The sequence below is a fragment of the Pteronotus mesoamericanus genome, unplaced genomic scaffold (assembly GCF_021234165.1).
Source record: "Pteronotus mesoamericanus isolate MK-2021 breed Mesoamerican mustached bat unplaced genomic scaffold, CSHL_Meso_final contig_179, whole genome shotgun sequence".
Lineage (NCBI taxonomy): Eukaryota > Metazoa > Chordata > Mammalia > Chiroptera > Mormoopidae > Pteronotus > Pteronotus mesoamericanus.
Genome location: NW_026555075.1, coordinates 4,274,810 through 4,346,898, shown reverse-complemented (window position 1 = coordinate 4,346,898; position 72,089 = coordinate 4,274,810). Strand labels below are relative to the sequence as shown.

Sequence of the window (72,089 nt, the reverse complement as noted above, 5' to 3'; positions counted from 1 at the left end):
TAGATATCCTTCCACATGTGTGAAATGACTCATGTCTTGTCTTAAATATCATAGCATTTCTTGTAACATCGAAATAATGGAAATAAATCACATATTCATCAATAGGGGATCTATCAAATACGTTACACTCTATCATTAATGGAATACAAGGTGAGGCAAAAGTAGGTTTACAGTTGTTCTTATGGAAAATATCACAGTAATTAATAAATAATAATACAAGAAAATATCTCTGTGTTTTGTGTACTCACAACTATAAACTTATTTTCCCCACCTTGTATTATGAAGACCTATAAAAGAATGAGCAAGTTATTTATCACTATGGAATGATCACTACTACATATTATAAAGGAGGAATGTAAGGTACAAAATACTGTAAAAAAGAGGTAGAGTGAAAAGATATATACATATTGACTTATAAAGACACAGATTATCTCTGGAATGATGCACCAGAAAATAGTAATTTTGGTGGTGGAGGGGAATGGAAAACTCGGTGACTGGGGAACAGAGACATGAAAGAAATGTCTCACTAGAAACACTTTGGAATCTTTTGAATTTTTAATCATGTGAATGTGTTATTGTCTCAAAAAATAAATTCATGTTTTTATTTAAAAGAGGAAAGTAAAGAAAAGGCAGTGTTTTGTGCATAGGGTGTGAGTTTGTGCATAGGGAATGTTTATCAAAAGAATAGGAAGAAAGCCATGAAAATATATAATTTTTTTGTTTTTGTCATTTTTCAAAATTTCTAAATTTCTAGAAATACCCTTTAGAAGTGTCAAGCAACTACTATGTGATAATCATTTCTGGCCATTTATGATCAGCTGAATGTATGAGTATAAATAGAATAATAAGCTTACTGTATATTGTATATTGTTTAACTAGGATTGTATTTTTTCATACTATGTCTTAGATGCTTCCTTTATCAGAAAATCACATTCATTTTAGTCAATATGGTGATCAGCCTGTCCATATCTATTGGACTCCAGCTTTAAGATTAACTGTCATATTGTTGGGTTGCCAGTGGTTAGCTTAAATTAGTTTAAGCCAATCACTGTAATCTTATTCTCCTTGCCAATGTTTAATTGCTTCACAGATAGGCAGCCTAAATCAGTAGAAGCCTTTCTGTTTTACTAATTTATAGTCAGGCTATGTTTTCACAGTGACTATTATTTGTTTCTTTTTTTCTTCATAATTTTCAGTTATCCAAGTACTTAGAGAACGGTGTTTGTAATGAGATTCCTTGATGCACGATAGGTCAAGACAAGGGAAATTGATTCCTTTTATAGAGTACTTTATGCTGGGGCAGAGTCCACAGATTCTCAACACTTCAGTAGCAGAATAGCTCTCCAGTGTCTGCCCAACATTGAACGTCTCTCATTCAATCACTGGATATCACTGGATATTGATTAACAAAGGTTCTGTTCCTGGGATATCACTGGATATTGATTAACAAAGGTTCTGTTCCATAGATCAGCGTAGTTTTTCCATAGAGGGTGAGATAATAAATATTTTGGGCTTTGTGTCACATCTACTCAACCCTGTCCTTGTATTTCTGAAGCAGCCATTGGCAACATAGCAAACACACATGGGTGTGGGATTGTTCAGATAAATTTTATTTACAAAAACAGGTTTGGGCCATAGTTTGCTGACCCCTATTCAAGGTTTTTTTGTTTTTTTTTTTTTTAAATTTACTCTCCAAGAACACCACTCCATTTTGGGGATGATATCCATAATAGGTTACTTTTAATATATACGGTGACCTATTTGTATGTTGTGATATGATAACCTTGTCTCCCATTTTGGGTGGTAGGGCACAAACTTTGGAGTTTGAAAAACTTGTTTGGAATTCCAGTTCTGCTGTGCAGTAACTGTGTGGCCTGGATCCTCCCTCTTCTAACTTCATTTTCCCACTCATGGAATGTGAATAAGACTCCTACTGTACATGGGTGTTGTAATGGGGAAATGAAAGTGTACATAAGTGCCTGATACAAAGAGAATGCTAAAAGAATATTAGTTTCCTTCTCCAATCCCACAAAAATCCTCTCATAACATACATGAGATTTATATAACACCTCAATCACATCCACACATATTTACAAAGCTTCTCTTAGATGGCTAATATTAGAAATTTAAAATTAATTCTAATTAACTTCAGTATCAGGTGATGCTATTTAAAAAAATCTCCACTTATTTTATGAGGCCAGAATTATCCTAATTCCAAAACTACAAAGAAAGGACAAGATCCCTGATGAACATAGATGCAAAAATCCTCAACAAAAAATTCAGCAATACATTAAAAATATCATACACCATGGTCAAATGAAATTTATTCCTGAGATGCAAGGTTGGTACAATATTCACAAATCACCTAAAGTGATACACCACATAAACAAAATGAAGGATAAAAATCACATGATTTCATCAATAGCTTCAGAAAAAGCATTTAACAAAATCCAGCACCCATTTAGAATAAAAACTCTCAGCAAAGTGGGAAAAAAGGGAACATACCTCAACATAATAAAGGCCATATGTGTCAAAGCTGCAGCTAACATTATACTCAATGGGGAAAAACTAAAAGGGTTTTCCTTAAGACCAGGAACAAGACAGGGATGTCCGCTTTCACCTCTCTTATTCAACATAGTACGAGAAGTCTTAGCCATAGCCATTAGACAAGAAGAGGAAATAAAAGGCAACCAAATTGGAAAGGAAGAAGTAAAACTGTCATTATTTTCAGATGACATGATACTTTTTTATAGAGAACCCTAAGGATTCCACCAAAAAACTACTAGAACTGATAAATGAAATCAGTAAAGTAGCAGGATACAAAATAAATGTTCAGAAATCAGTTGTATTTTTATACACCAATAATGAACTATCAGAAAGAGAAACTGAGAAAACAATCCTGTTTATATTGCATTAAAAAAATACTTAGGAATAAATTTAACCAAGGAGGTAAAAGACCTTTACTCTGAAAATTATAGCACACTGAAGAAAGAAACTGAAGAAGATACAAATAAATGCAATCATATCCTGTGCTTATGGATAAGGAAAAATGAACATCATTAAAATATCCATACTACCCAAAGCAATCTATAGATTCAGTGCAATTGCTATCAAAATACTGTCACAGGGAGTGGGGCTCGGGGTGCTCCTGGATCTGAGGGTTACTGTCCAGAGCCACCTGAGGAGGGAACGGGGCTCTGAATCCCACAGAGCCGATCCAGGGTTGTCACGGATGGGGGGAATAAACACGAGTCATTGCAAACACTTCTCTGTTTGTCAGGAGAGGGGACTGGCTCTTCTCTCTAGTGGAGAAGGCCCCGAGCCCCTGTGTCAAAAGGCTTTTATGGAGAACCCTATGCAGAGGGGTATGGATGCAAAGCTCATCAATCAATGTCAAAAGGCTATATTTACAGAAAACAGATCGAGATCATAGATAACAATGGAAGGAACACAAGAGATCTGCCTCCGGTCAGGGTCTATGAATAATGTAAATCTTCCCAGTATAGCTGGTTATAATAGCTTTTGAGGGGAGAACATAGCATGCTTCAAGGAACTTACTTCTAGGCCTGATTTCCCCTTGGGAACCTCCTGATCCAGTTTAGGGCTGTGCCTGCCTTTAGTATTGTTTCAAGCCTGAGCCAAGCTGGCAGGGCAGAGAGGCCAAGAGATAAGGAGACTTCTTTCAGATAGAATGAGGACTCTGGCCATATCAAAGCTGGGGGGTGAGAGTCTTTTGCCCTTTCTCTGTGTCCCCCAAGTCCTTGTCTGCTGCCCATACCAGCTGTGCCTGTTTTAGGTCATCTCTCCTCTTGAGGAATCTTACCCATCATTGACTATTAACCATCACAGGGCCAAGCAGGATGATGTGAGGGAGGCAGGGGCTGTGCCCCTGCCAGGGGGACAGGTTTTGTCTCCTCAGTGGCCTGTTTTCCCAAAGGCCTCCTTGATCATCTCCAGCCTCGGGGCCCTCTTGCCTGTCAGCAGGGCTGCAGTCCCTGAAACCAGATGGGGCATGTCCCAACAAAATACCAATGGAATGTTTCACAGAACTAGAACAAATATTCCAAGTATTTATATGAAACCACAAAAAACCCCTAATAGCCATATCAATCTGGAGGAAAAAAGAACCAAGTTGAAGGTATCATGCTACCTGATATCAAACTATACTACAGGGGCATATTAATCAAAACAGCATGGTACTGGCATAAAAATAGACATAAATATCAATAGAACAGAATAGAGAGCCCAGAAATAAATGCACACCTATATGACAATATTCGACAAAGAAGGCCAGAACACACAATAAGATAAAGAGAGTCTTTTCAATAAATGGTGTTGGGAAAACTGAGAAAAATACATGCAAAAATCAAATGATCACCTTTCTACAACATTTATAAAAATAAACTCAAAATGAATTAAATGCTTAAATGTGAGACTTGAAACATAAAATTTCTAGAAGAAAACATAGGCAGTAAAATCTCTGATAATATCCTTCGTAATATTTTTTTCTGATGTATCTCCTCTGGCAAGGGAAACAAAAGAAAAATAAGCAAATGGGACTATATCAAACTAAAAATTTTTTGTACAACTAAGGAAGCCATCAACAAATGAAAAGATATCCTACTAAGTGGGAGAAGATATTCATCCATGGTATATCCAGAAGGGGTTAATATCCCAAATTGATAAAGAACTCATACAATTCAACACCAAAAAAAAAAAAAAAAAAATTAAAACAACATCTAATTGAAAAATAGCAGAAGACTTGAATAGACATTTCTCCAAAGATGACATACAGATGGCCAGTAGACATATGAAAAGATGCTCAATGTCACTAATCATCATGGAAATGCAAATTAATTCAGTGAAATATCACTTCACACCTGACAGAATGGCTAACATCAATCAATCCACAAACAACAAGTATTGTTGAGAATGTGCAGAAAAGGGAGTTCTCTTGTACTGCTTGCAGAAATGCAGACTGGTACAGCCACTACAGAAACAGTATAGAGTTTCCTCACAAAATTAAAAATAAAACTGGCTAATGGTCCAGCAGTTCCACTTCTGGGTATACACCTGAAAAAAATCTAAAACACGAATTTGAAAGAATACATGTACCCCCATGATTATTCCAGTGTTATTTACAATAACCAAGACGTGGAAGAAACCCAAGTGCCTATCAATAGATATGTAGATAAAAAAGCTGTGGTATATATATATATAATGAAATATTACTCGGTCATAAAAAAGAACAAAACCTTACCATTTGTGACAGCATGGATGAACATAGAGGGTATTATGCTAAGATAAGTCAGAGGAAGACAAATACCATATGATTTCACTAATGTGTGGAATCTAACGAACAATACAAGTAAACAAACAAAACAGAAATAGACTCATAGATAAAGAGAAGAGACTAATGGTTGCCAGAGGGCAGGGAAGTTGGGGGACTGGGTGAAAAAGGTGAAGAGATTAAGGAGTGATTGTGGTGGGAGGCAGGGGGTTGGGTAGAGGTAGAAGAGGGTACAGGGGGTATAAATGGTAATGGAAAAAATACAATAAAAATGAAATAATAAAAATAATAAAAAGCACAAATTGGTAGTCATAAAATAATCATGAGGATGTAAAGTACAGCATAGGGAATATAGTCAATCATACTGTAATGACTATATGTAGTGCCAGGCGGGTATTGGAAATATCCGGGGGAACACTTGTAAAGTATATGATTGACTAACCACTATGCTGCACACCTTAAACTAATGCAAAATAATACTGAATGTAAACTATAACTGGAAGATAAAATTAAAAAAGAAGTAAAATCTCTCTTCAGTATCTGGGAATCCATTTTCTTTAGTTCTTGCAACCTCTTGCATGCTAACAAGAGCATCTCATCAAAGCATTTAATCAAAGGCCTTGACTCTAGTAACTCCTGGGCAAGTGTAGGAAAGCTATAAAATATAGTATCAGATATTAAAGGGCCACTACTCAAAAGAGATCAGTAGTAAGAATAACAAATTTAGATTTTCTGTGATGTTTGTTATAACCAAGATTAGGCTTTTTAGAATTGGTTTTATTGTAAAATTTCTTAGGGAATTTATTTTTAGTGCTATAAGTAATGAATCATAAAAACAGCACTACTTGGAATTATTCCCTTTTGAAAAGTTTAATTAAAAAAAATGCACACACATGAGGCACCAGTGATAGGAAGTACTTTCATAACAGGAAAGTGATTCAGTGTGTTACTTGTATAAACTTGTAAAAAAAATGCTCAGACACCACAAAATTGTGTATATTTGGCACATATTGTTTTTGATTGGGGAATATTTAATTTCTCCCATAATTAAAAAATAAAAATAAAAAATAATTTGCTTCCTCACTAGGGAAATAATTAGAATCAATGCTAACATAGCTATTTAACATCTATAAAGTAAGAGTACCTTCAAAGAAATAATGTAGGCAAAAGCAACATAATTTTGGAAGATAATAATTATGCCAATAGATAAGAGATATTGTTTCAAGCATGAGAATTAAGACTTGGTCAAGGAGTCTTGTCCTTGACTCCTGGGATCAGAACTCTCCAATATGTGACTAATAACACTTGTTTCTTGGCTGCTTATTACCAAATACACATTTATTAAAGAAATATTAATACACCTGTATCTCTATGGTCAATTAATATTTGACAAAGGAAGCACAAGTATACAATGGAGTAAAAACAGTCTCTTTAATAAATGGTGTTGGGAGAACTGGACTGGTACATCCAAAAAAGAAATGAAACTAGACCACCAACTTACACCATAAACCGGAATAAGCTCAAAATAGATAAAGGACTTAAATATGTCGTGATACTTAAAAGTCCTAGCAGAAAACATAGGCAGGAAAATTTCAGATATCCCATGTAGCAATATTTTTGCTTATATATCTCCTAGGGCAAGGGAAATAAAGGAAAAAATAAACAAATGGGACTGTATAAAACTAAAAAGTTTCTGCACGGCTAAAGAAACCATCATCAAAATGAAAAGGGAACTGACTATATGGGAGATCATATTTGCCAATCATACATCAGACAAGGGTTTGATCTTCAAAATATATAAAGAACTCATACTACTCAAAAGTAGGAAGACAAACAACTCAATTAAAAATTGGGCAAATGACCGAAATAGATTCTTCTCCAAGGAGGACATACAGATGGCCCATAGACGGATGCAAAAATGTTCAACATCACTAACTGTCAGAGAGATGCAAATTAAAACCACAAAGAGATATCACCTCACACCTCTCAAAACGGCTATCATTAATAAATCAACAAACAAGTGCTGGCAAGGATGTGGAAAAAAAAGGGAACCCTAGTGCATTGTTGGTGGAAATGCAGACTGGTGCAGCCACTGTGGAAAACAGTATGGAATTTCCTTAAAAAATTTTTAAGAAAGCCTTATGACCCGGCAATTCCACTGCTGGGAATATACCCTAAGAATCCTGGAACATCCCAATGACCTTATGCGCCCCTATGAACTTTTGCACAGCGGGGCAAAAGAATTTATGCATGCCTATGTTCATGGCAGTGTTACTTCCAATAGCTAAGTATTAGTAACAGTCCTTGCCCACCAGTAAATGAGTGGATCAAAAAATTCTGGTACATTTACACAGTGGAATACTACACAGTAGAAGGAAAGAAGTAAGTCCTACCTTTTGTGACAGCATGGATGGAACTGGAGAATATTATGCTAAGTGAAATAAGCCAGTTGGCAAAAGACAAATACCTCATTTATAACTGGAATCTAATGAACAAAATAAACTAACAAGAAGAATAGAACCAGAGACATGGAAACATGGAACAGACTGAGAGCTGTAGGAGGAAAGGAGGGAGGGGTATAATGGTGGAAGAAAGGGGAAGGGACTAGTCAAAGAACATGTATGAATGACTCATGGGCATGGAAAAATGGAGAGGGAGGGAATTGACTGTGGGAGGGAGGGTGGGCTGGGTGGAGGGAGACAAAATGGAAAAAAGAAATTGGGATAATTGTAATAGAATAAACAATAAGAAAGAAAGAAAGAAAGAAAGAAACAGAAAGAAAGAAAATCATTTATGAAGCACTGTGCTAAGTATGTGGAACATAATTTATATCATAAACAGATGAATAAATAGGGATCACAACATGTTTTATATTTGTTACTACAGAAATATTTTTCAGGAGCTGAGAGAGCAGTACAAAGGGAAGAATTCGTTCTAGAGGAACCAGACAAGAGTGTGGAGAGAAACGTGGTCAGAAAGCCTTCACAGCATTTGAGGTAGGTATGTTTTTGAGGATGAAGAGACCAGGAATTCTAGACAGAGTGAACTACATGATCAAGATGGAAAAGAATGAGTGCACTTCGTGTCTGAGTATAGCTGTGCCTGAAGCATGGCCGCGTGGTGGTAGGGGGAGAAGGTTTCATGCTGTTTTGCCAATCTTGGTCCTTCATCCATTTGGCCAGTGATCCCTTTGCCACAATTCCAGTTATTCTCTATTAAGTCTATGCCTTGAACAGCTTACAACCCAGGTATATTAGTGAGGTGCTTTCAGGGTTCAAAGGGCACGGACATGCCTTTGATCTTGGCTGACTGGAATTTATTATAAGCAGAAAAGAGGAAATTAGGGGGCAGGTAAGGGAAACCATTTTAATGAAGCAGTCAAACCTTATGAAGAACCAGAGCATTGTTCATTTGTTTCTAGGATCATATAGCAATTCTACTGTCCCAAAAGCAGTATTGGGATTTTCTTCAAATAGAAGGGCATTAGTTCTTCCTGAACAAAATACCCTTCCATTCACCTGATTAAACTATTCTCTGTTTCTTCTTCCTGCTGTTATTACTGTCCTTTGTCTACTTCTCAGTTTATTGGTATTGTGGATTCTATATATGCATTGCTTCTAGGTCAATGGAGCTTGCTTAGTCTCTTCTTGGTTTCCTGGTGCCTATTTCACTTTGCTTCAGGCATCACTCACTGTTCTTTTGTGCAGAAAAGAGTTAACAACAAATGCCTGCAAGGTTGGCCTTTGATTGGTATCTGAGAACTTAGTTTTCAGGACAGTCCTGACCATTTGCTAAGTAACTGTGGCTCACTATGCCTAAACTGTACAAATAATGTATAGTTTATACTGAAGACCTGCTTTTTTTTCCCTAGCAGTCAAGAATTTGGTATGTGCCAGGAAAAGGATACCTATGTGACCAGTCCTAAATAAAAGTCTTGGGTACTCTTTTTTTCTCTGTAATGAGCTTCCCCGATAGACAAAGTTTTATAACTTGTTGCTGGAGGAAATAAGTGTGTCTTGTGTGACTCTACTTGGAGCTTGTACCTTGTTTCCTCCAGACTTTGCCCTATACACCGTTCCCTTTGCTGATTTTGTTCTGTACACTGTCACAGCCATGAGCTAAGTATAAACAGAGTATAGCCATATGCTGAGTCCTGTAATTTTTCTAGGAAACCTTTGCATCTAAGGGCAATCTTGAGGACCTCTGACACAACTTTGCTTTTGGACTTTTGAAAAAAGAATAGTTTATCCGCAGGCCACTACTTCGTCCTTATTATGACCTGATCCTGGCTATCTCTTTATCTCCTGTCACTCCCCCAACCCTTGTCCTAGTTATGCCTTGCTGTTCCTCAAACATTCTAAGTATATTCCTGCCTCAAGGCCTTTGTTCTTACTGTTCCCTCTGTCTATGCCTTTTTCCCCCAACTATCAGCATGCCTGCTTCTCACTTCACCTCATTCATTCATACCCCTGCTCATATGCCTCCTGTCTAAAACAACTATCCTTTCTCACCCACAGGCCATCATGTCTATTCCTTTATCTAGATTAATTATTCATAGCACTTATAAATTTTATATTATATATTTTTTTTTGTTTATTGATTATCTTTCCAAATTAGAGTATAACTAAATGAAGGCAGGGACCTTGTTTTGTTCACTGCTCTCTTTTTAGTGGCTAAAGTGGCACTTGGCATAGAAAGGGCTTAATAAATACTGTGTCTGCAGAAAGAATAAATTGGTAAGTGACACATATTTATAAAGCATATTTCTCATAACAGGCCACATTATATGCCCATGGACGGTATACAGATATTTGCCGAGACTACTGATTATCTATCAATACTTACTCTCTCATTCTTCTATAGTAATAGAACATTATTTTACTGTAGTAACATAGCACTGTACTATAAAACTAGTATTATAGTAATAGAACACTGATTTTTGGCTGGACACATTAACACCAAAAATAAAAAGTACATTTCCTGGTCCTCTCGTACTATCGGTGCAGCTATGTGACTAAGTTCAGGCCAATGGGATTTAAGTGGAATTTGGGTGTGCAACTTCCAGGAAGTATCCTTAATTAGAGTGATTTGTGCAACTTCCCCATCCTTTTTTACTTCCTGCTCTATGAAATTGGCTGTATTACTTGGCAGACATCTTGAATCATGAGGCAATGTTGGGAATGGAAGGTACAGTCAGTGGAGCAACAAGATAGAAGTGACCAGATAATTCGAGGTCAATACCAATTCTGGAAAGCCTACCTGTGAATTTTGACAAGGGACAGAAATAAACTTCTATCTTGTTTAAGCACAGCCATGTGGGGTTTTTCTCTCACGTGAAGTTGGCTCTAATCCCTAGTAACACAAGTACTAATCTCCAGTCCAACTCCTTGAAGCCAGATAGTAGTTATGCAGTACAAAGTATGATACCACATGAACTATTCACTATTGCAAGGAAGCTGATGGCAGACAGGATGGTCCAGCAAGCAGAATGTTATCCTGTGGGAAATATCAGCTGTGGACAAGCATTGTGGTAATGCTCCCTCAATGGATCACACCTTTTGTGTGTCCACATGCTTCTTTGCAGTATATTTTTGCCACTCATCCCATTAGAAGGTAGAGGCTATCTCTCAACCCTTTGAATCTGGGTTGGCCTTGTGACTGGTTTTGACCAACAGAATGTGACAGAAGTAACACTGTGCTAGGTCTAGAGTCTAAGCCATAGGAAATCTTGCAGGTTCCACTTTCACCCCCTTGGAACCCTGAGATCACCAAGCTCTGAAGCCTGGGGTTGCTTAGCAAAGGAAGTGAAGACACGTGGAGGACAACAGAAGCACCCAAGTGCAGCGTCAGCACCAATTGCCAAACATATAAATGAGGCCACGTGAGTGATTGCAGGCAAGGCCATCAGAAGTCACTCCCAGATGGCCACACTACAGAATCATGAATGCAAAATAGCTGCTGTTTTTATACCATAAAGTTTTGACAAGGTTTTTTACACAGTAAAAGATACCTGACAATTAATCTTGAGCAACTACCTGTTTCTTGCTACAGAAAGACAAGGGCAAGTGTAAGTGAAGAGCACTTAGATTTTTTAAATTTGGAAACTTTTCAAGTGAAATAAAAAAATCTCCAGATTACCCAATTTACAATTACAAAAGAAGAACATAAGTATGAAATAATTGTAATAAATATTAAAAAGTAGTAGCATAGGAGGAACGTTGAACTACAAGTTGGTAGAATTGGGTTATGGTTCTCCTTTTATTAAGCAGTTTTATGAACTTGAAAAGTTGCCTAGCTCTTGGTCCCTCATTTTCTTCAGGTGTAGTATGTAAATTGCTCACTCATTCATTCAAGAAACATTGATTACATTTCTCAAACTGTTGAGAGATATTCTCATGAGGGATGAAATGAGAGCAGACTTTGACTTTCTACCGATATGTTTCTGTATAATTTGATTTTTAAAAACATAGATTAATTTTTATATCTGCAAAGAACTAAAGATGTTATTATGTGCTGAATTCTGCCCCCCTTCCCAAAATTGATATGGAAAGGTCCTAACCACCAGTACCTCAGAATATGACTTTTTGAAGATAGGGCTTTTATAGAGGTGATTAAGTTAAAATGAGGTGATTACGGTGGATCTTAATTCAATCCGACTGATGTTCATATAAGAAGAGGAAATTTAGATGCATAGAGACACTAGGGATCTGTATGCACAGAGTAAAAACCATGTGAGGACAGAGTGAGAAAGCGGCCATCTGCAAGCTAAGGAGAGAGGCCTCAGAAAAAAACCAATTCTGCCAACACCTTGATCTTGGATTTCTAGACTCCATAACTATGAACAAATAAATTTCTGTTGTTTAAGCTTCCCTGTCTATAGTATTTTGTTGTGGAAGTCCTAGTGAACTAATACAGGTTTTTTAATATTGAAAAAGAACTAGCACTTTAAATGAGCACATGGTTCTTTATTCTTGAGGTGCTCATATTCAAGTAGGAGGAGAGAGGTGTTAACTTTTAATACAGTACAGTGTGATAAATGCTATGGCGGAACCACGTAAAGGATACTGTGAAAGTCCAGAGAAGGGGGACCTAACTGGCTATGTAGAAAGAGAGGCAGATGAGGGTGGGTCCAGGGGGCAGAGTTTAGGAAACATCCTGGGAGTGAGATGCCACCCTCAGTGATGAAGGAGGAGTAGGGTAATAACTCTTCCTACCTACTGGTCTCAGCTGACCCTCTGTGCATGGTTGGCATAAAGAACATTGGTGCCAAATAAGGATTTAAAGAATCTATAAAATCTTAGCAAATACACATACGCAATCTGGGAAATGGGTATGTTGCCAATGTTCTATTTTACTTTTTTAAAAAAGGGTTTTAAAATGCTATCTACCATTATTACCATACAGTAAAGATATTTTAAGAAAAAAAAATAGGAAGAACATTATCTCATAATAAAGGACAACTGCTTAAACTGAAAACAGTTAGCTTTGATTTCCCTCCACTGCCCTTGGTTTTTGTACTGCACATGGATTTGTGGTCTTAGACCAACATTTGATGGCCTCTAGACTTTCAGGTTATGAGCATAATATTGATTTCTTTCTTTTTTAAAAAAAATATTTATTTTTAGACAGAGGGGAGGGGGAAAGAGAGGGAGAGAAACAACAATGTGTGGTTGCCTCTTGTGTGCCACTTACTGGGGACCTGGCCTGCAACCCAGGCATGTGCCCTGACTGGGAATTGAACCGCAACTCTTTGGTTCACAGGCCCGCACTCAGTCCACGGAGCTACACAAGCCAGGGCTGATTTCTTTATATTGCAAAACTTCTACCTTTTCACCAAAATCCCTACTTCTCTTCTTCCATGGAAATAGAGATTACACTAGGTAATTACACATGGCTACTCAGCTAAAGTAGCCATCTTCATCGTCTTTTCACAGCTAGAGATGATTATATGTAAATTAAAATATAAACCATTTGCCTCTGAGTTCCTCTGTTTTCCCTTAACCACAAGTTGGAACATTGAATATACCCACAACCTAACTTTGACCAGAAGAATGAAGGTATCACCTTAGGGAAGAGTGAAGCAATAAATAGAAGGGTTGTAGGACCTTAGGTGATTTTGTGGGGTAGAGACTCCCTGCCAAGCTGGACTGATTTACCTTATGACTTTAACATGAGAACGAAAATTCCATGTTATTTAAGCCTCTGAATAGGGAGAGATATATTCTTTTTGGTATTTCTTTTGAGGGACAGTCTAGTCTTTAGCCTAATAAGCAAGTCCCACTCTCTCTTGCTTTTATATCCACCTTCCAACTTACCCTTCAGAAGTTTCATGCTACTCCTACGAGTCTCACTCATGCAGGATATGTGAACTACTAGGTTATTAAAGAAAGACGTTTACACAATATTCTCCTACCTAAGTGTGGAATCCCCCCATTGGAGAAGACCTGTTGCCTTCTTAGTACACTTGCAGTTTCTCCCACAAGTCTCCGCCTTGCTTCCTTTGACCTACTTAGATTGCAGTTAAGGGAACCATTCACACGGTGATTTGGTTGCGCAGCCAATGAACACAGCTCACCATCAGGACTTTCCACTCTGCCTATGTCACTTCCCTTTACTACCTTTTGAACACTGCCTCTTTTACTTGCCAAAGAACTAGATAATACACATTCTGTTTCAAATCATACAGACGTTTTCAACTAATTGTTATTGAACTAGTACTTTGTGAGGTATAACATAAAATGATGAAACAGGAAAAGAACCCGAGTTTTCTTTCTACTTGAAAAAATAGACAAAGAGGCAATTAAAAATTAAAATGAAAAGTTCTATAATTGGAATAAGTATAGTGTGTCATGGGAATACTTAGAAAAGAAGCACCTAACACAGTGTTTGTATAGAAGGAGGTGTAGTTAACAGTGTTATAAAGGCATGGAAAAAGGTGAAGCAAATGTGTACTTTGGTTGTATAAAATTATATACCTGTTAATTGCTAATAAGACATTATTTTAAAACTTCAAATGATTTAGAGTATATAAAAGTGAAAGTTCTTCCTCCCCTATACATTAATCTTAATCTCTATAGTTATTTGTTAATATTTGGTACATAGTCTGCCAGATATATAGATAAAAAAATAGATATACCATAATATTATGTCCATGTAGGGTTTTATTTTTCAGAAATCTAATCATGGTACACATATTGTTATGCAGTCTCCTTTTTTCACATGGGCTTGTTTTCTTATCACTGGACGTTTATTTCCCTTATTTATTTTAAATTGAATTTACTGGGGTGACACCGGGGCGATAAAATTATACAGGTTTCAGGTGCACAATTCCACATCACACCATCTGGACATACTTCCCTCACTTAAAAAAATCACTTACAGACTTCTCTACTAATGAATCACTTATTTAATAAATCTCTTTTTTTTTGACATTTCCTACATTTTTTTTTCTTCTAATAGTACTGTTTCAAGGAACATTTTATCCATTGGCCTTAGTGACACATATTAAGAGAAAAGGATTACAATATAAAGATCATATACCTACCCAAACTATCATATATATATGAGAAAAACCTTGACATTTTTTGATATGTAAAGTATCAGAAAGTTACCTTCTGCTTTTCTTTCTGGGAATTTAATGAGGACTCACTCCAAATCAAAATCAAAGCAAAATTGTATCTCAGGAGAATTTAAAGTACATAAAAACAAATGAGTAATCAATCCAGTACGATTTAAAAGAATAAAGGACCATAGCACGGTTCATAATTGGGAAACTTGTATACTATAAAGAAATTAATATTTTCCACTTTAATTTTTAGGTTCCTTTCAATTCCAGACCTACCCTGAAAGAGGTTTGTTTTGAATTATGACAAAATTTTCTAGAGAAAATAAGTAAGCAAGAATACTTAAAGAATGTTTATTTAAAGGGAGCTGAATGTTGGTATTTGCCTTATCAGGTGCTGAAGAATTATAAATCCATAATAGTTAAAGCATGTTAAGTACTGAGAATAGATAGATAAATCAATGACCTAGAAGTGATAAACTGAAAATAGAGCCTACAAAATATAAAAAGATAATAAGATAACATATTCTAAAGCAATTATACATCTAAGGGTAAGGAATTGTTCCTTTAATAATGTGGAGCAAAGAAGAACTTTTGGATGAACATTTCATTAAAGCTTTGTATCCTAACATACATACAAATAGATTAAAGTGTTAAAAATTCAACCATAAAAAATTGGAGAAAATAGAGAAGAAAGTTTCTATCGTTGCTCTATGAGGGACGATTCCTTTAAGCAAAAAAGCAATGGAAGAACCCATAGGAAAAGATGATAGATTTGACCATATAAAAAATATGAAGTTTCTGTAGTTAAAAAAAATACAGATAAATGAAAAGGCAAATTATAAACTGAGAAAGATTTTCACAGCATACGTTGCAAAAAACCAGGGTTTCTGTCGCTTGTCCAAACTCCAGTACAGGTTAGGTCCAATTCTCAGTCCATTCTGTACCTAAATGTTCACAGATGAGTGTGTCTGAAGAAAAATACAAAACCGTGTGTGCTAGTTTAACTTTAAATTTACTATTAGTTATCTTCAGGTGAGACTTTGGCTCTGTTCTAAAATTATAATACATTTCCCAGTTCACTCACTCTCCCATGTTCCCTGATAACTATTTTGTACCCTCTTATCACACTTCAGACTTTCAATATTTCCCCTCCATCCTCACTCTGAACTGATGAACTTATTTTGCTCAGAAAACAGTAGCAATCAGAAGAGAATTTTCTCATGCTCACACCATCATATCATCCCATCCACTAGCATCTCCCCTTCTGCTACAGAGGGACCTTCTATGACCCCAGGGCACTTGCTCTTATCCCGTCCCCCTATTCAAAGTCAAGGATGTGTCTCCAGAAATTCCCATTCCTTTCTGTTTCTAATGAACCATTCACTTCAACTTACAGTCATGATATTATTTTTCACATATTAAGAAAATCCCTTACGTGCCACTTCCTCCTCATGTTATAGCCCCATTTTTATGCTCTCCTTTGCAGCAATTACCTTAGAAGGATCTATATATACTTGCTTTGACATTTCCAATTCCTCTACTTCCTTTCTCTCTTTAACTCCATCCATTCAGGCTTTCACCCCCACCAACTCCAATACAACTGCTTTTGCTTGTCAAGGTCACCAACGGCCTCCATTTTTGCTAAATTCAATAATCAACCCTCAGTTTTATCTCACTTCATCTATCAGCAGCATTTTGACACAATATAAACAAACACCTCCACTTCCCAGAAACATTTGATTCACCTGGTGCTTCTAGCACACCTCTCTTCTTACTGAGTTCTTCCTGCTTCACTGTTTTTCATGTCTAAATAGTCCTCCTGAAATCATCTCTCAAAGAATCTTTCCAAATGCCCCCAAATTGTTCCACTTCTTGTTTTCCTCCTTTCAGTGAATGACAACTCCATTTACTCAGTAAGTAACTCAGACCAAAAATCTAGAAGTCATATCTGATTTATCTCATTTCCTCATACTCTACTTCAAACCACTTCAAACTCCACAGATAGAGCATGTGTTGGCTCTATCTTCAAAATCGATCCAGATGCTGATCACATTTTACTGCTACCGCCCTGGTGTAGGCCACCATCATCTCAAGTGAATAAAATAACTGCCTAACTGATTTTCCTGCCTCCACCTTTGACCCTTTTGTTCTCTACCCAGCAGTCTGAGTGATTCTGATGGATCTGACTAGCATGCCAGGTCTTTGCTGAAGACATTCCAACCGATTCCTGTCTCAGAATAAAAGCCAAAGCCCTTGTATATAAGTCTTACTGTCCTCATCTTCTATACTCCCTGGTCACTCTGCTTTAGTCACAGCAGCCTTCTTACTGCTCCTGGAAAAAGCCAGGCAGCTTGGGCCTTTTCAATGGCTCCCTCCCTTCCTTTGTTTCTGTACTCAGATATCACCTTCCTTGCCCATTCTCTGCAGCCATTCTGGCTAAAGCCCTATCCCTTCCCTTTCTTCATTTTTCACCTTAGCACAATCACACTCTAACATACCGTATAATTTTACTTATTTGTTTAGTCTATTGTCTGTCTCCTTACATTAGAACAGAAGCTCTATGAAGTTAGCGGTTTTTAAGTATATTTTATTGATTATGCTGTTACAGTTGTCCCAATTTTTCCCCCTTTGCCCCCGTCTGCCTGGTACCCCACTTCCGTCCCGCAATGCCCCCCTTAGTTCCTGTCCATGGGCCGTGTGTGTAAGTTCTTTGGCTTTTCCCTTTCCTACACTGTTCTTAACTACCCCCTGTCTATTTTGTTCCTACTAATTATGCTTCTTAAACCCTGCACCTTTTCCTGTTCTCCTTGTTCCCCCTCCCTGCTGATAACCCTCCAAATGATCTCCATACCTATGATTCAGTTCTTGTTCTGGTTGTTTGCTTAGTTTGTTTTTGTTTCTTAAATTCAGTTGTTGATAATTGTGAGTTTGCTGTCATTTTAAAGTTCATAGTTTTGATCTTCTTTTCCTTAAATAAGCCTGTTTAACATTTCATATAATAATGGCTTGGTGATAATAAATTCTTTTAGCTTTACCTTGTCTGGGAAGCACTCTATCTGTGCTTCCATTCTTAATGATAGCCTTGCTACATACAAAAATCTAGGTTGTAGGTCCTTGCTTTTCATCACTTTGAATACTTCTTGCCAGGCCCTGCTTGCCTGCAAAGTTTCTTTTGAGAAATCAACTGATAGTCTTATGGGAACTCCTTTGCAAGTAACTCTATGCTTTTCTTTTGCTGCTTTTAAGATTCTCTCTTTATCTTTAACCGTTGACATTTTAATTATGATGTGTCTTGGTGTGGCCCTCTTTGGGTCCAACTTGTTTGGGGCTCTCTGTGCTTCCTGGGCTTGTATGTCTATTCCCTTTATCAAATTAGGGAAGTTTTCTTTTGTTATTTTTTCAAATAAGTTTTCAATTTCTTGCTCTCCCTATTCTCCTTCTGGAAACCCTATGATTTAGATGTTGGTATTTTTAAAGTTGTCCTGGAGGTTCCTAAGCCTCTCCTCATTTTTTTGAATTCTAGGGCCATGTGGGCCCTTTAAGTAGCAAAAATCTGGCAGTTTCTTCCACCACCTCAACCCCTACTCGTTTTTACAACCAGAGGTTTATTTTTTCAGTGCTGGAACAGTGGGCTCTGAGGTCTGGTCTGGGGCTGGGATCGCTGGCTCCCAGAATATGCCTCCTAATTTTTATCCAGCACATGTGAATGTGGGACCATCCGTTCTACCACCACCACTTGTCAATGCAATATTGCGTCTCCGTCCTGCCTCTGCAACTCCACCCTTCCTACCCATCAGGGTGAATGTGGCCACTTTAAATTCTTGGTTGTCAGATTTCTATACAACTTGATTTTCTGATGGTTCTGGGTGTTATTTGAATTCTCATTGTAATTTTTTCTGTGGTTACATGTGGAGGTGAAGCATGTCTACCTATGCCTCCATCTTGACTGGGAGTCCAGGGATTTTCATTTGCCTTATTTTTCACTGATGCAGTCCTAGTGCTGGCACATAGTAGTTGCTCAATAAAATTTTGTTGAATAAATTAATGAATTTAATAACTACACAAAAGATAAACGGGAGTATGAGTCTCTTCAAACTTCCTGAAGTGTAAGTTTACAATACGTATCAGAAGTATTAACTACATACTCAATAATTTCACTTCTAGAAGTTTCTCTCATTGCAGGATTTCCAAAGCTAATGTAAAGAAAATCTTATTCCAGAGTATGAATAGGTATGTGGAAAACAAAGAAAACTATGTAAAAATGGTCTTTTAACCTCCTGTGGTTCTCAGACTTGGTTGCACATTGTAATTCCCTGAAGGGTTTTAAAATATATTCATGCATGAATCCCACCTTTAGAGACTCTGATTTAATTGATTTGGACTGGTTGTCCCCTCTTGTCATATCGGCAGCCTATGATGACTATTACTGAGAGCCCTTAATACATTAGGGGCTGTAGGTGGTAATCTTGTTCGCATCTCTGGGCCTGTATTTTTTCATATCCAAAATGAAGGGGTTAGAGTACATTATCTGTAAACATCCTTCCAACTGAGACATTCTATGCTCATATGAGAAATGCTCTCATATAGGGGTTTGTAGGAAGTATTTGCTGTTTTTTTCACGATGATTTACTGGTATATGTGTAGGTGTGCATGTGTGATATCTGAGCACCAAAGGCCCCATATACCTTCCAATACTGTCATATTTGGGATTCAATTTTAATATATGAATTTTGGGGTACACAAACATTCAGTCTATAGCAACATAGTACACTTGGAAATATCATAAAATAGTAGTGAGTAACCCTTTCTGAAGAATCTAGACATAAAATATGTAAAAGACTTTTGACCCTATAGACCTCTCCTCATGCTCTACTTGTACATATGATTTGTAGCGTTTTCTCTAATATCCCTTTAAATATGAGGACTATGATATATACTCTAATTAAATACGTGTTTCACTAATAAAGAAATAATTTTGTTTTATTAGTTTTGAGTTAGTTCAGTTGCCAATAATATTGGGTTTTTTTAGCTGAATAAACAATAAATTCATGCAGCTATTTACATGTATGGTGTACTTGAAAGACACTTTTTGGAACACAGAAGGTAAAATTCTTCATTATATCATTAAAAATATAATACAGCTGAGTTGAATTAATCCATTTACAGATGCATTTCTTCCCAAAAGAGGCTAAAAGTTATTCAGTTTCATTGCCCTACACGATCAGACATTAGAGATCCGATAAAATGTTACAGCACTTATCACTGTAAGCTACAAATCCTTAAAAATTGAATTACCCACTTAACAAAAAAGTGTTTTTTAGGACAAATAACTTGTTTTGTAGAAAATATTATTGCATGTTAACAGTCAGTTTTAAATCCAGGCTGCATAATTTACTATGAAATAAGAAAATCAATTTTACATATATTATTAAGATATTAATAAGTATAACAAGCTTATGTGTAAAATGCCTGGCACATAGCAAATGCATGTGTGTTAATACTTATCATTTTAGTGATGGTTTGTGTGGCTGTTGTTGCAAATATTACTAAACATTACTTATGAGTCTTTTGGTTAAATATTTTTAAGAATATTTTTAAAAGGCCTTTTTTTAAAAAAAAATCTTGCCAGTTATGCTGCAAAGTGGACTATTTCTATAATGTGAGAACACTGTAGTTCTTGTTAATTTTCCTATTGTTAGTTTCACCACACAACATGTCTCATATCAAATGGTACTTGTTTTATTTATTTTGTAATAGTTTTAAATTGATGGATAGTGCAAAGAAAGTGAAAATGAACTTTGTGATCCCAGAAACCAGTACCTGGAGTGAGCATAGGTAGTGAGTGGTAAGCAGAAAAATTACAGGAAAACCTTTGTTCACAAGGATCCAGATAACTGGAACCTTATGTTCAAAATTCTAGTGGATGCCCTCCTATATTGTACTGGGTCTCACGAAGAAATATCTTTTTTACATGGAGTAATGGCATTGAGACTTCGAGCATAAACCTCTCGTCATCTTGGAATAAGCTTATGTTTGGGCTATGAAAACAAGGAGGCCTGAAGAACAGGTCTTAGAAGAACCATCTTGGGAATATAGTAAGGAACATGATACAATCATTATGACCTAACTGGTTGAGATGAGTGATGGATTTCTTTGTTAACATCATTAAATGGTAATATTAGGGAAGTTTATCTGAGTGACAACAGTTGTTCTTTCTATTTTTATTAACCACCACCCCAGAGAGGTGATTTAGGGGTAGTCGAAACCAACTGGCCTGGGTTCAAGAGTTTGTACACTGCCTACACCATCTTGTTTCTCAAGGATGTCTTTAGTTTTGGTAAATGAGAAAGCACTTGGTTGCGTTTCCTTTCTGAGAACTGCTACTTAGCAGGGAAGGAAGTAGATATTTGGCTCAAGTTCTGTCCTGTTGGGGGAAAGGGAGGGCTGGGCTGCTCCTCTGAGCACCAGCTTCTGCTTTTGTGAGGAATGGTTTCATAACTGTTTGGTTCTTCTTTATAAATGTCAACAATGTTGGTCTGAGCAACCCTACCTAATGCCCTTTCTGAGAACAAATGGCTGAGGGCACAACTGTGGCCAACTCTCAGCCACAATTCTGCTCAATATTCTTAATTGGTTTTCTGTCCACTGACAATCTTTTAAAGATCTTGTCAAACCAAGGTTTGATTTAAATATTGCTTCTGTGAGAGTTTTTATTTTTGCCTGTGTTGAAGAATATAGCTTTGAGGAAAATCCAACTGAAGTATCAAGTCCTGTCAGATAATCATGGTGGAGTTAGAATTTCTGATTCTAGGAGTCTTTGGGAGCCCTAAGGTTGGATGTCGTTTTGCCATTAACTGATGTGTTTTGTTATTTGTTTTATTTGATGTTGAAAGCATGCTTTTAATATTATTTTATGCCATTTTCCATCAGTATCTTTGGCCCTCAGGCCTTATTTGATCAGGAAACGGAAGCTTCTGCTTCCTTAATATTATCTAGACTCTCCTGCTGATGTTGTGATTTTGAAACTCTTTTCTCAGGCATTAATATATGTATGTCATTTGTTTGCAGATGTTTGGGAAGTGGTGGTTGATCTAAAAATATTCAGAAAGAATCAAGAAAAAATTAAGGCTTTTCTCATGAAAACTCTATGATGCTCTTCATTTCTGTTACCATCAAAAATAATTAGGTGGTTCTACAAGATATACCGTACTGTTACTGCTTTATTTCTTCAGTTTGCTTTTGGCTTTTGTAATTTCAGTTTCACCACTGAAATTTAAGTCGAACAATTACCTTTGGGATGGAGGCCCGGGGGCCAGGACTGCCTAGACTCAAAACCTAGTTTGACTTTTCTCTAGCTCTGCAGTCTCTGGTGAGTTTCATTGTCTGTAAAATGGAGATAAAAATCAGCAGTCAAAACAGGATGGATGAAAGTATTAAATAACCACAGTTTAAGCTTTTATTGTTTCTTTTTAATAACAAAAAAATAGGTGAGGGAAAAATACTTATTGAGTATCTAGTATTTGCTGGGCAATTCTTGAATACTTTATTTATAGCCTATGTAATCCTCTAAGGAAGACTTTCTTCTTTTGTCTTGATGATTAAATGAAACTGGAAATCTTAATCAAATAAATGTCTAAAGGTCACACAACTCAGGTTCGGGCCCAGGTTTGTTTCTTAGGCCATGCCCTTTTCACTACATAATATAGCGAAAACTTTATTTCTCTTTCTCCTCCCTGTCTCAGATTATAATGTTTCAGGGTTTCCCACACTGTTACATGATTTTTTTTGATATATAAAAACAAGTTGATGACTTCATAGCTCATGAAAAGGCATGAAGGAAACTTAAATACCTACTACTACATGGTGAAGGAAGCCAATCTGAAAAAGCTACATACTGTATGATTCCAATTACATGACATTCTGAAAAAGTCAAAACTATGAAGACAATAAAAAGATCAGTGGTTGCCATGGGCTAGGGGAGAGGAAAGGAAAATAAGTGGCACACAGATTTTTAGGGCAGTGAAACTACTCTGTATACTGTAAGTGGATACATTTATACCAGTCCATAAAATCTACAACACTAAAAGTGAACCCTAAGGTAAACTATGGACTTTGGGCCATAATGATGTGTTAATATATGCTCATCAACTGCAACAAATATACCAGTCTGGTGAGGTATATTGGTAATGGGGGAGGCTAGGCATACATGGGGCTTGGGAGTATGTAGGAAATCTCTGTCCCTGTATCTAAATTTTTCTGTGAACCTAAAACTGCTCTAAAAAAAATAGCCATTTTTTCAAAAGTGTAGAGAAGAAAAGGAAGTGGGTATAACTTGAGAGGACAGGTGGTAACGAAGAGTAAGAAGTTTGCAAAGGACCCTAGGGCCTTGTCTATCTGCCTTATTATTATAGAGTGAAAAGTGCAAGACCAGGTCAGAGGACTTTTTTGAAGTCCCGCTGGCCTACAGGTTGCTGGGTGACCCTATCTCATCTTTCCGGATTCCAATTTAAAGATGGTTAAAATGGGGGGGGGGGGGTTGAATTGCTCTCCAAGTTCCCTCTGGTCCTAAAATTCCAGACTGGCAGCCAAAGATCCATCCCTTCCCGGTTTTCTCCTTCAAGCCGGCCAGCACCCTTCCTAGAATCTGTTCTTAGTTGATAGCCTACTTTTTAAGTGCCCACTGGGTCCTAAACACAGCAACCATTCCCCGTGACTGCGGAACTAAAGCACTGAGATAGAGGACTGAACTCAGAGCGGGGGAAAAAACAAAACAAGAAAACTCAAGACTGACAGCGCCTGTTCAATGCATACAGAAGGAAGACTAAGCAGGGCAAAGCGGACGCAGTGCCCGGCGGAAGAGGGTAGGGGGCGGGGCGGTGACGAGACCCGATTGGAACGCTGAGGGGGCGGGGCCCGCGCTGACAGCCAGGGAGGAGGGCGGGAGGCTGCGCGGGCGTCTCCGACCCCTACTCGCCCCTTCGCGCCCCTTCGCTTCCCTTCCCCGGAGCCCAGTCAGCCGGCGGTGGGCGTGCCGACGCCACGTGACGTCACAAGGGGCGGGGCACTTGGAGGGTTCAGCCAGCGCGCGGGCGCGTTCGGCAGTCGCTGTTTGGGACGCTGGGTGCACTGAGGCTTTCTCTGTGCTCCCTGTTCGCTGTGACAGGCGGTCCCTTCCCAGATCCCAGGACAGATTGGGCGCGCGCCCGTGTGTCTGTGAGCGGGACTCCGGGCAGAAGCGTCCCCTCGCTGTCTTTTTTCCTGCCTTTTATCCCAAGAAGGGGGCAGTTCGCACGCTTGCCTTCCTGTCGCTCCGTTGGGAGCGGGGTTGATGTGCGGAGTGGTTCGTCTTTTTTTCTTTTAAACTTGTGAACGCTTTATTTTTTTATTTTTTATTTTTAATTTTTTTTTAAGGCTCAGTGCCATCTGGGCTGGTTTCCTTGGTCCCTGATTAATTGCTTTCTGCCCCTTCTCTTGCCACCCCTGCCCAAGGTCGCCCCTCTGCCCTCGCCCCTGGCCCGGGAGGGTGGGAAGCTTTGTCCCGCTCCCTTTTCACCCGCCTCTCTGCAGCCGTAGCCGCACCTGCCTCAATATGAATGGGGTCAACGACCCACCTCTTTTTATAAAAGATATTAAGCCCGGACTGAAAAACTTAAATGTCGTCTTTATTGTCCTGGAGATAGGTAAGTGGGGCCCGCAGCCCATCGTACCGCGCCTCCTGCCGCCCCCGTGCCTCGCGGGGCAGGAGGGAAGGGCGCTGCCGCCGCGAGCTGAGAGCTCCCCCTCCCCCTCCTTTCCTTTCCCCTCCCCCGTCCACGTGGTACTGGTGCCCCCCCACACCCCACCCAGGGCTTGTATTTTGCGGCGAGAACCCGGGCCTCGACTTCTTCCCACCTTTCAGATGCGCTTAGATCCCAGAGCAGGAGTTACAGAGCCCTTCTGGAAGTCCCCATTATCTAATACACCCCTTATCCCTTTTTTATTTTTAAATCTTCACAGGACGCGTGACCAAAACCAAAGACGGCCATGAAGTGAGATCATGCAAAGTGGCAGATAAAACGGGCAGCATCACTATTTCTGTGTGGGATGAAATCGGAGGTCTTATACAACCAGGGGATATCATTCGGTTAACCAGAGGGTAGGTTTGCGTAAAAGTGGGGGATGGGGGAGAGTGCTTTCTAAGTTGCAGTCTGTGGAATCAGAATTGGCTGACGCCCAGGACCTTGGCAAGTTCTAAAGTTCCACGTCTATTCTGTGGGCCACTCCCGAGGAGTTCTGAGCCTCTTTGATATTAATTTCGGATGGTTGACAAAGTTAGGATGTAACAGCCTTGCTTTTAAAAAGCAATCACTTTCAAAGCTCTGGCCTGGTAATGCAGTAGGTTAGAGCGTGGACGGGATACGCCAAGTTTGAGGGTTGGATTCCCGGTCAGGGGAGGGAACAAATCGGTGTTCCCTCCCTCTCCCCGTCCCTCCCTTGCCCCTTCTCCCCTCCTCCTTTCCCCTTCTCCTTCCTCCATCTCCCTCCCTCCCTCTCCCCTTTCTTTCTCTTTCTCTCTCTCAAATCATTAAAGCTTTTTTTTTTTGTTTTTTAAAGTAGTCAGTTTTAGCCAGGAATCAACCCCCGCCCCTCCCTTAGTTTACAGGTTAGATTTTTAAATACTGTTCCGAGATCATGGAGTCTAAAGTAGATTGATAATATTAACATAGTCAATATTTTATCTTTTTCATAAATTATTTAATTTAATATAGTCAGTTTTTTCCCTCCGTTTTAATGACTTTGAAATCCTGCCAGTATTTTACTTGTGCATATTTTATTTAGAGGGGAAGTTTACAATATCTGGAAGGCACGTTCTCAAAAATGATTTCTTGTGCCTACTGCTGTAAGATCAATGTAGTGTAAAAACCAGAATGATACGCAGAAAATGTTTGGCAAAAAGACATCTATATCTTCATACAAAAAAGTCTCTTGGAAGATTGGCTTTTAAATATTAGCACAGTCTTTGTTGTTGTTTGGTAATTAGACTGCCTTTAAAAATTTACCAAATCTTTATCTTAGTAAGATAGAAAGCCAGAAAAGTGTCTCCAAAGTAGATTTTGGAGGCTTTGTGGTTAATAGAATTATATTAATTTATTGGTCATAACTTAAGGAAAAATGAGTGGAAATTGATGTTGGCATAGTAAATAGAAACTCAGAGAAGTGTTGGATAACTCAATGTAGGAACCCTTTGATAGTATCTTACAGGCCTTACATCCTCAGGAAGTGAGGCAGAGTATCATCAAAGAAGGAAGTGGGAGTCAGGACTTAGACATTTATTCTCATACACTGACTCATGAATGACACTAATTGTGTCTTCTAGACTTACACATCTTCAATTTATACAAAAGAGAGTTCCTACCTGGGTGGGTGTAGTGAGGATTAGCCTAATTAAAGTTGTTTTGGCTGCCAATCAGGTGATTTAAAATATTTTATATTACTGTAAACAGCATCTCCTTTCAAATACTTCATACTTTGTAGCCAGAAAAAATACATAGAAGTGTCCATCCAAAAATTTGTAGAAAACTAAACTCAGAAGCTGTGTAGTATCTATAGGATTTTAGGGACTGTAGTTACCTAGGAGTACAATTTAAAGGAAAATTCAAAACTAAAGAAACGCTATTTCCTAACTTCAGTGTGACCTTGAAGTTACTGCACTTCATCAACTTTCTCTTCTGTAAAATGGAAATTCTTGTACCATACTTACTAAAATAATACATCCAGCAGAGTCTGGCCCTATTGTAAGACCCTTAAGTTCTAGTTGAATCTAAGAAAAGTGGCTTTTGAAAAAAGCTATGCATCTAAATAATGGTAATTTGAATATTGATACATTTATCAGAAAACCCTGTAAATATTAATCTCATTCCTGAAACAAGTGAAAGTTCAATGTTTTAATTGTAACTTTAAATTTTTTTCTCAAAATATGCATTAGTCTTTACTTACTGCGGTGAAATATCAGTGCACTGTCTCCTAAGTCACTTTATATAACATAAAATTGATGGAGTGAATTTTTAATAAATAATCCCTACTAAATAAAGAGAACTATATAATGTGGAACTAGCAGATTTTTATTACCTATATTAAAAGATGAACTATCACTAGACTTAAACAATATTTAGTTATAATTTAGTCTAAGATATAGAGTTACCATTAGTAATTGTACAAAGAACTACTGAAAACCAAACCTTGGACTAATTTTTATAATATTTACATTTTTTAGATTTATGTGTAGGATTATTTTATCTAATGATGCTGTCTGCACTCAAAATTGTTAAGAGTAAATCATTGTTCAGCCAAGTTCATGTTAAAAACTGCAAATTTGAAAAGGCAGATGGGTGAAAGATTTGTGATGTTAGTTTTTTTAGCTCCTTGATAAAGTTTTACCAAATTTTCTGTAGCTTGGGAACCTTTTGTGTTTTATGGAAGCAAAGGAAAAACAATTACATCAATATCTGACTAGACCAAGTAAATGAATATAAAAGTAAACACTAGGGTGTTGACTTTATCCTGCGATTGAAAAGTAATTTCTTCTTAAATCTCTGCAGCTGTAAGTTCTGCCTTTGTTAACCGACTAAAGATGTGACCTTTAGAGTATAACAATGCTTGCTTTGCAAAAAAGACCTGTTTTCTAGAGTTAGTTACAGTTTAGGTGACTATGTCAAAATTTGGCAGTAGGGTTTTCTTTGTATTATTCCTTAGTAAGTAACAAGTTATTCAAAGTTAGATTAAGTATTTGATTTGCTATGGTTGAGACAGGGTTTGATCCCCATCTGCAGCCAATACAAAAAATATAGTATAAAGATTTACTTGATTTAGGTAGAAGAAACTACATATATTCCTGCAAAACTGATGTTTCTTTTCTTTCTAGATATGCATCCATGTGGAAAGGATGTCTGACACTTTACACTGGGAGGGGTGGAGAACTTCAAAAAATTGGGGAGTAAGTGTTAAATGCATTTTGTATAATTAAATAAATTACAAATAGTGTTTACTAAAATAACTGGTAGGTATAAATTATACACCTTTTTCTTGATTTGTTTTTGACTGCTAAACTGAATGCCTTCAGCAATTTAACTGTAAAAATAACTTCCCCTGTATGTGTTAGCTGAACAGCTATCAATACTGTTTTCTGTGGCTGAGAATGTTAGTATTTCCTGGCAAACATTAATCTGCGCTTGAGGCAAGCCCCAGTGGGACCATTTCTGTAGGTTTTGGTAATGTGCATTTTTCAGGTGTCATTTGATATAGGTTCTGTCTTCTAGTGAATTTCCAGATAAGAAACTAAGTATGGGTGTTGGCCATGAGTTTAAATTGTCTTTTTCTGTTTATGGGTGAATATGTACTCATGGTAGAAGGACTGGTAGCAATGACAAATGAAGTCCTGTATTTATCCACAGTCTAGGTACCGTACAGGCTTTGCAAGCTTCCATGTGCTACTTACTGCCTTGGTAATCTCCACCCTGACTTGGAGGAACCATCCTCTCTAGGGGTGTAAAGGTAATTCAGCATACATGCTAGCCTAGACACTGGGGATGTACTTGTAAAGTTTGATGTGGGCACTAAGTCAAATCACTAGTCTATTCCACTTGGTTAATGCTCAGACACCTACTTCATGGCCATTAATATAGAGGATATTTAAAGAGGGAAGCCACAGTGATACCCAATCAATCAGTCAGTTAATCAATCAATAAAGGAAAACTCTTTTTCCTTACTGCAGGGATAAGATACTTTGGAAAAATAAACAATCTTGCTAGCTTTTAAAGATCGCAAGCTGGTAACACTGCCTTTGCTAGGAGGAAAGTTAGGATTCACTTATGTTTTATTTGTATTTAGAGTAGCATTAGAGCAATGCGTTATGAAAGAGCTTAGTATCATTATTACTGAAAGATTAAGATCTCTTTCTCACCTCCATGTATTGAGAAGTATTTGTAATAATGGAATCGGTTAAGTGAAGAACCCCTGAAGGTCGCTCAGTTCTTAGTGACTTGACTATTATCGGGGTCAGTCAAGCACTTACCAAAACTAGTTCTAATTTCTTTTTGTGGGATGAGGATCTTGTGTATAATGTTACTGTATGCCATAGTCAACTTAAAAAAATCATGGGGATAAACTGTCATTTTGAAAGCCACTTGTCTTTATTCATGCCTGCAGAACCCACTCTTAACCTTTAATGATTATCTTTGCAGATTCACAGTGAATGGTCAAAAGAGGGACTGGATGAGAGTGTGTGAATGGATCAGTGCTAATCCATCACCACTGCTGGAAAAACCACTCTGGAACCCTAAACATGGTTCAGTGGCATCAGCCTATGGGGAAAAACAGGACAAATGTGTTTCTGTGTCCTTGATCTTTGACTTATGTATTTTTGCAGTACGGAAGAAGAATTAAAATACAAAATAGAATGTTTCATACATTATAGGCAATAAAATATTTGATGCTTTAATGGAACATGAGCATTTAGGAAGTTTCTGTTATAAATGGAGTTAGTTGGCGTGTTGCGTTTTAGTTAATTCATTAGACATCTAAATTCGTCATTCCTGTAAGTTATGCTTGTTGTATAAAGGAGGGTTGAATACTGTTTTTCAGAAGTCATTTAACTTGTCTTTTATTTTCTTTCAGATTTTGTATGGTTTATTCAGAAGTGCCAAATTTCAGTGAACCCAATCCAGATTATCGAGGACAACAAAACAAAGGGGTAATTAATCCAAATGTATAGTCTGTTTTTACGATTAGGCTAATTTTGACCATGTACTGTAATTCCTTGGTGAGGTTAACAACCCTGTCATCCCCACAGTGTAATGAAAACAATTTAAAAATGAATTTCTTTTTTTAAACTATCTGTTGCCTTCTGAGTTAAGAACCGATTTCTAGAGAGACCATTAGGACCCTCTACGACCTGGGTCCACCCACCCTTTTTTTTTTTTTTTAATTTTATTTATTTATTTTTAGAGGGGGGGGAAGGGAGGGAGAAAGAGGAGAGAAACATCAATGTGCATTTGCCTCTCGTGTGCCCCCTACTGGGGACCTGGCCTGCAACCCAGGCATGTGCCCTGATTGGAAATCGAACTGGTGACCTTTCCTTTTGCAGGCTGGCACTCAGTCCACTGAACCATACCAGCCAGGACAGTACTCTTTTTTTTTAATGTCATTTTTATTGTGTATGTTTTGTGAGCCTGAATATGTACCTGTAGTGTCCTATATTAAGTATATGTGCCATTTAGCACTTTGGGGAGTGGGGAGTAACTAAAACCAGGAAATAAAATAAGGTGAAAGATTTGGGAAAGATTCACTGAGTGGACTTTGATAAAACTTTAAAATATTTAAGAAAACTTTAAAATTAAAAAGGGAATGGATTCAACATCTTATAATAACGTTAATAATATAAATGTATTTTTTTTAAAAATACTCATTTTGTTAAATTTAACAAATTTTTTTTAGGCACATAGTGAACAGAAGAATAATTCCATGAATAATAATATGGGTACAGGTACTTTTGGACCAGTGGGTAAGACCTTTTTTGGTGGGGGCGGGGGGGGGCATAATTATAATCAGAGAATATATTTTATGAAAGCTTTATAGGGAAATACTGTCTTTAGGCATAAATTAGTTCTAAAAGGGAACTACTGGTAAACAGGGAATTCCCAAATTGCTGATTTTCTAGAAAGCAGATACCCTTTTTAACTAATTTATTGAACATATTCTGTATTTAAACATTGGGGCCAGCTACTAGAAATACAGTAGTGAACTGTAATAATATAGAAACCTAGGTTTTGGTGATGTGTCATGTTATTTTTCTATTGCTTTTTATAAAATTTTTGTAATCAAGTGATTATAATAGATGCAGAATTACTGGTTATTGTTATGTACTGAAAGCCTCTTATCTTCAGACTAATAACTCACTTTAATATTTCACATTCTGATAGCTGCCTCTTGAAGATTAGCCTTTACTCTTCAAATAACCTCAAATATCATATTAATGGTTCTTGCAGCCATGTTAAAGGTTTTTTGAAGTCTAATTCTTAAATTACTGAGGAAAAGTCTTTGGTGATTGGAGTTCATTTAAGGTGGCTATTATTTATTTGAACTGATAGCTACATGTTTTGGTACAGTGGTGATCATCACATTGTGGGTAACTTTGCTGTTTTTTCCTTTAAAAATTTAGAATTACATTGTCTCTTTTGAGATGTTAGTAAGTGTATTTGAACCAAATGCACTCATATATACCATTTGCCCTTTCTCTTTTTCCCTTATAATGTAGGCAGTGTGTTATCTATAGTTTTTTTCTTCTCAGCCAATTTCTCATTCTGTTGCCCAAGTTGCCTTTGTTCTTCTCCCTGTTAATACGGCATCACATTAATGTATTTACAGTAGTCATGTTTGAAAGAACCTAGAACCCACTTAGAGTTTTTTCCAGTAGTGTAAAAATAAAGGCCTTTTTTCCCCCTAATAATCCTTTTTAAGTATTAATAGCATGTGTTAGAACTTCAAATAGGTGTACGTCTATAGGTGAGTGATGAATTTTTATATTCTGAAAATGGTGATGAATTTTTATATTCTCTTTTAGGAAATGGGGTTCAGCCTGGCCCAGAATCAAGGGGATGTCAGTTTTCATATGCTGGTAGAAGCAATGGCCGGGGACCTATAAATGCACAGCTTCCAGGAACAGCTAATAATCAAACAGTCATTACCACAATAAGTAATGGCAGGGACCCTCGGAGAGCCTTTAAAAGATGACCTATGCCAAATACTCACATGTAGTTTTTAAACTACATGCCCTACTTGAACACTTACTGCACTTTTATTTATTGTTAACTGTGAAAACTGTGTTATCAGTTTCTTTTTATGTTTTTGGTTTGTTAACAAAAGTGGTTTGTTTTTATAGCAAGACTGTTAAGCTGCTCAAGTCTCCTATTGAAGAATGGGAACATGCTGAAAAGTAGGGGCATTTATTTCTAGAGCAAAAGTGTCTTTGGATATCCTCTAAAAAACCTGCACCCATTTCATGGGTGAGTTACTTAAGACATCAGCATTATGGCCTCTATGAGTCTATCTTCTGCATACATTTTGTAATATTTAAAATAAGGTTTAGTGGGAGATATTCTCTGTCTGAAAGTCAGATATTGCCAACTAAAGCGATAACTACCAAAAAACAACACCAACAACAACAAAAACTTAATCAATATTAACAGTAATTTGTAAGTGTTTGCAACTCCAGGAATGATTAGCTTCTTCATTGGGTGACTGCCATTAAGATTTTCCAAGTACTGTATCATCCTATACTCTTGTTTTATTACCAAAAAAAATTCTTTATCAGAATTATAGATTAGAATGTGATCTGTAGTATAACAAGTGATTTTGTAGAAGAAAGCTACGTTTATTCTATTTTAGGGCGGTCCTATTACTATTTGTTACCAACTTTATGCATTACACTGAAGTAAATTTAAAACTGAGGCTTTGAATATTTATTTTTTGAAACTACCATGTTAGATATTAAAGTATAATTTGAGGGAGTTACAAGGTCATAATAAACAGTGATCTAATTATTGTTGAAAATTATGGGAGGTAAACATGGTGAAGGCAACTCAAATTGAATTCATGGAGAAATATGCAGTCTTAAGTTACAGGATCCTAGGTACTTCTGAAAACTCAGCCTGGAGTAAGAATCCTAGGTACTTTATTTGAAGGGTGTATTATGTTTGTGAGTGAGTGTGTGTGTGTGTGTGTGTGGTGTATTGTTAAAGTTTCTGAACAAAATTTACAAAGCCTTATCAGCAAAAGTTAAGAAATGGCTCTCTCAGAAGTGAATACAGCTTTATGCAGAAATGTAAAAGCAGAGTTTATTTATGTGTTGTAAATGGTACCCAGTTCCACTTTTTTATTGTAGGGTGGATAACTGGTGAAATTTTCCTTTGTTAGAATTCAACTCTTTTTTTATTATCTCTTGAATAAAAACGTGCGTTAATGTTAATAAACCTACCTTATTTTTGCTCTTTCAGTGATTTACAATGGAGAGCCAGTACATTTTACTGTAGTTGTAACGATGACATCAACCTGGATACCTAGCTCTGCATTTGTGGCTTTGTCTTTTTTCCCCACCTCAAATCACAAAATAATTTAAGTAGACTTTGTTTCCTGAAAATTCCGTAGTGTTTGAATATAAAATTTGTGCCAGATTATTTATTTGCTCTAATTCAGTGTATCTAACAAATATTTTAGTACATGTTATGTATTAGGCACTGTGCAGAGAGTTAAAGAGTAGATGAAATAATATCAAGGAGCTTATTTATGGTTTAAAGTAGTTTGGTAACTGGGATTTATATACATGATGGGGCAAAAGTAGGTTTAGAGTGGTGAGTACATGAAAGTTTATTCTTGTATTATTTTTATATTTTTCATGTGAATAACTATAAACCTCTTTTTGTTCCACCCTGTATTATAGAAGTTCTTCCTTTATATACTGATGATGATAGTTAATTTGGATTTATGACGAATATTTTCTTAAGATGCTCAAAAAATTACAGATATTTGGAGTAAATAAAATTATTACAAAGTAGTATATAATTTTTTTCTTTTAAATCAAGCAGTGGTAGGAGCAATACACTAAGTTATTTGTGGAAGAATATAGTGTTAAAGTGATTCAAAAGAAAATTTTGAGTTTTGAAAAATTAAAATAACAGTATGGGCCACGGAGCTTCCAGTTTTGGCCTCCTTATCTCCTCACTTGTGATGATGGACAAGTTGTTATATTTGAAGCCTCTGTAAGCCTTAGGTTCCACAACTATAAAAACAAGTGATATTACCTTTTTGTAAAATTAAGGTTTTCCATGTAAGTGATTAGAATGGTTTCTGGCATATAATAAGCAGTCAAATATTTGTAGTCTAATCGTACCTTAAGAACAGAATAAACAGGGTTAGCTGTGGAGGTATTGTTACCTTTTAACTTGTTGAGGTTAAATAGGGAAAGACTTCAGTTTATACCTTTGTAATTGACACTTCTTAATCTAACCTTGTTCTGTTTTTGTAAAAAAATTTATTAACAAATTTCTTTTTTCTTAAGGGAAGCCTCTAAAACCAAAGCAAAGTGAGTTACAATCCATACTGAATATTTGGCTTACCAGTCTGCTGGGACAGTACTCAACAAGAAGAGGAAGAAAGTTTCCTACCTTCCTCCTTCCTGGTGCTTTCAGCTTTCAACTTATTTTTAAATAAGTTTAAACACCTACTGAAAACAAAAATTACCTAGTATAGAAATACATGCTCCTGAGATTGAGTCCCATTTTATCTCTACAAAACAGTTCTGAAGTGGATGAAGTCTCATCAACCAGCTGGCCTCTCCTGTCTGGTCAGGTTCTTTGGAGGAATTGCTACAGTACAGAAATAGAAAAATGAAACCTGTAAGGCTAGGTGATGATGTATAGTAGTGCCGGATGCTTTCCCAGAAGCATTTGAACAGATTTTTCCTATAGTATACCAACTCCTATACTTTGTTCCTGTAGTTTCAATAATACTGTTTTGAATTAGAGCACAGTTGAACTTGAGGATACCCTGAATATTTGTAGTATTATTTGCCACTTACATTTTTATCATTTAACATTTTAAAAGAATGTTTTGCTATATAACTTACAATTTGCATATAAATTATAACTATATAACATAGTAAAAAAAGTTATAATTTATGTGAATCTTTAAAGTATAGGAAGGAGGTTAACAGGCCCTAAAAAGTGTCCATAGAAGGTACACATTGAGTGTTTTATATCAGTCCAAAGACACTAGTAAATTGAGTTCATACAGATTTGACATTCCAGCTTAGTTACTGAATGACTTCCCCTCTTCTGGTATCTTTAAGGTAATGACTGCTCCAAGCACTTTCAGGTTGCCATGATTCTTAACGATTATTTAAAGCATTTGGAAAGGTTCTTGCTATAACAACCATGTAAACCATGTGAAAACGCTATCAACATGAAACAGTTTTCCACATTTAAATCTGTTACTACCCCCGGGCATATTCTTGGGATTAGTTGCCCTGTGGTGGTTTTTTTGTTTTTATTATTTTTTATTCTATTACAGTTGCCCAAATTTTGCTCATTGCTCTCCCCTCCCCTACATACTTCCTACCCACCCACGCTCCCACAGTCAGTCCCCACCCTGTTGTCCATGGGTCATTTGTAAGTCCATTACTGTCTCCTCCCTTTTACCCTCTCCCGCTCCCTCTCTGGTCCCTGTCAGTTTGTTTTAAGTCTTTTTCCTGCTCTTTGTTTTATCCTGTATCTGATGAGCGTCTGAACATTTCTAGTAGAAAAGAGGGTCACAGTTGTTTCCTACTGTGTGTTCTCTGATGGGAAAGACAGATGTACTTGACCATGAGGCATCTGTATTGAGGTCCCTAAATGTTAGAATAATTAAATAGTTCCACAATTCACAAAGCAGTTTATAATGATTAGGTAAGCTAAGAAAACCTAATTGTGACCTTTGAGATACAGCACTATCATTTAGGCCCGAGAGGGATGAAGCTAGAAAAACATCTTACTTTCCAGGTATATTCAACTTTTCTCTAAGTTCCTTGAAGTTTGCTTTATTAGAGATGCACCAGAGTTTGTATTCAAATGCTGTAACCAGATTATATCAAGTTTCTAAGCTAAAAGAGCCTATGATAGTCTCCTAAAGCACAGTGCAGAATAAAGAACAGACCAGAGAAAATCAAGACCAGCCTATATGACAGGCCATTTATTTCACATTGTTTCTCATTAAGGACATGAGAGCTATGTGCCATTATGAAGTAGCTGGTGTTATGTATAGGAAATGAACATTTTAACAAGGTTGACTGCTAGACATTTCAATTAAGTCTTGAAAGGCCTTGAAAGGTAACATACAATTTTGTGGCTCCCCAAGTTTTAAGAATATGCCAACCCACAGCTTGGTGACTAGCTGTTGAACTACTACAGAGCAAAGGTGTCTTGAGACTCCGTTGACACTGTGGCTCTCCCTATCACACTTTATCTAACTTAACCTCAACTGAAGGCCTACTGACATCCCTTTAAAAAACAATTCTTCACCCACTTCCAACCATAAACTCAAGTCAATTTTATTTGTTCTACTCCATCAGAATGTATGCCTTTGGAAATAAAAAAGTCCAGTTTCTTGGTCCCTATAGCTACTATGTGTTGGATTCAAAGACTGGCTATATACCACCTGTATGAGAATCTCCGCAGGACTTGTTGGAAGTATGAAATTCTGTTGCAGAATTGTGAGTGTAGGCCTGGCAGAGCAGTACTTGGAAGAGACTAAAGAATTTTGTCTCCTACCCTTAATATCTTTCCTTAGCACAGAAATAACTTTATTTTGAAGCATAAATACAGCTCCTCAGCTTTTTACCTTTGTGAGGCTAGAATACACAGAAGTTCTAGATTGTACAACATGAAAAATCATACTTTGAAATATATGCCTCCAAAGGGCAGAATTGAAGGACAAAGCAGGGTAGTCGCAAGCTGAACAGAAGCCGAGTACGACCTCTGGATGTGAGTGCTGTGTGTTTTGAATTAGGTGCAAGTAGAATGATCTGTTATATCAGTGTTCCGATCAGATTGTAGTGGAGTCACCACGCTTCATCGGGGCCTACATACATCAATGTAAAAAAGTTCACCCTAGGTTTCTGTTAATTTTTTTTAAACAGGTTTATTCCTGCAAATATGTTTTCCACATTGCCTACCTTCCTCCGTTTCCTGCTTTATTATGTGGAGAGAGGTTGGCGAAATTGAAAAGTTGGGTTGGAGGTATGATAAACATTTCTGAGAATGCCACACGGGGCTAGGTTCGTTTCAAATATTTATAATCCCAGTAGGAGACTAAGACCTCTGACCTAAATCGCTGGACTACTTAAAATAGGGGAAACAGGTAGCCAGCACAGCTAGCGCCACCTACTGGGTGGTTACTGTATGGTTTCTGTAGATTAGGAATCTGGGTTAATGGAAAAGCTTCCAATATTCTACTGGATAAGAATTTTTGTCTGATGGTTTAAGCACGATATGGAAAGTCATAATGGGATACTTGGGCCATCTGTTTCTAATTTATGAACAGGCAACACTGTGACATCGAAAGTAAATGCCCCTCAGTTAAACAGGTTTATTAAACCCTGAACTGCCTCTAAAGCTACAGAAAATGGGAAAAGTTGTTGAATGTACTTCTTGTTACATTTGTCAGCAACACTGTGTAAAGTGTAAACAAAAATACCTTTTGATGGGTGGTGTTTGGACTAGAACAGGAAACTTCCCTTACAAATTTTTAATTCTTTACCAGTGGTATTTTCTAAAATCCTGGCCAGATGACTGCTACTATTCTATTAACTTTGCAGACTGTAACCTAGTTTAAATGTTGGAGAAAAGAACATAGTTTCTTTGGTGAAAAGAACATAGTTTCGAACCAATGACAGATTCTGGGTTGAGTCCTGGACCTTCTGTGTATTGGCTCCTTGACCATGAGCTTCTTCAAAAGGATAGTGGGATCCACATTTGCAGGGCTATGAGGACGACGGGAGCCATTGTATGCAAAGTATCTGTTCCCTTTCTAGGGCTAAAGAAATGTTAAGCTCTTTCCCCATGAGCAGTGGAAACAAGAGGCAAATACTGGCCATTACTTCATGCCATTATTCAAAGACAATGTTAAATGCAACTAGGGCTTTTATATTTTTTAAAATAGTCAAGCTTTTACAGTCTTCTCAGTACAGAAAGGCATGCTGGCAACTTAACCATGAGAGCATGTAGAGTTGAGTCTTCATCACAAAGATCTGCTCGGTAGCTGAATACCCTGTGCTGCTTTTCCTTTCACCCTTGCCCAGAGAGTGAGGGCATGGTTATGAAGGTGAGAGGAGGAGGGACAGCATGTGGGTCAGGTTTTGTGCCAGAAAGAAGGTCAATGGTCAAGAGGAGAGCACAGCGTACGCTGGCAGGAATTCTGTACTCCCAGTGACGGCTCAGGATTGCTGCGCACCCAGAGTGCAGAGTAACTTGTTTGCTTCTGATAGAGTATTGGGAAACATTTCCAAGTTTTATGAAAGATTTCAAAGGTGTAGCAATGTTGAAAGAATTTTAGTGTGAACACCTGTGTACTTACCACCTAGATTTTACCATTAATATCTAACTAGTTTTATCACATCTATCCACTTCCATTCATTAATCCATTTTTAATACGTTTTAAGTAAACTGCAGCCGTCGTACACTATTTCAGCATATCTATTTACTAGAGTTCAATATTTTTAGTTGTTACTCAAACATTTGCATGCACAAATCTTAGGTGTACATCTGTAAGTTAGCAAATGCCAATGCTTGTGTAACTCAAACCCCTATCAAGATATAGAACATTGCCATCACTCCAGAAACTTCCCTTGTGCCTTCTCAAGTCAAACTCTCCCTACAGCCCCATTGGTAGTCACTTTTCTGATATTTTAAAAAACCATTCTCAGCTTAACTAAGAGGAAATGTTTTGTATGTAAAAGTTAGCTCTAGATTCACTGAAACACCTCCCATACCAGAGTACAATTAAACTCATCCACCTCACACATCTCAGAAATGTAATCCCAAACACCTTGGGACTTTTTAAATTGTTTCAATTTAGTGCCAGCTCTGCCCTTAATGCCTGTTTTTCCCCTTCAAGATTTACAGCTGGCACCCCAGACTCTCAGGGCAGAAACTGCTGGAATGGCAACCAACTGAGCAGGAGGACTCTGTGTCCTAGGACTGTGGCTGGAATGAGCTGGCTACCTGGGGCCTGAGCATCTCTAGGTGAAGGGGGAGCCTCTTGACAGGACATGGCACAGAGCCCTCTGGGGTGGAGTGCTACGAGTAGGAATGCACTGGAACATGACTGTTCTCAGGTCAGGTGCTCAGCTACTCAAATTTTGATTCAAATACTGACTTTTTGAACGGTATTATTTGCCCCCCGACACCCAGCACCCCCTACTCCTTCAGACAATCTCCACTGGGTCACGTGCATAAGTTCTTTGGCTACTCCGTTTCCTGTACTGTACACTCCCATGGCTATTCTGTATCTACCTATTTGTACTTCTTAATCCCCTCCCCTCTTCACCCATTCTTCCCCTCATCCCTCCCATCTGGAAACCATCAAAACACTCTCTGTATCCATGATTCTGTCTCTGTTCTTGTATGCGTAGTTTATTTTTTAGATTCAATTGTTGATATGTATTTATTGCCATTTTATTGTTCATAGTTTTGATCTTTTTCTTAAATAAGTCCCTTTACCATTTCATATGATAATGGATTGGTGATGATGAACTCCTTTAGTTTTTTCTTTCCTGGGAAGCTCTTTTTCTGCCCTTTGATTCTAAATCATAGCTTTGCTGGGTAAAGCCATCTTGGCTGTACGTCCCTACTTTTCATGACTTTGAATATTTCTTGCCAATCCCTTCTAGCCTGAAAAGTTTCTTTTGAGAAATCAGCTGACAGTCTTATGGGAACTCCTCTACAGGTAACTTACTGCTTTTCTCTTGCTGCTTTTAAGATTCTTTGTGTTTAATCTTTGGCATTTTAATTACGATGTGTCTTGGAGTTGTCCTCTTAACAGTTATCTTGTTTGGGACTCTGTGCTTCCTGGACTTGCATGTTATTTCCTTCACCAAATTACGGAAGTTTTCCTTCCCCATTTTTTCAAATATATTTCCAATTTCTTGCTCTTTCTCTTCTTCTGGCACCCCTATGATGCAAATGTTGGACCTCTTGATGTTGTCCCAGAGGCTGCTTACACTATCCTCATTTTATGAATTCTTTTATTTCTTGTTCTGATTGGTTGATTTTTTTCTTATATTCCAAATTATTGATTTGACTCTTGGCTTCATCCACTCTACTGTTGTTTCTCTGTAAATTGTTCTTTATTTCAGTTAGTGTATTCTTTGTTTCTGGCTGGACCTTTTTTATGTTGTTGAGGTCCTCACTAAGTTCCTTGAGCTTCCATACAACCAGAGTTTTGAACTCTGCATCTGATAGATTGCTTATCTCCATTTGCTGACCACAGTGCCCCCCACTGCTTAGAGTTTTACCTTTTCTTCTCACAGGTGGGGATTCAGTGTAGGCATTCTCAAGAGTGTATGTATACATAAATTGCCAAGTGAAGACCTTACTGCTCTTCTTTGTTTAGCTCTTTTTCTGGAGTTTTGATTTGTTTGTTTTTATTTGGGCCATGTTTCTTTGCCTCCTCTTTCTGGCAGCCTCCTTCTGTTTCTATACATTGGGTAGAACTGCTTTGACTTCATGTCTTGGTAGTGCGGTCTAATGTAGTAGGTGTCCTATTGGATTCCTGTGGCATAGCCTCCCCTATCATCTAAGCTGGGTGCTCAAGGTGTACCCTTCTTGTTGGCTGAGTAGTTGAGTCTTGTAGTTGAGTCTTGGTTGCTGTTGGCAGGTCAATGGGAGGTGTTTACCCAGGACAGTCAGCTGCAAGGACTGGCTGTGACCACTGACCACCAAACCTTGCACTCTGTGGAAGATCAGCTGTGCAGGGGCAGGGTGGTGGTGTTCTGACGTGGGCTGTAGCTGTCCACTGGGTGTGCAGGCTCTGGGGTTTCCCAGGTGGTAGAGGCCAAGGTCAGTCCCCACTTTTGTTCTGTGTGGGGCCACCCTGCATGAGCTATAAAGCAGTCTGAGATGGCTGCTATTTGTGCTGGATTTGAAGATTCCCAGGCAAAGCCAAACTGTGAATCTAGGCTTGCTGCTGCTAGCGCTAGGCTTGAGGCCACTAAGCAAGAAATACAGGGGCTGGGAGCTACTGAAACTGGCTGTGGCTTCCTTGATAGGGTATGGAAGTTGTGAAGCATGAGCCAAGACCAGCCATTCATATGGAAAAGTCATGATTAACAGTTTGGGCGGGCCTATAAATTGGGTGGGATGGAGTCTCAGGGGATCTCTGGGATAGGGTAAACTGTGAGCCAGGTTGATGGAGTCTCAGATGTGGCACCCACCTGTGGGCTCTGTGAGGGGAGGGCTCGCAAAAGGGACAGTGGCCTTTGCCTTTGTCTCAGAGAAAGCTGTACCCCAGCTCCCGCCCTCATGCCAGATGATTCAGTTCCTCCCTGTGTGCCACTGGTACCTTTTAAGCCACTACCCCAGTGCTGGAGCTCAGAGGAAGTGAGTCTGAGTAAGTCCATGTGTGGGTTCTTTAAGGGGAACTACTTGAGACTCCAGAAGTTTCTTCCACTGACTCAGTCCCCACTGGCTTTTGAAGCCAGAGCTTATGGGGACTTTTCCTAGCACTAGAATCCTGGGCTGGGGGGCCTGGGGTGGGGTTGGCACTCCTCTCTCCCCAGACACTTTCTTAATGTGTGAACTGACCACAGTGCCCCCCACTGCTTAGAGTTTTACCTTTTCTTCTCACAGGTGGGGATTCAGTGTAGGCATTCTCAAGAGTGTATGTATACATAAATTGCCAAGTGAAGACCTTACTGCTCAGTTTATAGGGAAGCATCCCTGAAGGAAATACACTAAATAAAACACAATTGTGTGGTTTTTTTCCCCAGTTCATGAACACACATATGCACACGATGCAATCAATGCCAACGATGTTATTTCCTCATTAAAATCCACATTACCCAGTTTAAGATATTTTCCCTTTTTAAAAAATCGGTGCTTAAGGAGACACTCCTTTAATGGGCCACCCATAACTTACTTAGCACTTATTATGTGTCAGTATGATGCTAGTGAATTTCCTATATTGTCTCATTCTATTAAATGACCCTTTGAGGGAGTTTTTGTTATCCTCATGTTACAGATAAAGAGACTAAGATTTATAAGGATTGAGTAATTTGCTCAAGATCACACAACCAGGAACTGACAGTCCTACATACCAAAGCTTCCTGGCAACATGGAAACAGGGGCTCCTGCTCATTGTATTCAGTGCTGGGCAGGAAATGGGGGTTAAGTTGGTTTTAAAAGGGAGTGTAGGTTCAGCTATAAGCAGAAAGAAAGGTGGAGAACAAAAATAACCTGAGTAATTCACATTTTTATCTGGGAGTATTCATACTTTAAATGTCAACTGAATACAGACTCAAAGAAATTTAGTCTAGAGTAAAGGAATATTAATAGAGAAAATGAGATAATTGGAAACACTCCCACACACAAATATCAGAAAAACGTGGTAAATTCCCCATTATTTGGAAATACAGAAAACTTTTCTAACAATGGCTGAAAATCTAGAAACATTAAAGGAAAGATTGATAAATTTGACTATGTTTGCTTGGTTAAAGAGAAGTGTAAAAATATATCATAAAAGTATTTCATTGACAAAGGACTAATATTTCTAATAAATAAAATCTTGTAAAAGTGAAGAAGACCAATCATGCTATGGGAATGGACACGAACTATAGGTAATTTATAGAAAAAAATGGTCTCTAAGTATGTGAAAAGAATGCTCAACTTCATAATGAAAGAAACAAAATGCCATTAAGATACTACTCACTTTTGATTGGCAAAATATAAAGTTTGAAAACATACTCTATCAGAGACACTCTGAGAAACTGGCACTTTCATTTGTAGTTGGAAAGCAAACTGTCTAATCCCTAGTGTTGATGGAGGGAAGGATTTATTTGACAATTTTGCATTCGAATTTATCCTGCAGACCCAACAATCCTGCCTCTGGGGATCTATCCCTGTGGCAGATTGTTTGCAAATGCTGTTAGACTCCCTGCTGGTATGTATGTCTTCCAGTAGTTGTCCTCAGTGACACTGAGCTTGTCGGTGGCGCCCTAAGACAGGAGCAAACTTCAAGCAAGCAAAAGATTGAAAAGTACTTGTGCATTGGGGCTTGCTTTCTCCTGACGCCCTTGGAACCCTGAGAGTCTGTGAGAGCATGTAAACGAGCATTAGCCAGCCTACTGGAGGATGAGAGGCCACTTAAGCCGCCTTGGCCTGACAGTCTGCCAACCTCTGTACACGCGAATGAGTCTGTCTTGGACTATCCAGCTCCAGCTGAGTTGACAGCTGATTTCAGTCACATGAGTGGGAGCAGCAGAAGGAAGGACAGGGCTGAGCCCTGCCAAAATTGCTGACCTACAGGGTATTGAGCTAAATGATGTTGCTTTATGCCACTAAATTTAAAGGTAGTGTGCTATATATAGCAAAAGCTAACTGATAAAATACTAAAGGTACATTGGCAGAAATATAAAAATACATGTTCACTGAAGCATTGACTATAACAGCAAAAGACTGGAAACAACTCCGATGTCCACCAATTCAGGAATGGTTGAATACAACACAGTGCATTCACTCAGTGGAATACCAAGCAGGTGCAATAGAAATCTTTCTACATACTTTTATGAAGTGATATTTAGGATATAGTAAATGAAAAAACAATAGAATAGTAATGATATATAATGTACTACCTTTTATTTAAGATGGGCAATGTGAATATTTTTGCTTTATTTTTTAAGTTGGAAGAATTGACAAAGTTATTTCTTAAAAGAAAAGGAAGGGGACATGGATGGAAGCTAGACTTGACTAAATATTCCTTGTTTTGTAGATATAATTTTAGAATCATGGAAATGTTTTACATATAGATGTTTATGCACACACATATAAAATCAAGATGAAAATATATTTAAAGCAATAGCAAAATAAAATGGATTTGTGCTGATGGCTTAACCACACAGAGAAGAATTATTTCAAATATTTTATTTTTTATTTAAATTTTTTTAAATCACAATTTTACTAATTAATTTCCTGACACACCTGTATTTTCTTCCTTTAGTTTTTGGAGGGATACTCTCGTTAACTTTTTAAAGTACTTAATGTCTACTCCTAGAAACACTGGGAAGAAAATTTGAGGCATTAGATTTTTTCCCATCACTATTTACCCCCCATACCCTCTTCCAGCTCTACCCACCCCCTCCCGCTCCTGCAACCACCACACTGTTGTCCCATGTCCATGAGGTTTTTATTTTTCTCAGTCCCTCCACTCCCTATCCCACCCCCAGTAAGCCGTCAGCCTGCTCTCTATGAGTCTGTCTCTTTTTTGCTTGTTAGTTCAGTATGTTCATCAGATTCCGCACATGAGTGAAATCATATAGTACTTGTCTTTCTCCGATTGGCTTATTTCACTTAGCATAATGTTCTCCAGGTCCATCCATGCAGTTGCAAACATAGTCATTTGTCTATTCATTCTTGGTAGATATATTCTAAGGTAAAAATTAATTATGAAGAAATATTGTTAATAACATTGTTATTCTAAATCTATGACATATATATTTTTAGGATAAAATACACAGTTTTGTTAATGATACTAGCAATCAAGAAAAGATACAAATATGAAATCAAAGATGCTAAGTAAACTTTAAATATAATTATACATTTGAATTGGAAATATTATTATGAAGTATAATATATTGCCTTCAGGAAATTTATATCTTCCAAAATAATTTGGAAGAATTGATGAGAAACACTATGAGAGGTCTAGCTGAAAATTCAGGACTCCCTTAATCGATCACAAAAAATAGACAACTAGACATATGCACCTCCTGATATGATGCAATAAGAAATACACCAGTATTTTTTCAAAAAGGAAAATTGAACCTGAACCTGTTTAGGTCTTTGATCTAATGGCTAGTTGCAGGATGTACAGGGTATTTAGGAGCAAGCTGAATAGTACCATGGGAAATTGTAAGATCAATTGTCCTGATTTTTCAACAAATACAAGAAAGGCAAGTGAAGAAGGTAGGTGGTTGTGGAAAACACTTAAGAAAAACATCAATCAAATGCAACATGCGAACTATCTGAATTTTGATTGGAAAAGACCTGGATAAAAGCATTTATTAACCATTTGAGGAAATTTGAACAGTAATTAGATATTGATGATATTAAGAAATTAGTAATTTTATGGTTTTGTGGCTATGTTAATAGAGTCCTTATATTTTTGGAATTGCATTCTGTATCAGTCAATGTAGTCAGGAAAGAAACCAAATAGTATTATGAACAGAGAAAATGTAATATAAAAAATTATAAATTAGTATCAGGACATATTACAAAGAGGTAAAACAAATACTAAAAAACAGAGAAAGAGGAGCTATAAGGAACAGCCACTAACGACTTCCAGGCCAGAGACAGAACACCCAAGGGAGGCACAACCCCCACCATCCCCCCCGCCCCGAGGCAAGATCCATATCTCTGCAGATGGTGAGCTGATGGGTCTGTTGGGTAGCAGAGAAGTTCAGGGAGAGGGGTGCAGGCTAGGGGTGGCCATCCACCTCGCTGGGAAGGCATCAGCTGGACACCTGTGAGACCCACTAGGAAGCTGGCTGAGATGCTAGCAGAACTCACTGGGAAGCCACCCATTTGGGTGCTACTGAAAGTCACTGGGAGGTGAGTGCCACCGTGTGGCTCAGGAGCTGTAGTTGCTTTCAACTACAAGGAAAGACAAACAGGAGCACAGTGGAACCTGGGAGAGATGCCCTTCCCTCTTCCAGTGTCTGTCTGGTGTCCTTTAGAGGCTTAACATCTTGCCAGCTGGCAACAGAGAAATGTTTATAGGGTCTGGCTCCAGAATCACACACTGGCACAAAGAAGGGTGGATTTGTAGCTGATGAGTATTAAATTGATAACCGGTACACATACTGAAGTATTTATAGATGAAATAATAGGATGTCTGCTTGCTTCAAAATAATTCTCTGGGTGGGCATATAAAGGAAACAAGATGTTCACATGTTGAAATTGTTGAGGACTGGTATAAAAGGGTTTGTTATACTCCTCTCTGTACATTTTATAAATGTTTATCTCATGTATGCAAGATATATGAATGTTTATATGCATGCCAGAGTTATATATGAGATTTATATATTTATATCATGCATATAAGAGATAAACATACATGCATATCTCTGCTTGCATATGTAAGTGTTCCTTACTCATTTTCATCATAAAAAAGTTTTAAAGTGTGAATTGACATGTTATCTGTCTCCAGGAAGCGTAAGCTTTCTATTTCAATCTAGCAATCCAGGGCTGCTCTGACTTTGGAAGAAGCCAGGTGTCAACCTTCTGCAATCTGGATATGCCGACCGGGAAGACAGAACTGCCACTCTAGCTGACTATGGGAGGGAGAGAGATTTCTATTTGAAAGTTCAGGGCTGGGACTAGGAGGCCAATATAGGTATAAGCATGTCCTTAACATTGAAAGGGGCCAAAAAATTGTCTTGAATGAGTTCATGCGTATCAAGCACTTAAAAACAGCATTTATTGTTATTATCTCATGTTAATAATTTTCCCATCATAGCCAACCTGAAAGATGCCCTGTGGCCGGTGAGGCCCGCTTCTGTCCTCCTGACCTAGTATTATCGAGACTCCAAATAACCCAGGAACTTAGACCTTGCACTCTTGAAGGAGCTGACTAGTACCTAAGAGTGTCCTGTTTGCCTGTTTCTTTTCTTTCTAGGGGAGCAGCAGCAGTAGCATTTGTTGCCTCAGCAGATGCAGCAATAACAGAGGCTCAGCCAGCACTGCAGGGGCAGAAAGGTGGTAAGGGCATAAGCCCTTGCAAAGCATTGCAACAGAGTCTTGGAGAAGTTTGGAGCCAACAGGGATATTGTGGTCATCATGTAGTATCTACGGGGACACAAGGAAGTAGGTCAGCCTCTTGTCACCTGGTGAAGTTGAAGTGGGTGTTGTAAATGCCAAAGAGCTTAACAGATGGTGAGAGGAAGTTGGTTGAACTTTGACCTGAGATTTAGGAGGGAGGTGTTTCACTTACTGCCCCCTGGTAGTGGCGATGTGTTTGGGTGACACAGCATGCATATATGGACATCTCTTTGTGTACAGCAGGGGTAACAGAAGGATTCAGATTCAATCCCCTGCTAAAAAGGTGTCAAACTTCATGTTTAGATTGAATAGATGAATTAGTGAGCATTGCTAGGTAGTCAAGCTGAAAGATTTTTTCCCTCTGTAGTGGAGTTGCATTTTGTACATGTTTAATTTATGTGAATTCAACTAAAAGTGCTTGGCTTAGCAAACAGACTAAACAATAAAAACAAAGATAGAAGTAAGAGAAAGACAAAAAATATCTATTTTCAAAGTGTAACCACCATGACACCAACAACTGGGGCCACCCTGGGTAGTTTGAGTTCCTGTGTGATTGCCAGAGTAGAGCATCTTGCTGCTCTGTGGGATTTGAGAACTTAAAGACATGTTTCGAGGTTTTTTGTTTTTTGTTTTTAAATAGAACATGCACTTTAAATGCAAATCAGCTACCCCCTCCAGAACTCAGTGAACACTACCAACCTCTTTCTTTTCTTATGAAGTTTTTTAAAAATTTGAAAATTATATTTTTCACGTCTGTTTTATTAACTGGAATCATGTGAAAGCAATATACTCATATATTACCATGTAGGGCTGCATACACTAAAATAGGCATTCTAAATTAGTTAAGGAAATTTTCAATAAGTTTAGGTAATACATGACTTTATTTTATATGCTGACTTCAGACCCTTATCGCTACAGTAAACATGACTCCTCTGTATGATTTCTATTCCACATATTGAATCAAAACAAGTCTCATTTGAATGGGTTGAATCAATGTTGCACAGAGGGTGTGTCAAAATTCAATGTTTATCATTTTGTTTTATACAAAACAGTAGCTCCTTAAGAACAAGGTGGGTTGAGCATTGCAAAATGAAGATGAAGTTTAAGTGTATCATCTGGGAAAGGTAGTGTCAAAGGTTGCTAAAAACAACCCTTTTCACAAGTCAAAGGGACTAGACAGTAACGTGTAGAAATGTGATAAAGCTGCCACAGGGACCTGAACTTGGCTATATAAATTGCAAGGCATAAGTCTGGTCTTACCCGGTCTTAATGTGACAATGTGAATATTATATATAAATTGCTTATCACACTGCAGCCAGCCACGCCCACCGCCACCGCTGCATTTTAGCCATGCTATGCAGTGGCGCAAAGCTCTCATCGAGCCAAAGCAATCTCGGGGGCTGCTGTTCAGTGGGGATGAAACACTCTCTGTTCTGCCCATTACCTTCCCTGCTCTTTTTCTGGACTCTTCCTTGGAATTATCCATGATTTGAGGGTTTCAGCCTGCCTGGATTTCTTGTTGATAGAAGGCAAAAGAGGCTTCTGGGAAGGGAACTCAAGCCAGCCCATTGCTGGGGCTCTGGAACATTGTCAGCCCCCTCAGTAAGCTGGTGACTGCCTGGTGCTGGTGAGGGGGAGAGGAAGGTGGTGGGAAAGGGTGAGAAATATCCTGGGAGGAAAGGATCTGAGCATGTGGAACTCCACCCAGAACAAAGCCTTAGTCATCAGTGCAGGAGGAAGCTCTGAAGACAATGCAGCAACTGTTCCCAGAATGTGCCCTTGAATCTGCAGTGCTGGCTGGGTCCTGGGAAGGAGCGGGAGCTGTGGAGATAAGAGGAAAATGCTGATGCATCAAGTCGCTTTCCACATTAGAGTGCCAGCCTGTTATCTGAGTGGTCTCTTGTGTGAGGTCAAACCCACCGCTAGGGTCAAAGGATAGGAAAACACTCTGTTTCCCGCCTACCTGCACCTCAGAACTCACCTGAGGATTTGGGGGGTGCCAACTGACAGAGCGTTCACTGATGGGCTCAGAGGTTAGTGGGGGAGCAGGTGCACACACAGGGAAGTGGTCGCCCCGGGTTGCGGGCCTCCTCGAACTCTCGGGGAGCTGCAGCGGCCACAGCCTGCAGGGTGGATGAAACTCGATACTAACATATTGCTTCATAGTTTTTCCAGGACTTCAAATTATCTCCTTACATAGTGTGGACTTATGTGACTTTATAAAAAAAGTAGTTTCAGGTGTATTAATGTGACATATATTTATTACGCTCTAAAACGCTAACTTGTCTTCTCCATTGGTGATCCAGGCCTCTTGCTGTGGGGTGTAAGCGTGAGTTTCTTGGCTTTCCTGTCCTATTTTCTTTAGACTTCAGAATGTTAATAATGCAACCAATTCTTTTTTTTAAATAAGAAAATACATCGGAAAATTCCCCAACACTTTTAAAGAACAGTTTGGGAAGAAAATTGGTTTTCTCAGTTTGTTTTATGTGATTTCCACACAAACCTCCTAAAGCAAAATCAATAGGCAATAAAATCCTGGAGATGTTGCTGTCAGTTTCTCACAGATAAGTATATTGTATCGAATCCCCTCTTTTCCTCATGTACTCTCCCTACATTTTGTGTCCAGGTTCACTTTGAGAAAACCAAATGTAAAGTGTCTTGCAACCCTCTTACCTCCCGCACTTTCTCAGCTGCTTCCAGTACAGGTTTTGCAAAGCTGCATGGTATTTAAAAAAAACAAGACACAACACAACTTTACAGGAAGGAAGGAATGTCAGTTGACAAGCATAATTGGCTGCACTTCCTGGCTATGGAGGGGAAGAAAAAGTCAGCAAGCAAGGCTCTCTTTTCAGATGTTTGATTCTCACTTCCACCCTTTTCTTTCGGAGTGGGGTTGGGGTGGGCCTCTGTTCCAGGGAAGGCTGGCCTGACCATCAGCTGGGCTGCTTAGAGGCTGGGCCTGCTTCGCACCGAGCGCTTGGGCCCAGTTCTGAATCCTGCCATGCAGACACTGCCTGCTAATCAGAGCCAGGTCACGGCCACTGGCTTCTCTTTTTCCTTCTTCCACAATCACACACAGAACCTTGCTTTAAGCTTCTAGGAATTAGTAAAGGACGAGACAAACGTTAGACTACCAAGATTCTAATTAACTTTGATGTGGATTTATGTGTAAAGTTGGATGAGTCACTGATTTTTAATAAATGAGAGAGAAAATCTTGAAGATTAATGTAATAGCTGAGAACACAGGAGCTAGAACTTTGATGCTTGCTTAATTCTTTCTCCCAACCCACATCGTTTGGAGGAAAAAAATATCAAAGATCTTTACAAAGGGGGAAAAGGAAGGAGGATTATGCAAATTAAAAGTTCACAGGACTAAATCATTACTCTTGTGCAAATGAGCTTCTCCTTCACGGTCTCTTCAGCAGTGTTTTAGGGCTATATTTGCTGAGGGTACATTCCTGAGGATAATGAGAAATGGAGGCATGGTAAAAAAGAGGCTGATTAAAAACAAATTGATCTTTCTATGTATTACAGGAGGTTAAGAAAAAGAAAAAGCACCAAAACCTGAGATTCAGTAAAAACTTGATGTTTTTTCTGAAACTCATTAATACATCGATATTCACCAATACATTAATACTCTTCTTTTAAACAAGTAACAGTAATGAATTCGTGGCATATACAGTTTGAGTTTTCCCCTCCTCTCACCCAAACTGGACCGCCTGTCAGAAACCTAGACCCGTAGGGCTACTCTTCCAGCTGTCCTGACGGGTTGCCTAAGCTCTTGATTAGCCTCAGGGCATTGCTGCCTGTGCCCTGAAATGGGGAGAGGGTGGAGTGGCGGTTTTTGTCTGACTGCTCACTGAAGCTCACTGAGTGCAGTGGTGAAAACCAGCGGCTCTGTGGGCTCCCAGGCCACTCACTTCCCCATTTGATGGAATGTTCTAGTGTCGAGTATCATCAAGGTTAAGTAATTTAGCTTAAAGCTCCCTGTGGCCTGATAGTAGATAGCTGCAACATATAAAGATATATTCGGAGTGGCTGTGCAGATTAAGTATTCAATTTTTTTCCTCAATGATAAACTGACATGGTGATAGATATGAAACAGCGCACAAGGCCTTACTGTGTTTGATTAACCTTGACTGTGGATGCTTTTGTAGCTTAGGCAGCTAGTTTGAACAAACTTATAATTTCACAGCCTTATCAAAAAAGTCATTAATCTTTTATCATTTTATAAAGTAGGAACTTAGTATATATTTACTGATAATGAGGGGACATATGTAGGTTGACATAATTTATTGATAATTTATCTCACACTTGAGCTCTGTGGACAAATACTTATAAATAACATTCGGAGATGTGCATTCTTCTTACCTGCCATATTTTTTTCTTAGAAAAAATTCATCAGGCTATATGCCACAGAGACTTGTGAGGTAAGTAATTCATAGTGGTGAAGACTTTAAATGCTGAATTCTGGCTTTGTTTCTTATTAACTGTGCAACCTTGTTTAAGTCACTTAACCTCTCTAAGCTCAATTTCTTGAGCTCAAAATGAAGATCATAGCATTTTACCCTAGAACTCTGTATCAAATGAAACAATATCTGCAGTGTGCTTAGTGTTGGGGACATAGAATATCACTTAGTAGCATAGCTGTTCTTCCTAGTAATAAAATTGCTAGGTTAAGGATATGTATATTAAAACTATTGATACAAATTGCCAAAGTTCATTTTAAATTTTGATTATAAACTTGTGAGACTCATATATAGTAAGAGATAATAGGCATTTTTATGAACTTAAGAATCTGTCCCTGGTGTTCACCTGTTTGTTTTGTATATGTTCTCCCCTTTTCTGATAATGGCACTTGATTTTCCTTGGGAGAACCACATTTCCTTCATTCTCCATCCATGTAGTTCAGTGGGGCTGACCCCATCCTCTGGTGTCTGCAAAGGGCAGGCGTTTATGAGACAGTCCTGGGTAACCCCCTGCCGTAGTGACTGATTCACTAATAGGCATATGACTTGAGCTGGGCTAATACGAACTCACCCTCTGATGTTTATTGGTATTATTGGGAGAGTGACACTGTCCTTCTGCTCGGGTGGCTCAGCCTGGAACTGCTGGCGACCATCTTTGCTCCGATGTGGAAAGAATCTGCTGGGGAGTGAAGCACAGAGACATGTAGAACTGAGATATGGAGATGTGCCCTGACAGCTATGTTTGAACATTTAGATGTAGCCATGTCTGGACTTTTGAGTTATGTGAGTCAATATAGTCTCTCTATTGCTCAAATCACTTTGTATTGGGTCCTTATTAAAAGGTGACCAAACCTGAAAGGTCATATTATGTTCCTCAAGGTCACATCCTGCATGAGAAATAAGCAGAGTTTCTATTACATGATATTCTGCATGATGTTAGGCCACAAGTCAACATGAGTTATGTGATATTTGTCTGACATTGTCATTGGATTAACACCTACAATGGACAGGTTTAGGTTTCCTTCAAAAGCATGACTGAAACTACGGATGCCTGTTCATCACTTGGTAACCAGCCATAGTTCTATGAATGTATGTTTGTGTTTGTGAGGAAATTTTTTTTAAAAAGCTCAATGAGTTATCCAAACTGATAACTCATTGAAAATCTGAAAACTCTAATCTGTTGGTGTTAATTTCTATGAATTCTTTCCTATAGGTTACAATTCTTTCCTATATGATTACCAAAAATAAACATTGTTTGTATTGGACTTTTTCATTTGTCCAGAGTGAGTATCCAAAGACTGAAACAGAGGGTCTATGTTGAGGGGTCATAAAAAGTGGAGACGTACAGGAGCACAAAGGCCAAGTTTGGGAGGGCTTCGATCACTGCTCTATGGTATTTACACTTCATTCTTTGTGTAATGAAAAACATTTAAATATTTTGAATGAGAATGATTCTAGAAGATTAATAGTGTAATAATATGCAGATGAGAGGAGAAAGAAAGAGACAGGAAGCAAGGGAGGAAATTACCGCTACTGTAGTAATTTAGGTTGAGATTTTTTTAAAAAGCAGGGTAATGTGAGTGGAAAGAATGATAGATGGGAGGCACATTGAGAAGGATGCATAGCAAGACTTGTTCATCCCAAGAATAAGGGGTAAGAGAGAGAGGAGTCAAAGATGAGCATACTAATTTTTTAAATAAGTACCCTCATTAAAAAGAAAAATTAGTTTGGGGTACTGGTTTGGCTTGGTAGAGGAGCTGCAGAGAAGATAATGAGAAGGTAAAGTTGGTCTGAAGTCTTAGGCAGTCTGGTGTGATTGGCTGATATGACCCACTGTGTCAATGGATGGATGTACCAGACTATTTTAACCTAATGCCACAACATAGCTCTAATTTTATGCTCATAAAATCAACCTTCTAATGATAATTGTGCTCTCCATATGGATGCTATGCTGGAAGAAAAATTCCTTGTGTGCAGCAGGTCCAGTTTCATTGCCTTCATTAAATTGGTATTCTGGGTAAGAAGTACATATGTCACTTATGAATTTCCGCAGTGTTGATTAATCATACTCATGATCTGTCCAACCCTGGGGCACAAGAAAAATTGGGTTTCCACCTCTACAGGCTGAGGACAAGTCTCTGCCTGGTGGTGACCTGCCAGCTCAAGGCCTCCTAGTGGGGAGGCAGCTGACTTGCCACTGGTATGTTCTGACTTTTTCATGATCTCCTCTCCTTAAGAGTGAACATTCCCTGATTTGGAACACACCATGACGGGAGATCTACAAGACTTCCGATCTGCTGGAAGCTCTGTCATGAGCTGTGAAAATTAATGGCTGGGACATTTCTCCACTTGGGGAACTCTAAGACACCACCCAAGTCTTCCCTTTGTTTAATTTAGTGTGTGTGTGTGTGTGTGTGTGTGTGTGTGTGGCATGTGTATAAGTTGTTTGTAAATGTGTGTATATAAGATCATAAAAGTCACTCTTAATCATTATAGAAAAAAATAATGAGGAAACAAAAATAAATAAAACCAAGTTAATGTCGCTACTCAGAGACAGCCACAGTTTCCATTTTGGCATATTTCCTCCTAGGCTATTTCATTTTTAGTTGTAATTTATACACAATTTAAAAATCTTCATTATATTGTTCTCAATTCCAATGTAGATTAGAAGTGGCAATTTAGAGAAAGGGAAGAGAAAGAAAAGTCGTAAAAAGTAGATACAATTTGTTAAAGTGCATAGAGCGCTAGAGGCCTTTAATGGGCCACCGCCGTGCACAGCTGAGTAACTCCAGCGGTCAACCAGTGTATTTTAATAGGTACAATAATAAATTTACATCATGATGACCTCCAATCATCATTAAATGGTTCAATTATGTTCGGTATACTTCTGTTAAAAGTCGGAGATATAAAGAATACACTTTTGAACTATATCAATCAAATTCGTTAATACACGTAATGGGTGAAGTGAATCCTAAGCTGTCTGGAAACTTGACTATGCAGAATTCTTTGTTCTGGGTTCAAAATAGACAAGACGTAGCTAAAACGGGTATCCTGGCATCCATGCCACCCTTCTCCCATTATGTAGTGGCCGTGTTCTTGTTGGGACCGACCACTTCTTGCTCCTTAGCTTGGCCTTAGTTAATCATGATAAGCGCACCCTCTTACCCCAGTAACTGGTTCAGAAGTGAGCCTGGAGCCATGGCCTAAACCAACAGCCCAAAGCATTTCTAGGGTTGATGTTGCTGAGAAATTCAAAATGTTAGTGTTCAGTCATATTTCCCCTTTCCTTTAGATAACACGGCATAGTTATTTGTAAACATTTTCTTCTTCCAGGATGCTAGTTTTTTCCCCGTTTATGGGGCTGATCATCTTCTATTCATGTGAATTTTCTTCCAAACATAAGTCTACTATAGTTGATTAGGATTCTACTTACAATCAAATGTCAATTCTGCCTCCTTAAGCCTGCTTTCAGTCACCTTGATTGGAGTTTTAAGTATTCACAAACATCCTCTTCATACATTTTTAAAGACAACCTTTGGAATTTGTTCTCATTGTTGAAAATGTACGTTCAGTAAAGAAGATATTTTCTAGTTCATCCATCCATCCATCCATCCATCCATCCATCCATCCATCCACTCATTCATTCCATAAATATTCAGTGTATGTCTACCATGTGCCAGGTATTGTCTTAGACGCTGGGATAATAGTTAGTAATACAGGCACAATTGTCCCTTCTGAGCTCCTGATGATAACTACTGGGAGGGAGCCTTCTCTAGACCTGGGTATGGTAATAGTTCCTGTTGCTGCTGGATCCCCAAACGTCAATGTCCCTGGGAATGTCCATTGATGTACATCAGTGATGGTCAGTTTTTCTTGTTGATGGCTCCTTTGCATCTGCACGGAGTGGTGCTTCATATGAGAGATTGCCATGGATGGTAGTAAGGTAGGTAGGACTGCTCGAAGTCTGGACTCAGGCAGCCATGGCTGTGGGGGCCCCTATGATTATGTACTGAAGGTGCCATTTTCTGATGCTGCGGAGGCTTCAGTGCCAAACACTCTGCTCTCCTGAACTTCTGTCTGTTTTAACATTTCTCACTTTTCCTTCCGACCCAGCTTTATTGATATATAATTGACATTTAACATTATCTCAGACACACATGTAGTGGTGGGGCCAGGACCAGCAGCAAGTGCCAGGACAAATTGTGAGCATACTAGCAGCTGTGGGGACCCTGGCTGCTGGCGTGCGCTCCCTGGCTGCACGGTCTCCCCAGGTGTGTGTATGTGGCCGTGAGGGTCGGTGATGGGAGCTGAGCCAGAGGCACGCAGGTGCCCAGCTGGAGGAGCGAGGTGCAGGCGAGCCAGCAGTGCCGGCCAGCGACAGGAGACCAGGCCAGGTCTGGGCCCACAGCCAGTTTCTGGGCCCCTGGTTGTCAGCATGCACTCCTATGGCTTCAGAGTCTCCCCATGGGCATGGCAGTAAAGGCTGGCGATGGAGCAGGGCTGTGATTTTGCAGGTGTGCACGACTGAATCCACATACGGTGGTGGGGATCAGCTGCTGGGGTCTAGGCTGGTGTCTTGCATGTCCAGAGCAGCAGAGGCTGGGGCTGGATGCCGGCATGAATCCAAGCTCTGGCAGGGATGGGCAGGGACCAGGGAGAGAGCTGGTGTCAGCAAGTGAGAAAACCTCAATGGCAAGAGCTGCAGGGGGCCTGCGGCAGCTGCGCTGGCCCCGACCTCCTCAGCTGTGGGAGCTGCTGGGGTCCTCTGCAGAGCAGGTCACTGGGAACTGCTGTCAGCCCCTCTGCCTGTCCCATGCCTATAGCTCCTGACCTTCCTTGTTCCTAGCTGTCTCTGGATGTCTCAGATTTGTTGGTCTCTGGAAGAGGTGAAACCAAAAAGGGTACTTCCTGAAGTGCCATGAAAGGCTGGGAACATGGCCACTCACTGGGTTCTCCCTTTCCGTGGCACACCTGAGCCAAGGAGCGCATCTTGGCACTGTGTGGCGTCAGCCTGAGGGCGGGATGAGGCAGGGAACGGGAAGCTGTTCTTCCTTCTTTTTTTGTTCCATTGTGTTGCTGAAGTTTCTTAAGTGGGCTTCTAAGCTCTCTCAGAGCTACTTTTGTCCTTGGATAGCTGTCTAGTTGCTGATCTTTGTGGGGAAACTGAGGCTGGGGTCTTCTACTCAATTGCAATGGTGACATCACCTGGCTTTCTTACTCTTGTGTTATAGCCCTTGTGTCTCGGACTAGCCACCTTGGTTTCTACCACTCAGACGTATGTCTTGACTCTCTCTTCCCTTAGAATAAGTTCTTTCTCAAGAAATTCTTTTCCCCACTTCTGCTCTAAACAGATTCCTGGCTTGTCGGCACCACCATTCCTTGATGTATGAAGATATCCTAAATCCCTCAGAAAGCAAAACTTTGGGTCATGTCAATGTACCTGTAACAGATTAATTCAACTCTATCACCAAAAAACATGCATACGTATGTATAGAACATTAATCCTGGGCTTAGCAAAGGAGCTTGTACAGTAAGGAGGAAGGACGAGAGAGAGGGAATGTAAAAGGAAGAAAAATGATGGCATGTGAAAGGAACAAAGAATAATTTCTATGCAGAATTCGAGAAATTGAGCACATAATAAATTATGAATAATTTAAGATAGGAATGGATGGACATAAGCAATGATGTACAGTTTGCTAGAGATTCGGATACATTTTTGTAGAGTATATATTATATAATCTAGAATCAATAAAGAGAAACAAAGTCGTGATTGATTGCCAATAGATATAAGGCAACTAGAATTATAACATAATATTTAAAGCAGAATCCTCAAATACATTTACAAATTTACTTTAAATTTCCAAGGATAGAAATGTCATTTTTCAGAAATTTCAGATGACTAGGTTGTGCCAAATTCATAGGAACCATTTGTGAAATTCATGTGAGAAAATAACAGTATAGAAACTGCTTATCCAGAATGTAAGAAGGCTGCAGCATCAGCTGGAAAGTCAGCCTGTGACAGGCTTTTCACATCACTGAGAGGCAGAGCCCCACGCTGTGAGAGGCTGAGACCCCTGCTGGGAAATGCTGTCTGCACATTTGCTGGGTTTCTTGTATTGCTGGGCTCTTTGTGTTTTGTGGTGCAAGCCATAAACAGCAGAACATGTGAAATGAGGACAGGTATATTCAAGACATCTTGTAGCTTTTGGTTGCATGTATTTAAAATGCTTAGAAACAGCAGCTCCAGGTTCATAGCTTCTGTCCTTTACACGTGTTTCATCAGTCACATGACCTATCTCTGCTTTATAAAACAGTAACTAGGGGCCTGATCTTTATGTTCAGAAGAAAGAGAGGTATCAGGCTCACTGTTATCAGGAGTCTTATGCATATAAAACAGGATCTAGTGGCTGGAAAAGACTAAGTCCAGAAAGGTTATTTCTTCCTGAGCTGAAATCTGTACTGTGAGGTTCATTACATGTCCCCAAGTATAGGCCCTCTTGTTCAGCTATAGAGGCAAAAAAGTTTGCAGAGAAAGTGATGTGTGCAACTGCTCATCTGAGCTCTTTATAGGGAGAGAGGAGCTTGGACATCTCCCACTACATCCCTCCCTTCTCTCAGGACTTTGATCTAAATGAAGTGAGACAAGAGTGACCAAAGTAGAAGACAGAAATGATATGAGAACAATGGAAACATGCTCTACATGGAACTCAAAAATAATAAAAAGTATTCCATTATTCATGCTGTCTCTCTCAGATACAAGTAATAAAAACTCAATCTGAACTGGCTTAGAGAATATATGTGGATTGACTCCAGGGCACGCAATCAGACAAGGCCGGGTCTTGGTGTGCACACTTGTTGTCAGGTGCCTGGCTCACTCTATCACTTGATTTTTCTTTTTCTGTTTTTGTCCTTAGGCTCTTTCTAAACAACCAAAGGCTTATATTCTATCACCTTAGCAACACCGCAGAGTGTCTCTCTTTCCTAATACACCCAGACACTGTTCTCAAGCTGTTTCATTGGACCAGATCAGGCCGTACGTCCATTTCTGAACCCAGCATTGACTCAGATGGGCAGAGCCTGGGTCACGTGCCCACTCTTTGTCCTTAATCGGGTTAGGCTCAACCTCTCCCTGCCCCTCTCTGTGCGTGCGAGCGCACCCACACACACAACAATGACATGAGACTGAGAACGGGATGGCTCTGTGAACTATGTAAAAGAAAAAGTAGAAAACTTAAACAAGTGGAAAATATTTTATGTACTTGGCTAGAGTGGCTTAACCTCATAGCAGTGTCAATTCTCTCAAGTTAATATATAAATTTAAGGCAAGCCCAATAAAAATACCAATAAATTTTCCCTGGACCTAGACACATTGAATCTAAAGATATTTGAAAAATAATCAAGCAAGAACAAATAGGCAAACCCTAAAATGAAAAGTGATGAAAAAAGCCTTATACTTTATTCCCCCATTAAAGTTTGCAATATTACCATTATAACCAATACAGCAGAGAGTTTTCTCTACATGTATGTTTGTGCAAATATGGAAAATTTTTCTTTAAGGTATCTCCTCAGAAGTGGAATTAGTGGGTTTAGGTTATGTGCATCTACTAAACGGTTCTTTAAAATTTTTTATTGATTCTAAAGATTTAAAACTTAACTACAGTGTGACATAGATATTTCTGTATAAATGTTTCAATGTGCAATTTTTATACTTATCAAAAATACTAAATATAATAGAACCTAGCCCACAGAATGAGAGTTAATTGAGAGGTGAGTTTACTCAACAATTAACGTCACAATTATACTACAGAAAATCTAAAACTAACAGGCATTGTGATGGTGTTACCTGAACATCTAATCTTTCTTTAGCAGGGAAGTGATATAACTCTTGGCTGGCCTTTGTTTGCTTCAATCACCTTAGTTCTTTGCGACCCTTGGTTTTCATTCTCACCCTCTCTCATCCTTTTTGGATTGATCAGGATCTTGTATCAGTGCCTTTAATACTTAAAAGAGTTCTCAGACTCTTTGAGTTTTTTTAAATTCACACTTGACTGAATTTTCTGTTTCAAGCATCTAGCACAGTGCTTGGCAAATAAAGGACCTTCTGTTCAACTGAAGTCTTTGTCAATTATAGTTTATAGCTCTAACTATCCCTGACCTTATTTGCATAGCTCCATGCTAAGTTCCATACTGGAACTTCCAATGCATGTTTGGAAATAGTATTGCCAGATGGTTCCAACAAAAATATAAGATCACTTGAGGGAAAAAAAATGACCACAAACCAAAATTATACATGCTATGAAGAGGAGTTTGTTGCTGATAATCTATATTACATCTTATGCTTTACATTAGATGGTTTTTTAATCAAATATTTATTTGTCAAGAACTTACTCTGTTTTCAAACAAGTGGATAATATAGCCCAAGAAAGCAAATCCATTTTTTTTGAGCCAACACTTAATCTGCTGTGCTAATTTGCCCATATATTAACCACGACAAGCAGTGATTTTGTAGAGGAACTTCTCTAAAGTTCATTCCACAACATTTTTCTGAGGCTTATGCAAACCAGAGTACCATTTTATAGATGAACTTATATTTTCCACTAAAATTTAATGTTCACATAGATTTATACGTCTATTAGTTATCTATTACTGTGTAACAAATAGCTACAAATCTTAGTGGCTATAAATAACATTTATTTATTATCTCTCACAGTATTTATTATTTTTGTGGGTCAGGAATTCAGGAATATCCGGGCTGAGTGGCTTTAGCTCGGGCTTTCTCAAGAGGCTGAGTCATTGTCCCCTGGGGCAGCAGCCCTGTGAGGGCCTAACTAGTACTGGAGGAAGCGTGTCCAAGATGGCTTGCTCACAGGACCGGGAAGCTGGTGCTGGCTTCTTGCCACATGGGCCTCTCCAAGAAACTGCTTGAGTAATCGTCTTCAAGAATGCAATCCCCTGTGGCAAGCATACCAGAGTCTCTGTGTGGAATGTTCAAAACATCACTTCTTATCATAGGATTCTGAGAGTTTACTAACTTGTATCCATAGGGATTATGTGGGCAAAAGTTACAACTAATACTTTTAAGTAATAGGAAGAAATGCACCTATGTCATGATTTTCTGAAATCAAAGTCAGTGGCATTCTGTTTGCCAGTTTTTAGAGGTTATCTCAGTGTCATCTTCGTGACAATCCAGTGAGGTGGGTTTTTATCATTATCTCCAATTTATAGATCAGAAAACCGGGAAGGAGCTTGCTCAGGTGGCTCGTTGATCCATGGAGCTAAAATTTGAATTTGGGCAGCGGACTCTGAAGCCTGCGCTCTTTGTTTTTTTAAAGAATTTATTTATGTATTTATTTTTAGACAGAGGAGAAGGGAGGGAGAAAGAGAGGGAGAGAAACATCAATGTGTGGTTGCCTCTCACACGCCCCCTACTGGGGATCTAGCTTGCAACCCAGGCATGTGCCCTGACTGGGAATGGAACCAGTAACCCTTTGGTTCACAGGCAGGTGCTCAATCTACTGAGCCACACCAGCCAGGGCCTGAAGCCTGTGCTCTTAAAAATCAAGTTATGCTGTCTCCTCTTTGGGTCTCATGTAAGTACAAAATTAAAGACTCCATTTTATTATGAGAATATGAATGTACAATATAATAGGATAATTCTATGAACAAACAAGTAGTCAACATCCAACTCTACCAACGATCACGTTATGACCATTCCTGTCTCATCTACACCCCTCTCTCTCCCTCATTTACATTGAAGGGAATCTCAGACCTCATAAAACTTCATACTTAATATTTCAATATGACTCCCTAAAAGATAAGGACTTTGAAAAACATAATCAGGCCAAAAAATTAACACATTCCTTATTATCACCAAATATTCAGTCAATGTTCAAATTTCCATTATTTCATTTTGTGTTCACACATTGTGACTGGTGGTTGTCTTTTGATTTTATTTTATTGTATGTTCTTTTCTTATTCTTGTCATGGATGAACATGCAATTCCAAGACTTGACTATTATGAGCTAAGCTGTAATAACTCTTCATATATTTATTTTTCTGAGAACTGGCACTTCTTGTCTTCCTCTATTTTCTATTGGAGTGTTTATTTTTCTAAATGGATTTTTAGGAGTCCTTTAAATATTAAAGATATTACCTCTTTTCTGATAATGTATGTTACAAATATTTTTTCCAATTTGTTGTTTATATTTTGACACCTGTTGTGGTGTTTTTCTCTACAAAAGTTTAAAATGTGTGTTGTCAAATTTACGAATATTTTGGATTTTCAGCTTGGCATCTTGCCCAGAATGGCCTACTTTATGCCAATATCACGTGAAACAAATCACTTATGTATGTTTCTAGTAAATCCATTTAAAAAATGTTTTTGAGTTTATTTCAGTATAAGTGATCTTGTTTTGTTTTTTATATACCTGCCAGTAATTTTAATATCATATGTTAAATGATTCATCTTTTTCCTCAAGATTTGATATGGCACCTTTACCACACTCAACCCCATGGTATTCTTTTTTTTCCCTTCTTCTTTTACTTGCAATTTATTTATTAAAGAAACTGGGCTTTAGAATTTCTCCAATATGGATTTGTATGGCACCCCTATTCTGTCCTCTGTTGTTCCTGCAAACTAATGGTTGGACCTTGGTGGTTGATTAAATTTATGGTCTGATTTAGAGGGGTTTTGTTTTTTTGTTTTTGGCACGACTACTTCGTAGGTGGTGGTGTAGACTTTCATCGGCAGGAGGAACTTGGATTTCAACTCAGACATTTTCCAAGTGTGTTTCACAGACATGCAATGGGATATTTTAAATTTTTGAGTGAAACACAACAATACTCATCTATTGGATGGTACAGGAACTACTAGCACAAGGTTGTTTCCATTTTCAACATTAGGTAACATTGTAACCTTTTCAATGATGAAATATATTTGCAGTGTTAGGTTTTTGGTGCTTGCTGGGATAAAAAGCAAGTGCTTCTGGAAACCAATATGGAATAGGAAATCAGGGTGGCATGTCCGATCTGATTCCAAGGTGCGAGAGCCTGGACAGTTCCTGACACGTACATATACCCTATTAGTAAGTTAACTATTACTGTTAAAGAATGGAATAGCATTTTTTTTTCAATTTATGTGTATTATTTTTTCAAATGTCTACTAAGTTGTTAGGAAATACATACTTAAGTTCTTTAGCCCTACTTAATAAGTAAAACTATTGAATGTTTTAACATTTTTATCCAAGGGTGCTGAGAAAAAAAAATCTATTGAGACATCAAGACATTGTGAACTGAGAAAGTTTGGGGGCCTGTGGATCACACTCTCCTTGTTTTTGTCTGTATGTGGCTAAGAGTTCTCTTATAAGGTGTCCTCACTGCCATTGAAGATTTACGTCTGCTTATCTTATTAGAAGCATGTTTCATGCGTGTTTGCTTTGTCATGACTCCTTTAAGTCACTTGTCCAACACTTGAGGGTGAATTTAGCTAAAAGAGATAATATAGTACAGTTGAAAGTGGTCACAGTTGCCAGTCCAGTGGAACATTAGAGTTTATTTGTTGAGCCTTCACTTGCTTTTTCTAATAATTGGTACGTGGTATTGCATTAGTCCAGGGGCTGATTTCCTTATTGAAAAACCACAAATTTAATTTTCAATGAATCTGGCTGCTTGACCAGGCACAGGTTAACTGTAATATATTGCAGGGTGTTGAAGGCAGATGAACAAGTGCGGGCACTGTTGTCGGCTTCACGAAACTCCCACTCTTCCCTCAAGACATTTTAGGACTTTAATGTGCATATGGCCACTTAACAAACAGAATGAGGGAGGGTGCCAAGGTCATTTTGTATATGAAATAATAGCAGGGTTTATTTACTTTATTATTTTTCTTTAAATAAAATAGAAATACTAGTTCTAATATTTTTTTTTCTAGGACTCTTGGACTTGTATGCCCCCTGTTTGGAGACAACTGCTGCAAACTTGGTTACTACATGGTCACATTTTTCTTGCTACATACCTTCTTGAGCTAAACCAATGAAGCCATGTATTAGCTGTCATGGCCTTAGGCAAGTCACCTGTGGCCACGTTTGCACCATTTCCTCACACAAAGGTTGGTACCAGACACCTTGTTTGGCAGTTTGGTTCAGAAGCAGGTTATGTTGTCTGTCTTTATGAGTGTTTTAAAAAATTGGAGCAGAATATTTGGGGTGGCAGAATGCATTTGGGAACAATTAGGGTGGGTTTTGCCTCCCAACCATCCACTCCCCCACTGAGCCAGCATCCTCCTTGGCCTCAGGAGACGTTCGCTGGCTCCAGGGATGGCCAGACACAGAAGGGTCAGGAAGGAAGAAAAAGTTGTTTGCATTTCTAAATACATTAAAAAATCCATAGTAGAACAAGTCTTGGAAGCCTGGGTGCTTTTGATTTCCAAGAGCTTTTTGAGAGAGAAAAGAGATTTTTTTTTTAATTTCATAAGCTTCACTTTGTCCTAACAAATCTTCACATATAAAGTTTGTCCATTAACTATAAATGTGAAAGAACACTGCCGCCCATCTCTAGCCCCCACTCTTATCCCCCGAACATGTCTCAACACACAGAGAACAGAGATATAGAGACCTTTTCTGTGCTGAAGATGAGGATAAGAATTTTCAAGAGTTGACTATATCCTTAACACCCCCCTTCTCCAAGATAGAGTGATCACAACCCTACATAAAGTTTGGAGTATGGTGTAGTAAAGATGCGTGACTTGTTTTAGAAGATGTAGCTCAAGGGGACTATCAGCTTCTTTACGAACCCACTGGCTTTGCCGGTGCTGGTGTGGTGGCTCAGCAACAAGGAGAGCAGAGCAGCCTGATCTGAGAAGTTTCCCGGGGTTTGGGCAGGAGGGTGGGAGTATCTGAAAGGCATCACGGTGCAGATGAAGAGGATGCAGAGGTCATGGACCAGTCCATTGGAAATCATGGCAGATACGCAGGCATTTCTTGTCGCTGACTTCTGCTTGCCTTATGACTGTCATCTCTGATGGTGACCCATGTACCACTCCCCCTGTTTTCATGATTCTACATGTGCCCAAGTGGAACAAAGGCACTGACCTTTGGGAAAAGTATAAAAGGCTCAAAGCTTGAAATGACTGAATTAGGATCCTGAAAAAAAGGTTACGGAGAGAAATGACTTAATTCAACATGCAACTGTGTTGTAAAGGACAGAGATTGTTCTAGGGATTGAGGACACAGTAATGAAGACAGGAGAGAAAATCTTTGCATATAGGAGGTTACATTCTCAAAGGGGGACCTAGACAATAAAAAGATAATAAACTAAATATATAGAGTGTTTGACGATGTGCTATGGAGAAGATGAAATCAGAGATAGGGAATAAGCAGTTGAGTAGGAAGGTGATGGGCAGCGATTGGGAAGGGAGATTGAAATTTTAAATAGGGCTGCCAAGGAAGGCCTCCCTAAGACTCTAACATCTGAGTAAAGACCTGAAGGAGGTGAAGGCCCGAGTCATGTGGGCAAAGTGGGAAGAAAGCAGGACGGACAGAAGAGACTGCAAGTACAAAAGACTGAAGGCGGGGCATGCCTGGTGGGCTGATAATTAGCATAGGGATCATGGAGCTGGTGCAGAGTGAATGAGGGGAGACCATTAGGAGAAAAGCTCAGGGAATAACATTTTCTATGGTGTGGGTTGTGTGTGTGGGTACATTTGTGGTATATGTAGCCAGGAGCGGGGAGTACAGCAGATGTCTAGAGAACTGTAGGCCACTGTAAGAACTTGGGCTAAGAAATGTGACCATTACCATGGGTGAGGTGGGACACCATAAGGAGTCTGGAGCAGAAGAACAGCGTGCTCCAACGTGTGTTTAAAAGTTCACGTGGGCAGGGGTGTAAGAATGGGCTGGAGAACGGCTTGAGCGGATCAGGGTGACAGCAGTGGAGCTGACGAGCGGGTGAGATCCTGGATGGGCGGGTGGATGCAAAGAAGGACCTGAGCAACAGGAAGAACGGAATGATCATAGGCTGAGGTGGGTAGGCGGAGCGGGGCTTGAAAGGAAAATCAGAAGTTCTGAATTGGATCTGATGAGATGAGACACCGATTAGATATTCAAGTGGAGATGAGGAGGAAGCGGAAGAGCACAAAAATCTAGAGTTCAGAGAAAGGGTCTTAGCTAGAAATACTAACTTTGGGAATCACCAGCAACTGACGTTGTTCAAAGCCAAGAGATTAGATGAGGTACCCAGTGGAATAAATGATATAGTGCAAAAGAAAAAAAAAAGAGCTTCGAAAAAAAAAAAGAATAGGATTGTGTCAGAGTAACACAGGAGTCAACTTGAATAAGCTATAATCATTCCAGCAACAAAATAAATAACAGAGTACTGAATTATAACCCAAAGTATAAAATAAACATTCTAGATCCCTACTCATAGGAATAAATGATTGAATAAACAAACAAATAAATAATATTTTACAAAAGAATTCCACTTGTATATATAGATACTTTCCCCTTCAGAAGTTGGAAATTTCTTTGCCATGAGGGTGGGCTAGACTTGGTGCCATAGTTCTAAATAATAGATTACAGGAAGGAAGGAATAGTAGCTTTATAGTGGAGAAAGCTGGCAAATAATTGGAAACTATCATAGACCAGAGGAGACCAGGGAGACATAACAAGAAAGTGAACTGCGGCACCCTGAATGGATCCTGGAACAGAAAGAGAAAAGTAATAGAAAAACTGGTGATATCCAAGTAAACCTGGAGATGAATTAACAATAACATACCAATGTTTTGGGTTTTTTTTTTTAACTTTGACAAATGAACTGTGATAATATATTAATAATGGGTGAGGGAATATACTGAAACTGTTTTCTTTCCAACGTCACTGGCAATCTAAAATTATTCCAAAATAAAAAGTTCATTTAAATAAATAAATTTAAAAAAAAAAAACCCTGGGAGAATGCAAGTATCTCTTTTCTCTTGGTAAAAGCCCTCCCAAGATTGTCTATATTGGCTAGAGCTCTGACGTTATCAAAGATGTTCATTATGGCGTAAATACAAGCTTGGACCATACACCAATAGCAGTAGGTAACCTGAGCCAATATCAGTTGCCTTGGTTACAGGAAACTTGCTGTTTACAGAAAAGAAAAAAAGTCAAGTAGATTCAAGCTTGACCTTGCTACATGTGAACTATAAAAAGGAAAATGCCAGTATTCCCCAGGACTGCGCCTGGGAGGTTGGGAAGGAAAAAATGAGGTTTGGCTGGCTGGCTAAGGCTTCTTACATTTTCCACATGCTCCTGCTAGTTTATGGGTTTTCCTTGATGTGGGCCCATTTTTTCAAAGTTGGAGAATTTGAGTAATTTAAACATGTTTTTATATTTTAAACATATGCTACCAATATTGTTCTAGTAGGTTATACTCATTATCATTTCTTTTACATATAAAATGTTTCCATTCATTAAAACAACAATAAAAAACAACAACGAAAAGACTGAACATAGTATGGAAACCTAGGACTTCTGGAACTTATTACTAACAGGGAGTAGAAGATGTTAGTAAATTTAATCTCTAGCTTCATCATTGACCATCTACATGATTGTGAATTTATTTCTCTTATTTCTTCAAAGTTTTTATACTCAGATTATTTTTTGTTTTCATTATAAATGATAACTCTAGGGCATGTCATGTTCCCGGTGTAGTTGTTCAATTTTATCATCTAGCACAACATTTTTACCTGACTTAGATGTATAATGCACATATCATATTCTAATCTAAAATCCCTAAGGGCATGTCTACCTTGGAAAATTGTATTATCTTTTGAGATACATTTCATTCTCTTTAGAATTACATAAACATACTTTTATGTAATTCCATTTAAAAACACATAGCTTCTGTTGACAATAAGGTGAAAGGTAATGATATTACTACTGCCTTTAGAATGTTTCCTTTGGCTTAGATTATCTTTGACATTTCTAGCTTGGGGTGTTTTTATAATCTAACAAAAACCTTTTTTCTCCCTTTCTAGTTCACTGCTGGTGAAGCTGGCAGACAAACAATGTCCTGGGCACAAATTCGTCTTTCAGTCCCCTTTCACATTTCCACCTGTGTGCACACCTGCCTGATGTAGGGAATTCAGGGAGCCCGGGGGAGGGGCCGTGCATTGCAGTCCCATCTATCCGTCCGCTACAGTAGGTCCAACGGTGGCTGACCTGAATGACTTTGTATCTAAGTTCCAGTACAGTTTTGATTTTTGAAATGATACATGTCACTGAAGCTATACATTTCTAGTGACTTTAAGGAGGTCTAAAGGAACAATAACAAATAAAGGTCTACTGGAATGCAGACATGATTCAATGGCCAAAAGACATTTTTGAACCTGTATCTTTCACTTAACAAAACACATTTCTGGATTTTAGCATTCTGGGGAATTTCAGCTCTCTCTTACCCCCAGACATACCCCTACATATACATTTAATCCAGATGCTGGAAAAAAGAAAAAACAGAATCGTTGTTCTTTCATCATATTTTTAAGAATATTCAGAAACTTTGTTTGTTCTAGGGGAATGAAGGTGCTAAAATTTCCCCAGCCTTCAGGGGCTGGTGTCTCAATCATAAAGGATCTCTGCCCTCTGAGGGCACCGATTTGTCATGTCATAGCATGGGGTTGGTGCCGCTCTGGTCACTAACTTGTGTCAAACCAGTAATACTTCTTTTTAGTTTACATTTAGACCAAACACAAGAATATGAAAGCATTTGAATGTGCTAAGAAAACTATTAGGAAATGCCTCCTTGGGCAGCTTAAGCTGTCTGAATTTATTAAAACATCTGTTCTGTATTTGGATATAGTCATTTATTTAAAAAGGTGAATGTTTATTACCAACCTCGAGAAAACTGAAGAAGAATCATCAGCTTCCATTTAAAAATACTTCTATTCAGTCACTTTAAATCTTGTAATTCGAATATTTTAACAAAAATATATTTTGAATAGTCCAGGTTGGGTAGTATTAAGTCTACCCTTAAGATTTAAGATAATTACAAGATAATATGGAGCTAAACCTGGAATTATAACTAAAAACCTGTTTTGTTGATATTACAACTACTCTTAAACTTTTCAGAATTTTGACATTGCTGTTTGGTTACCATATTTTTCTGACAGATTTCTCTGTCTCCATCAATGTAAGAGTCCATGTGGCAAGCACATATATTTTAAATTAAGGTAGATTTGAATTAACTTGCATTTGTGTGAAGCCCATTGTTTAGAGAAATTTTAGGCATTGCAGAATCAAGGCGGCAGTTAGCAACCGCTTTTGAACACTCATTGATCTTCCTCTTCCATGGTAAAATCATTCATTTTAGGTGAATAATTTTGATAGGGAAAGAATCGGTATTCCATAAATTCATGGTAAAAAACTGCTATTGCTCAAGCGTAATTACCATGGCTGACGTAAATACTTTGTACTAAGTAACAAAACTCTCTCTCAACACTATCTACCCATTCTGTATTTGAAACTCAATTTGTAGATAAGGAGAATTACAAAGATGAGAAATGACATGTGTTCTAATCTGCCATCAAGGTTATTCAGTAGTCAAATTCTCTTGGTTTTTTTGTTTGTTTGTTTGTTTCATAACATACTCTATCTTTTCTAAAAGTTGATTATTTTAACAATACAGCCTTACTTCCTAAAATGAAAATGTTTATCAAGAAAACAGATTTCTCTTTTGAAAAAAACTTGGAAGAAAAAAATTAGAAAAGAAAATGAGTTATAAAAGATGACATAATTTGACTAGACAATATAAGTATTGCTATGTCTAAGCCTCAATCTTTTCTTTTTTTTTCTGTAGTTGAAATAACCTATTTCTTTCATTGCGCACCTTATTGGAGAAAATTACTAATGGGCAAAATGTCCTCACAGTCCTTCAACATGAACTCTTTGCTATAAAACCTATTTTCTGTCCTAGCAGCATGACTTGAGGGTTAGAGATCATGGTTATAGATACATCAGCCAAAGGCATTTGGAATTTCTACAGCTGTTACAGTCCAACATATTTTTCTGCTTTAACTTTAAATTTCTCCATGAACTCAATTTTAGAGTCACAGTGTGACCTTGGACAAATTGTTTAACCTTCCTGGCCATCACTTGACTCCAAGATTCCTCACTAAGGTGCTTTTCATTCTAAAATACAGTTGATGAATTCTTTGAATACGGAGAATATGTAAGTCAAACGGAAACAAGGGATTCATTCAATCACTAACTGTATTCTTGTTTATGAGAGAAATACACTATTCAAACGAAGTACTCTATACTAAAATGGGCTGTGGTCTGAAGGGATCTTTTGAGAGTTTGGGACCTGGAGGGTTTTCTCTCACAAAACAGACCATACACATTTCTAATGTATTGAAATAGAGTGTTTCTTGAAAGAAAAGTCTCTGCTGCTTCAGTTCTGTTAAAAAAAAATTTAAAAAAATTAGAAATAAGGTGAAGGGATGGCTGTGTATCCTTTCTGTATTATATTGTAACAGTTTCTAACAGGCCCACCCAAGGATTACTTAATTCTTTTGGGAAATAAATACTCCTTTTTTTTTGTTTTTTTTTGGACATATTATTTGTTCTTGATTAGGACTCAAATTCTTTGAAGTACCATGCTCATGCATAGAGTTTTGTCTGGCATATATGTATTTTATTTCTGCCTAGTGGAAAATATAACCTCTCAGGCTATGGTTTTATTGTTTTTTAGAATATCCACCAGTTTTATATCTTATCTAGTAATCTTATTCCAACATTCTTCTTCAGGATTTCTGTAACTCCTCAGTTCTGTAAATGCTCTTTGAACCAACTTTATCATCCTGCTGGTTCCCTTATTAATGAGTTATGTAAGATTTGACACACTTTATATTTGAAAGAGTTATAACTAAGAACTTTTTAATTTGGCAGCTCGTTGTTGCTTTTGCTACCTCTCTACTGCCACCACCTGGAAGAGCAGAGGGTTGCCCAAAGCAGAAAAATTTCTAACTCTAAATATTGAGCTCCTAGCTGTTTGGATTTCCATCTCTTTTCCTTCTTCATCTGTGTCCTACTATAGTAGGCAGTTAGAAAAGCATGAGCAGAGCAAGAATGATAGGCCAGGTAAGGAACGTCACCAGAGTGGAAAGTCCTGGATACCTAGCGAAGGACAAAACTGGGAAAACAAAGACCTCATCCCCAGGGTGACATTTTCTCCCACTGGTCATGTGGTAGACCCCCTTAGTGGAGGAGCAAGGGGGCAGGAGAATAGCCTCATAGGACTCCCATGCAAGCCCTTGCACAACCACTCCCTTAAGCATTAAACCTTCAGGACAATGAGGTTCTAGCCTGCATCAAGTAATCGTGGGAACAAAGACTCAGGACTGTCGACCACAGACACAGAGTTTTGGTCAAACTACAGATAACACCTAGCCTCAGTTGCGTTTCAGCTCCAGGTCCAGAAAAGCAGCAAGGCCAGGTGGGGCAACCCCATGGCTGACATCGGGACCAGCAGCAATGATTGATGTCCTCCTATCCTGGTGCTGGCCAATCAGGAGAGACCGTGACCCTGATGGACACACCTGGAAAGATGAAAAATAGTCCATTGAGATTCTCCCCTGGGACCTCCTCTAAGATCCCTGCCTTTAGAGAGGGGATAAAATCCCTTAAGACAAAAACTCACCTCTCTCTCTACTCCCTCTCTCTCTCCTCCAATGCCTTCTTCCTTTTGGTATCTCTCTTTGCTTTCTTTCTCATAAGTTCCAAAGGCCCTTCTTTTGCCTCTGCAACTTGTTTCCTGAACCCATGTAGCCCAGCTGGCTCACTTCCTCCACCTCTCACTTCTGTGACTTTCTAAATTAACTTTTGCTTGTATTTGAGTCTTAGCTCTGAATTCTTTCTAGCCGAACTCAAGTACCGAGGTTGCTGAACAAGATCCAATAGCTGGTAACATTCTGGTGCCGTTTTGCCGTTAACACTACCCCCCCCACTGAATGGTGTCTGTTGTAATGATTGAGTCCAATTATAGTAGATTACTGGGATTTGAGGCTTAAACATTTGTGCTTTTGACTATTTTCAAGCAACTTAACATGTAACGATTTGCAGTTTTGCTGAGGAATGAATTTTGGTTGCAGGCTTTGCAACACTGATGTGTTGGAATGACTCATAGAAGTAGGGAGGGACCAGCACAAGCCTTTGATTTTCTACTTGGCAGTGTTGTTCTATACTCATTTGCATGCACACAAACTCTCTTAAAGTGATAAAAACTTAGTTTATTCATGTAAAATGGGCTATAAAAGAAAATCATCTGCTAGTGTTGGTAGTAAAGACAAAGTAAAGGAGGTCTAAGAAAGCAATAATTCTTAACAACAAAACAGAAGTTTTGGAGGTATTGTACAAAATGCACTGTCAATTCAGTTAGTTTAGCAAAGAAGAAGCACGAAAAATGTTTGTCTGTTCTAATAATCAGCTACTTAGTTAAACCAATATGTTTATTGTTATTAAGTTGCCAAAATTTAACAAATATGGTGTTGTTGCTTCAAGGGTTTGAGGAAGGGTTGTTCTTATTTGGAATATAAAGGAACTGTCACTGAATCTGTGTGCATAATGTCAGAGTGCAAGTTTTAGCTCTTCTACTAATTAGCTGTAGAAACTATGCCTCTAATCTCTAGGTTGTAAATTCCAGGAAGACATTGTGTATTGACTTATTGAATATGTTACATGTAATTCTAGGTTTGGGATAAATCAGTGATTACAAAGATCCCTGCTCTCCAAGAGCTTTCATTATGCTTTGTAGGAAGGGGACGTGGAAAAAGAGGGAAGACAGTAAATCGACAATAAAGAAACAAATTGTCAAATACCTTAAATTACTAAACACATTAGACTATGATAAATGACATATAAAATAGAAGGAAATGGAACAGGGTGTGTAGGGATTGGCAAGATGTGTGTGCATTAGTTGTGTTGTTAGAGTAACAAATAAGGTGGTGAAGGTGGACCTCCACATTATGAGCAAAGACATGAAAGAGGTGAGGGAATTAGCCAAGCTGCCTGGGGTGTCCAACCTTTTGGCGACTCTGGGCCACACTGGAAGAAAGAGAGTTGTGTTGGGCCACACATTAAACACACAAACACTAACGAAAACACTGATGAGCAAAACCAAAGATTTTAAGTAAATTTATGATT

At 38.5% G+C, this 72,089-nt stretch overlaps 1 protein-coding gene across 1 annotated transcript; it reads left to right on the top strand.

Annotated features, from left to right (window-relative positions):
* The first annotated feature begins 23,961 nt into the window (after positions 1 to 23,961).
* On the top strand, positions 23,962 to 33,332 carry NABP1 (nucleic acid binding protein 1). The gene is made up of 6 exons (XM_054566710.1): positions 23,962 to 24,535; positions 24,852 to 24,990; positions 27,757 to 27,828; positions 29,508 to 29,583; positions 30,327 to 30,393; positions 31,453 to 33,332. The coding sequence occupies exons 1-6, from the start codon at positions 24,445 to 24,447 to the stop codon at positions 31,620 to 31,622; spliced, it is 615 nt and encodes a 204-aa protein (XP_054422685.1). The 5' UTR covers positions 23,962 to 24,444; the 3' UTR covers positions 31,623 to 33,332.
* Positions 33,333 to 72,089: the final 38,757 nt, after the last annotated feature.

Bases quoted from the DNA above. Each gene is read 5' to 3' on its own strand.
- NABP1 (XM_054566710.1), top strand. From the start codon at position 24,445: ATGAATGGGGTCAACGACCCACCTCTTTTTATAAAAGATATTAAGCCC. The intron at 24,536-24,851 runs GTAAGTGGGGCC...AAATCTTCACAG, and splicing joins CTTTATTGTCCTGGAGATAG to GACGCGTGACCAAAACCAAA. The intron at 24,991-27,756 runs GTAGGTTTGCGT...TTTTCTTTCTAG, and splicing joins ATCATTCGGTTAACCAGAGG to ATATGCATCCATGTGGAAAG.